Consider the following 72,089-nt stretch of genomic DNA (forward strand, 5'->3'; position numbering starts at 1 on the left):
ATGAAAAGAACTCTTTCTTCTGCACAGGACATAACTAGCTGTGACACTGAAGATCACTGAAGGCAAGAGTGTCAAATGCTGTGGTTTGAGTTAAAGGAAGTTGGAAATTTTAAGATCCACAGTAATAATGACAGTGGGGTAGGTGAATGAGGTGTGATCAGACCCCAGGCCAACACATGAACGAATAACCTTAGACGTGTTAAAAGGTTTCAATTAACCTTACATCAGCCTTGAACTACAAATCTGACTGGGCCAAGCCCTGCCTCCCCTGCCTTTCTGAGCAGCTTCTTTATGATTCTTTTCACCATCACCTTCAACCTCAGAGAAATGATAAAGCAGGGACATTCACACCTTCCCACTAATCCAAAGATGTTCTTTGCTTGTTGACATACTTCTACAAACAGTGGTCTTACTAGTAAACACTTAACACTAGTTAAAACCATTTAAAACATAAATTGTTCAGGAGTAATTTAGAATTCAAAGAAACTTTTTAGGGAATTATATGGAGTTTCCCAGAGACACTGGCTCCAAAATGAAGCAGGGCAAAGGCGAATAGAGTTTTGCCAAGAGAATGCACTGGTCATAGCAAACACCCTCTGCCAACAACACAAGAGAAGACTCTACACATGGACATCACTAGAGGGTCAACACCGAAATCAGACTGACTATATTCTTTGCAGCCAAAGACGGACAAGCTCTATACAGATAGCAAAAACAAGACCAGGAGCTGACTGTGGCTCAGATCATGAACTCTTTATTGCCAAGTTCAGACTTAAATTGAAGAAACTAGGGAAAACCACTAGACCATTCAGATATGACCTAAATCAAATCCCTTATGACTATACAGTGGAAATGAGAAATAGATTTAAGGGACTAGATCTGATAGATAGAGTGCTTGATGAACTATGGACGGAGGTTTGTGACATTGTACAGGAGACAGGGACCAAGACCATACCCATGGAAAAGAAATGCAAAAAAGCAAAATGGCTGTCTGAGGAGGCCTTACAAATAGCTGTGAAAAGAAGAGAAGTGAAAAGCAAAGGAGAAAGGAAAGATATAAGCATCTGAATGCAGAGTTCCAAAGAATAGCAAGGAGAGATAAGAAAGCCTTCCTCAGCAAAAAAATAGAGGAAAACAACAGAATAGGAAAAACAAGAGATCTCTTCAGGAAAATTAGAGCTATCAAGGGAATATTTCATGCAAAGATAGGCTCGATAAAGGACAGAAATGGTATGGACCTAACAGAAGCAGAAGATATTAAGAAGAGGTGGCAAGAATACACAGAAGAACTGTACAAAAAAGATCTTCGCAATTAAGATAATCATGATGGTGTGATCACTCACCTGGAGCCAGACATCTTGGAATGTGAAGTCAAGTGGGCCTTAGAGAGCATTACTACGAACAAAGCTAGTGGAGGTGATGGAATTCCAATTGAGCTATTTCAAATCCTGAAAGATGATGCTGTGAAAGTGCTGCACTCAATATGCCAACAAATTTGGAAAACTCAGCAGTGGCCACAGGACTGGAAAAGGTCAGTCTTCACTCCAATCACAAAGAAAGGGAATGCCAAAGGATGCTCAAACTACTGCACAATTGCACTCATCTCACATGCTAGTAAAGTCATGCTCAAAATTCTCCAAGCCAGGCTTCAGCAATATGTGAACCGTGAACGTCCAGATGTTCAAGCAGGTTTTAGAAAAGGCAGAGGCACCAGAGATCAAATTGCCAACATCCGCTGGATCATGGAGAAAGCAAGAGAGTTCTAGAAAAGCATCTATTTCTGCTTCATTGACTATGCCAAAGCCTTTGACTGTATGGATCACAATAAACTGTGGAAAATTCTGAAAGAGATGGGAATACCAGACCACCTGACCTGCCTCTTGAGAAACCTGTATGCAGGTCAGGAAGCTACAGTTAGAACTGGACATGGAACAACAGACTGGTTCCAAATAGGAAAAGGAGTATGTCAAGGCTGTATATTGTCACCTTGCTTATTTAACTTATATGCAGAGTACATCATGAGGAACGCTGGGCTGGAAGAAGCACAAGCTGGAATCAAGATTGTTGGGAGAAATATCAATAACCTCAGATATGCAGATGACATCACCCTTATGGCAGAAAGTGAAGAGGCACTCAAAAGCCTCTTGATGAAAGTGAAAGTGGAGAGTGAAAATGTTGACTTGAAGCTCAACATTCAGTAAACAAAGATCATGGCATCTGGTCCCATTACTTCATGGGAAATAGATGGGGAAACAGTGGAAACAGTGTCAGACTTTATTTTGGGGGGGCTCCAAAATCACAGCAGATGCTGATTGCAGCCATGAAATTAAAAGGAGCTTACTCCTTGGAAAGGAAAGTTATGACCAACATACATAGCATATTAAAAAGCAGAGACATTACTTTGCCAACCAAGGTCCGTCTAGTCAAGGCTATGGTTTTTCCAGTGGTCATGTATGGATGTGAGAGTTGGACTGTGAAGAAAGCTGATCGTCAAAGAACTGATGCTTTTGAACTGTGGTGTTGGAGAAGACTCTTGAGAGTCCCTTGGACTGCAAGGAGATCCAACCAGTCCATTCTAGAGGAGAGGGTATTCATTGGAAGGACTGATGCTAAAACTGAAACTCCAATACTTTGGCCATCTCATGCGATGAGTTGACTCACTGGAAAAGAGTCTGATGCTGGGAGGGATTGGGGGCGGGAGGAGAAGGGGACGACAGAGAATGAGATGGCTGGATGGCATCACCAACTCGATGGACATGAGTTTGAGTAAACTCCTGGAGTTGTTGATGGACAGGGAGGCCTGGCGTGCTGTGATTCATGGGGTCGCGAAGAGTCAGACACGACTGAGCAACTGAACTGAACTGAACTGATGGAGTTTCCCAGTCTCTATCTATCTATCATCTATCTATCTGCTTTTCACTGTGTATTGATTTTGGATCAGTTAATCTTTCCTCTTTTTAAAACATAATTTTTTATATATAATCCTGTTCTAAAGGAGATCAGTCATGGGTGTTCATTGGAAGGACTGATGCTAAAGCTGAAACTCCAATACTTTGGCCACCTCATGCAATGAGTTGACTCACTGGAAAAGACTCTGATATTGGGAAGGATTGGGGGTGGGAGGAGAAGGGAACGACAGAGAATGAGATGGCTGGATGGCATCACCAACTCTATGGACATGAATTTGAGTGAACTCCGGGAGTTGGTGATGGACAGGGAGGCCTGGCGTGCTGCGATTCATGGGGTCACAAATAGTCGGACACGACTGAGTGACTGACCTGAACTGAACTGAATCCTATTTTTAGGACCATGAAAGAATACTCTTTGCTGCATATTTGTGTTTTAATATTACAAGAAAACATCTAGAAAGGTGGGTAGAATCATGCCCCATCCCCCTCCCCAAAGATGCCCATGTCCTAATACTCAAAATCAATGAGTATATTATTATCTCAAATAGCAAAGGGGACTTTGCAGACAGGATTAAGGGCACTGAGATGGGAAGATTATCCTACATGATCTGGGTGAGCCTGTGTAACCACAGGGGTCCTTATAAGAGGGAGGCAGCAGTGTCAGTGTCAGAGAAGGAGATGCGACAGAAGTAAAGGCAAGAGGGGGAGAGAAGAGGAGATTTGAAGATGCTGAGCACCTGGCTTTGAAGACAGAGGAACGGCCACGTGTCAAGAAGGCATGTAGCCTCTCCAGGCTGGCAAGGGCAAAAGAGTGAATTCTCCCCTAGAGGCTCCAGGAGGAGTACTGTCCTGTTAACACTAGATACTTTGCTGTTTCAAACCCCTAAATATATGGCAAGTTTTTACAGTAGCAATAGGAAAAGACACAGACTCGGGCAGTCCAAGTGGGCTGCTGCTATTAAAACCAACTGAACACGTGGCAGTAGCTTTGGAACTGGGCAATGGGATGGAAAAATGCTGCTGATCAGGACAGGAAAAGTCTAGAACTCCTTAAAAAGACTGTAGGTAAAAATATGGATATTGACGACTTTTCTAGGGAGGACTTAAATGAAAATGAGGAGTGCAGTTAAGAAAACCTACATTTTCTTAAAGAATATTTAAGTAGGCTGACTCTTATTGATGCATGACAGAAAACTACAAAATTCTGAAAAACAATTATCCTTCATTTAAAAAAAAACTAAAAAAAGAATAAGCAGACTGCTATTAGAAATGTGGACTTTAGAGTCATTGCAAGCAAGGGGTCATAGGAGGAATGTGACTGAAATTGGAGGAAAGAAGGCGCTTATACAAAATGGCATAAAGCTTAGCTTTTCAAACATGTGGAAAGTGGTCGTTCTAAGTGGTAACTTAGGATACCTAACTAGAGATTCCCAAGCAAACTGTTGAAGGTATGGCCTAGTTTCTTTTTGCTGTTTGTAATAAAGTGTGACAGGAAATAAAAGATTTGAGGAAAGAAGTTTTAAGCAATTGAAGAAAACAAAAACCCAGGACTTAATGATTTTAGAGATCCTCAGCCAATCCAGATGTTTTAAAACTTGTGATTTTAGGACTTCTCAACTCCAGAACTATAAGAGAATAAATTTATGTCCTTTTAAGCCACTAAGTTTGCGGCATTTGTTACACTAGCAAAAAGAAGCTAACACTATATTCAAAATGAGAAAGCCCTGGTGGATAAAGAGCACAGTCACTGGCAGGGAAAACATCTGAGAGGCAGGACTCAGCTGGTGACTCTCGTGGACACTGATGCTTCCTGCTGCCCCACTTCTGTGGGGTCTGTGACAAGTGCAGCATCAACAAACGAGCCCCAAATGTGGTGACCTACACACCCCAATATATAACCTATATATAATATATAATCACGAGTCTAAGGGGCACCTGGCACCTCTGATGGGCTCACCTCTGGGCTGCAGTCAGCTAGGAAGTCTGTTGGGTTCTGGCTGGTCTCACCTGGCCTCAGCTGAGATGACTTGGCTTATCTCCACAATCTGTCTCCCTCTTTTGGAGGCTGGCCTGGCTTGTTCTCATGGCAGTGGCAGCACGCCAGCAAAGAACCCAGAAGCATGCAAGGCCACTTGAGGCCAAGACTCTGAACCGCCACACCATCCCCTCTGCTTCCCAAAGGAAGCCCCACAGACACCCCCGAGCAAAAGGGATGGGAACAGACTCTGCCTCTTAAAGGAGGCACTGTAAGCCCCCCGACACAGGTGACAGGGACGGGTGAAAAATGGACACAGTTTACATCAGTGTAATTCTGTGTTCACGATAGACACGTGAACAATGACTCTTCAAACGGGAGTTAGGCCCAGAACCTAGATGGACCTGCAAAACTTCAGTGCCTTAAATCATTCAACTAATAGCATGGTGCAGAGCCTGGAGCTAGAGGGAAGGAAGGAAAGAGAAAAGAACCAAAAACGGACTTAGTGGTATTCCCTTTGATGGCAGAGCCAGAAAAGAGACCGCCCATTGTGGTGTCCCCCTCCAGTGGGGATGAACTACTGCGACGTGGCTTTTTCTGCAGTCTCACAAGCACAGAATCATCCTGACAGTCAATGACTTCAGATTTGCAGAACTCACCTTCTGACATATTGATTATCATTCTTAGGTTTACTTTGAATCTATTAAAGAATATTTCTTTTAAAAAGAATGAACCTACATAATCAACTCTTAAACAGAAAAAAAAGTATGCAATTAGCCTGAAAGTCAGCCAAAACAAAGATTGAAAATAAGGCCCATCACATTACATTTTTAATTCCTTAGAAACAATATTGCCCAGTTATCTAGAACAATAAAGACCTGACTGGTACCACAAAATGTTTACCACACAAAAGGAAACATGTGAGATAAGAGGTATTTTTACCCAAAGAAACAGTTTGATGACTCATATCCCCTACTCCCACCAGGAATTCATAAAGAATAACTCAAGATATGTTGGCTAGATCAACAGAAATAGACAATATTGTAAAGATGCTTAGATCAATCATAGTTTGATTGCTGAGTTCTATCTAAATTTTTTAAGATTTTTCTAGATTAAAAAAAGAAAAGATATTTGAAACTTCCCTGGTAGTCCAGTGGTTAATATTCTGTACTCTCAGTTCAGGGGGCCAGGGTTCAAAACTTGTCAGGGAACTAGATCGCCACATACTGCAACTAAGAGTTTACATGCTGCAACTAAAGATCGCACGTGCTGAGATGAAGATCCATACACAGCAACAGAGACCCTGCCTGTCGCTACTAAGACCCAGCACAGCCAAATACATTTAAAAAATAACACACTTCAAAAAAATTGTTTAGAAGCTGAGCCTAAGCTATTTTAGCCTAGTAATATGAACACTTTCTTTTGCCAGCATTGGACAAGCATGTCATATATGTAAAGCATTTTCATAAAAGCCGTGCAATTGAATCTTCATTACCACCCCATGAGGTGGGCACTACTGTCCCACTCAAAGTGATGCAACAGTTTATGCAAGGCTATGCCACAACCAAGCTGTAAGGTAGGAATTTGTTCTGAAATCAAAGGAAGTAATCTTGTTGCTGCTCTTCTTGTCGCCTATGACTTCCTATGTGAAAGTGGAAGTGATAGGTGAAAGAGTAAACCTTACATACTAAAGGTGAAGGTGGTGATACTCAGATGTGTTCCAGGTCACAGTCACTAATAGGGTTTATCAGATCTCACTGGATCCCTACCTCTCACATGCAGAAGATTTGCACCCTTTTCCACTTGTGAATAGGTGGGATTAAGTGCCTAGATCTGGTCCCTGACATGAGAGAAGTGAAAGGTGAGTCACAACCGAGGCACACCTTGTCAAGGAACAACCAAGTCTTCCTTTGTCCCTGGACCATGTCGGTGATGTTGAATATGCCTGGGGTCTCAAGTGAGGTCAGGAGAGCAGCGGTGGAGTCCTGTTACCTGGGACAGGTGGGCCCTGGGGGCCAGGAGGCAAGCTTTGCTGACCTAAGCCTTTGACACGCAGGGGCTGTTCGCTACAGCATCACAGTCTAGCACATCCTCACTGCTACATGTGATGCTCATGCTCCCCAAGAGAAGATGCTCTGTGGCTTGCACCAAATGCATACACTAACCTACTTGCTAAGAGTAACCAACTAACTTCAACATCACAACAAAACACAGGGCTGGTGGGGAGTGCAGAAGACAGTGGAGGAATAGGACGAGGAGACCACTTTCTCCACCACAAAATCATCGAAAGATCATTTGAATGCTGAGCAAATTCCACAAAACAACTTCTGAACTCTGGTGGAGGACACTAGGCACCCAGAAAGGCACTCCACTGTCTTCAAAAAGAGGTAGGACAAAATATAAAAGATAAAAAGAGAGACAAGAGTTAGGGACAGAGACCCGTGCTGGGGAGGGAGTCGTGAAGGAGAAGTTTCCAAAAAATAGGAAACTGGCAAGTCTGTGGGGATTTTTGGAATCTCTGAAGGCAACATAACTGGGAGGGGAAAAAAAGAAGAACCCACAGATTACACACCTAGCTGCAACTTCTAGTGGAGAGGTAACCTGGATGCCCCAGCCTGCCAGCAGCAGCAGGGGCTGAACAGGAAAGTGCAGGATGCGTGCTTAGTGTGGGAACTGGGCCTGAATGCCCTGAGGACAATCGAGGGCGCTAACGTGAGATAGCAACCCAAACTGGGATAGCCAGAGATAAAAAAAAGAGAGAGAACTTTCCTGCGACAGCATGGCTTGCTCACAGAACAAAGGATTGAGCAAACACCAGAGGAGCTAGCCGTCTGTGGACCAACCCCTTCACCTGCTGGAGGCAGAGAGGCAGGTGGGTGACAGCAAGAGCCGGAAGGTGAGGGGCGATCTCGACCCCAGAGACAGCATCCTCTACCAAACTGTGAGCAGGCTCCCAATTACTAATGAAGTCTTCCTCGAATCCTGGATGGTTGACATCCGCCAGGAGGGTCACAGTCAGAGATCAGCTTCCCAGAGAGGACACATGGCACACCTGAGACGGCGCTCCCACTGTGCACCCAGGAAACTGAGGTGCTGGGACCGGGGAGGTGATAAGATGCACCATCCACCTGGGGAGAGAGCGCTCACCAAACACCTGGTCACCTGAGCTGCTCAGACCTGGGAAGGGCACAAAACGCAGGCCCAACTGAGTCTGTGCCTTTGTGGAGTACCTGAGAACCAAAACCTGAGTGGCTTGGACCTGGGAAGTGCATGCAACCCAGGGCCTGTTTTAGACAAAGCCCCTGCAGAGCAACCTGGAGCCTGAGCAGTGTAGACCAGGAAAGCACACACGTCATAAGCAGGGGCAAACCCAGTGTGGCCCAGACACTGCAAGCTCTCCCGACACACGCCAGTGATATTTGTTTGCAGTGTTCCTCTCTCCCCACAGCACAACTGAACAAGTTAGCCTAAATAAGTGACCACTTTCACCCCCTTGTTGTCAGGGTGGAAATTAGACACTGAAGAGAGTTGCAAACAGAGGAAGCCAAAATAAACAAAGAAGAGGGAACTGCTCTGAAAGTGACAGGTGCAACAGATTAAAACCCTATAATTAGCACCGACTACAATGGAAGAGGCCTATAGACCTTGAGAAGAAGTACAAGCTGGAACAAGGAACTATTGGAAACTGAACTTACCCCACACTGCCTTCAACAGCTCCAGAGAAATTCCTAGATATATTTTACTATTATCATTTTTAAATTTTTTTTTATTTTTAAGTTCTATATTACTCCTTTAATTTTCATTTTTATAACCTACTGCTGCTGCTAAGTCACTTCAATTGTGTCTGACTCTGTGCAACCCCATAGATGGCATCCACCAGGCTCCTCCATTCCTGGGATTCTCCAGGCAAGAATACTGGAGTGCACTGCCATTTCCTTCTCCAATGCATGCATTCATGTTAAGTCACTTCAGTTGTGCCCAATTCTGTGCAACCCTATGGACAGCAGCCCACCAGGCTCCTCTGTCCATGGGATTCTCTAAGCAAGAATACTGGACTGGGTTGCCATTTCCTTCTCCTTTATAACCTACTACTACCTTGCAAAAAAAAAAAGATCCTATTTTTAAAGCAAATTTCATACATATATTTTTATAATATTTTTTATTTTGTTTTGTTTTTTTAATATCGTATTTTTGAGAGTCTAACCTCTACTCTAGATTTTTAATCTTTGCATTTTGGTTTTTGTTATCAATTTTGTACCTTTAAGAATCCAATCTTCAGTACCCATTTTTACTTGGGAGTTAGATTACTAGCTTGATTACTCTCTCCCCCTTTTGACTCTCCTTTTTATCCCCCAGGTCACCTCTATCTCCCCCCTCCCCCTTCTCTTCTCTACCCAACTCTATGAATCTTTTTGGGTGTTCCGGGCTGTGGTGAACACTTAGGGAGCTGATCACTGGCTAGCTTGCTCTCTTCCTTTTTGATTCCTCCTCTTCTTCTCCTGGTCACCTCTGTCCCCCTCCTCCCTCTTCTCTTCTCCGTGTAACTCTGTGAACCTCTCTGGGTGTCCCTCACTGCGGAGAAACTTTTCACCATTAACCTAGATATTTTATCACTGATACTGTATGGATGGAGAAGTCTTGAGACTACTGTAAGAATAAGAATGAAAACTAGAGGCAGGAGGCTTAAATCCAAACGTTGAGAACTCCAGAAAACTCCTGACTCCAGGGAACATTAATCGACAAGAGCTCATCCAAAAGCCTCCATACCTACACTGAAACCAAGCTCCACCCAAGAGCAAGACATACCAACCTAATTCTCCAACAATGCAGGAACATAACCCTGAGCATTAAAATACAGGCAGCCAAAAGTCACAACAAACACATAGACACCTAAAAACTCAGTACTGGACATTTCATTCCAGAGAATGCACTGCACTCCAGAGAGAGAAGATCCAGCTCCACCCACCAGAACTGACCAAGCTTCCCTAACCAGGAAACCTTGACAAGCTACTCATCCAACCCCACCCACAGGGAGGAACCTCCACAATAAAGAGGAACCACAAACCACCAGCATACAGAAAGGCCACCCAAACACAGCAACCTAAACAAGATGAAAAGCCAAGGAAATACCCGGCAGGTAAAGGAATAGGATAAATGCCCACCAAACCAAACAAAAGAGGAGATAGGGAGTCTACCTGAAAAAGAATTTAGAATTATAATAGTAAAAATGATCCAAAATCTTGAAAACAAAATGGAGTTACAGATAAACAGTCTGGAGACAAGGATTGATAAGATGCAAGAAAAGTTTAATAAGGACCTAGAAGAAATAAAAAAGAGTCAATCAATAATGAATAATGCAATAACTGAGATAAAAAACACTCTGGAGGGACCCAACAGTAGAATAATTGAGGCAGAATTTAGGATAAGCAAGGTGGAAGATAGAATGGTGGAAATGAATGAAGCAGAGAGGAAAAAAGAAAAAAGAATTAAAAGAAATGAGAAAAACCTTAGAGACCTCCAGGACAATGTCAAACGCCCCAACATTCGAATCATAGGAGTTCCAGAAGAAGACACAAAGAAAGGCCATGAGAAAATACTTGAGGAGACAATAGTTGAGAACTTCGCTAAAATGGAGAAGGAAATAGCCACCCAAGTCCAAGAAACCCAGAAAGTCCCAACAAGATAAACCCAAGGCGAGACACCCCAACATACATATTAATCAAATTAACAAAGATCAAACACAAAGAACAAATATTAAAAGCTGCAAGGGAAAAAAAACAAATAACACACAAGGGAATACCCATAAGGATAACAGCTGATTTTTCAAAAGAAACTCTTCAGGCCAGAAGGGAGTGGCAGGACACACTTAAGGTGATGAAAGAAAGTAACCTACAACCCAGATTTCTGTACCCAGCAAGGATCTCATTCAAATATGAAGGAGAAATCAAAAGCTTTACAGACAAGCAAAACGTGAAAGCATTCAGCACCACCAAGCCAGCTCTTCAACAAATGCTAAAGGATCTTCTCTAGACAGGAAACACAGAAAAGGTTTATAAACTCAAACCCAAAACAACAAAGTATATGCAACGGGATCACTTATCAGCAATTAACTTAAATGTAAATGGCTTGAATGACCCAACCAAAAGACAAAGACTGGCTGAATGGATACAAAAACAAGACCCCGATACATGCTGTCTACAAGAGACCCACCTCAAAACAAGGGACACATACAGACTGAAAGTGAAGGGCTGGAAAAGATATTTCACGCAAATGGAGACCAAAAGAAAACAGAAGTAGCAATACTCATAATAGATAAATAGACTTTGAAATAAAGGCTGTTAAAAAAGACAAGAAGGACACTACATAATGATCAAAGGATCAATCCAAGAAGAAGATATAACAATTATGAATATATATATATACACCCAACATAGGAGTACCACAATATGTAAGTAAAATGCTAACAAGTACAAAAGGGGAGACAGCAACACAATAATAGTGAGATACTTTAATACCCCACTCACACCTATGGATAGATCAACTAAACAGAAAATCAGCAAAGAAACACAAACTTTAAATGATACAATGGACCAGTTAGACCTAATTGATATCTATAGGACATTTCACCCTAAAACAATGAATTTCACCTTTTTCTCAAGTGCACACAGAACCTTCTCCAGGATGGATCACATCCTGGGCCATAAATCAGCCTTGGTAAATTCAAATAAATTGAAGTCATCTCAAGCATCTTTTCTGATTATAATGCAGTAAGATTAGATGTCAACTAAAGGCTTCCGTCTATGGGGTCACACAGAGTTGGACACGACTAAAGTGACTTAGCAGCAGCAACAAAGACGAAAAAAAAAAACCTATGAAAAATACAAACATATGGAGGCTAAACAACACACTTCTGAAAAACCAACAAATCACAGGAGAAATAAAAAATATATATATGCATAGAAATGAATAAAAATGAAAACACAACAACCCAAAACCTATGGGATTCAGTAAAGGTTCATAGCAATACAAGCTTACCTCAAGAAACAAGAGAAAAAGAAAATAAACCACCTAACTCTACACCCAAAGCAACTAGAAAAAGAAGAAGCGAAGAACCCCAGAGTTGGTAGAAGGCAAGAAATCATAAAAATTAGGGCAGAAATAAGTGAAAAAGAAACAAAGGTGACCACAGCAAAAATCCACAAAGCTAAAAGCTGGTTCTTTGAGAAGATAAAGAAAATAGACAAACCATTAGCCAGATTCATCAAGAAAAAAAGGGGGAGAATAATCAAATCAACAAAATTAGAAATGAAAATGGAGAAATCACAACAGACAGCATAGAAATACAAAGGATCATGAGACTACTATCAGCAACTATATGCCAATAAAATGGACAACTTGGAAGAAATGGACAAATTCTTAGAAAAGCATAACTTTCCAAAACTGAACCAGGAAGAAAAAGAAAATCTTAACAGACCCATCACAAGCATGGAAATCGAAGCTGTAATCAGAAATCTTCCAAAGAACAAAAGCCCAGGACCAGACAGCTTCACAGCTAAATTCTACCAAAAATTTAGAGAAGAGCTAACACCTGTCCTACTCAAACTCTTCCAGAAAATTGCAGAGGAAGGTAAACTTCCAAACTCATTCTATGAGTCCACAATCACCCTAATACCAAAACCAGACAAAGATGTCACAGAAAAAGAAAACTATAGGCCAATATCACTGATGAACATAGATGCAAAAATCCTTAACAAAATTCTAGCAATCAGAATCCATTAAAAAGATCATACATCATGACCAAGTGGGCTTTATCCCAGGGATGCAAGGATTCTTCAATATCTACAAATCAATCAATGCAATACACTACATTAAAAAAATGAAAAATAAAAACCTTATGATTATCTCAATAGATGTAGAGAAAGCCTTTGACAAAATTTAATATCCATTTATGATAAAAAAAAAACCCTCCAGAAAGCAGGAATAGAAGGAACATACCTCAACATAATAAAAGCCATATATGGCTCAGACAGTAAGTGTCTGCCTACAATGCGGGAGACCAGGTTTGATCCCTGGGTTGGGAAGATCCCCTAGAGAAGGAAATGGCAGCCCACTCCAGTACTCTTGGCTGGAAAATCCCATGGATGTAGAATCCTGGTAGGCTACAGTCCATGGGGTCGCAAAGAGTCAGACATGACTGAGCAACTTCAGCAACTTCACACGATAAACCCACAGCAAACATTATCCTCAATGGTGAAAAATTGAAAGCATTTCCCATAAAGTCAGGAACAAGACAAGGGTGCCCACTCTTATCACTACCATTCAACATAGTTTTGGAAGTTTTAGCCACAGCAATCAGAGAAGAAAAAGAAATAAAAGGAATCCAGACTGGAAAAGAAGAAGTATAACTCTCACCACTTGCAGATGACATGATCCTCTACACAGAAAACCCTAAAGATTCCACCAGAAAATTGCTAGAACTAATCAATGAGTATAGTAAAGTTGCAGGATATAAAATTAACACACAGAAATCCCTTGAATTCCTATAAACTAACAATGAAAGAACAGAAAGAGAAATTAAGGAAACAATTCCATTCACCATTTCAAAGAAAAGAATAAAATACTTAGGGATAAATCTACCTAAAGAAACAAAAGATCTATATATAGAAAACTATAAAACACTGCTGAAAGAAATCAAAGATGACACAAATAGATGGAGAAATATACCATGTTCATGGATCGGAAGAATGAACACAGTGAAAATGAGTATATTACCCAAATCAATTTATAGATTCAAGGCAATCCCTATCAAGCTACCAACAGTATTTTTCAGAGAACTAGAACAAATAACTTCACAATTTGTATGGAAAAACAAAAAACCTTGAATAGCCAAAGAAATCTTGAGAAAGAAGAATGGAACTGGAGGAATCAACCTGCCTGACTTCAGACTATACTACAAAGCTGCAGTCATCAAGACTGTATGGTACCGTTACAAAGACAGAAAAATAGATTAACGGAACAAAATAGAAAGTTCAGATATAAATCCAGGCACCTATGGACACCTAATCCTTGACAAAGGAAGCAAGAATATACAATGGAGAAAAGACAATCTCTTTAACAAGTGGTGCTGGGAAAATGGGTCAACCACTTGTAAAAGAATGAAACTAGAACACTTTCTAACACCATACACAAAAATAAAGTCAAAATGGATTAAAGATCTAAATGTAAGACCAGAAACTATAAAACTCCTCGAGAAAAACATAGGAAAAACAGTCTGACATAAATCACAGCAGGATCCTCTATGACCCACCTCCCAGAGTAATGGAAATAAAAGCAAAAATAAACAAATGGGACCTAATTAAACTTAAAAACTTTTGCACAATGAAGGAAACTATAAGCAAGGTGAAAAGACAGCCTTCAGGATGGGAGAAAATAATAGCAAATGAAACAACTGACAAAGAATTAATCTCAAAAATATACAAGCAGCTCCTGCAGCTCAATTTCAGAAAAATAAACGACCCAGTCAAAAAATGGGCCAAAGAACTAAACAGACATTTCTCCAAAAAAGACATACAGATGGCTAACAAACACATGAAAAGATGCTCAACATCACTCATTATTAGAGAAATGGAAATCAAAACCACAATGAGATAACATCTCACGCTGGTCAGAATGGCTGCTATCAAAAATTCTAGAAAAAATAAATGCTGGAGAGGGTGTGGAGAAAAGGGAACTCTCTTACACTGTTGGTGGGAATGCAAACTAGTATAGCTACTATGGAAAACAGTTTGGAATTCCTTAAAAAACTGGAAATAGAACTGCCATATGACCCAGCAATCCCTCTGCTGGGCATACACACCGAGGAAACCAGAATTGAAAGAGACACGTGTACCTCAATGTTCATTGCAGCACTGTTCACAATAATCAGGGCATGGAATCAACCTAGGTGTCCATCAGCAGAAGAATGGATAAGAAAGCTGTGGTACATATACACCATGGAATATTACTCAGCTATTAAAAAGAATGCATTTGAATCAGTTCTAATGAGGTGGATGAAACTGGAGCCTATCATACAGAGTGAAGTAAGTCAGAAAGAAAAACACCAATTCAGTATAATAACACATATATATGGAATTTAGAAAGATGGTAATGATGACCCTATATGTGAGACAGTAAAAGAGACACAGATACAAAGAACAGAATTTTGGACTCTGGGGGAGAGGGCGAAGGTGGGATGATCTGAGAGAATAGCACTGAAACATGTATATTATCATATGTGAAATAGATTACCAGTCCAGATTCGAAGCATGAGACAGAATGCTCAGGGCTGGTACACTGGGATGACCCTGAGGGATGGGATGGGGAGGGAGGTGGGAGAGGGGTTCAGGATGGTGAACACATGTTACACCCATGGCTGACCATGGCTGACATTGACTTATGTCAATGTATGGCAAAAATCACTACAATATTGTAAAGTAATTAGCCTCCAATTAAAATAAATAAATTAAAACAAAACAAAACACAGGGCTAATGTAACCAGATATGAACAGAACTGACCTATGCATGAAATAAGAGGTCATTTCCAGGTAGTAAAAGAAGTATAATTTTTAAAAAATTCAGAGTCTTAACCACTGAATTGCAGGGAAGCCTCCACTATAAGATATTTTATATTACTTTTAAAATATTAATAGTGAAGTTGTGGGTATTTTAAAAAAATCTCTAATTTGTGATAGACCAGTACGTGATCTTGCCATGTGAGTTCATGTGATTCCACTATTTTTTAGCTACTGACCTCCTGTGATCCTCTTTGTGAATTTGCAAATTATTTGGTGACATGTACATGGTTAAACTTGTCTAGAAGTTTCTAAACTCACTTTCAATTTCTATACCTAAGTCATCTCAGACCAGTGGTACTTTGGCAGTTCAGGTAACCATGTTTTTAGTAACACTGCTTAACATATTTCTTTGATTTGTGTTTAAAGTGAACTTTACATTTGTACAACCAGAAAATCAAAATTTTCATAATTGTTTTTTAAAAAAAATCTTGACCTAAGGAAATTGTGCTGGATAATATTGGGTAGAAATAAGATGCACAGTGTGAAGAGCATTAGCAGGACTTTGAAAAAGAAATGCGCAATCTGGGTTCTGTGGATCAGAAACATTTTCTCAGCAAAACTTACTAAGTGTTCTACGAGTTCCTAATGGAAAAGAGTTGATCATTAATAACAAGACATTTTGTATATTATAGTTCATTGCATAGAAATCATTCCTAGAGACAGAGTAAACTATATATAGTTTCCACTCCCGAGAGAAGGTCTGGTGTTCTCAGGTAATCTTTTTGTAATTGGAAAAAAAAAACAAAAAAAACACCTAATTGCAGTATAGCTTTGGATAGCTTAAAAAACTTGAATAAATAAATCTGGATCCAAGACTGATAACTCTTATGAGAATTCTAGTTCCCAGTCTGAGCAGATGGAGCTAAAACAAATTAGATAAAAAGTTACCTTCACATAGTTTACTCCTATCTGAGCATGCTACACACTAGAATTTTTATTTAAAACCCGTGTATGTATATACATACCCAACATACAAATATTACATCTGTGTGTATACACCATTGTTTCTCAACCTTGGCACTTAATTACATAACAATGCAGGCCCATAAACCGTGTTGTGGGAACTGTTCTGTGCATGACAGAATGTTTATTGATTATTACTATTATTTGGGCTGTGATGTGAAGCACGCAGGATTTAGCTCCCCAACCAGGGATTGAACCTGCACTCCCTGCACAGGAAACACAGAGTTTTAACCACTGGACCACAGATAAGTCCCCATTATAAGATGTTTAGAAACATCCATGGACTCTACCCACTAGATACTAGTAACATGGCCCCAGTTCTGACAATCAAAAACGTCTTTGGATACTGCCAAGTGCCTCATGGGGGAAAAGTTATCCCTGATTGAGAATCAGTGATATATACTATGTACATATCTGTTTTAAGCTATTCAGACTGTTACAACAAAATATCATGATGGAATATCTTATAAAGAATAGAAATTTATTTCCTACAGTTCTCAAGGCTGGAGTCTAAGCTCAAGGTGCCAGCATAGTCACGTTTTCCATGAGGGCCCTGGCTCACAGCCTTCTCTTTGTGCCCCTCTTGTTGGGGAGGGGCCGAGGGAATCTGTCTGGAGCATCTTTTACAAGGATACTAATCCCAATCAGTACTTCACCCTGGTGACCCAAGCACCTCCCAAATGCCCACTTCCTGACACCATTATTCTTGGGGTTAAGATTTCAATACATGAATTGGGGAAGGGAAGGATGGCACAAATATTCAGTCCATAGCAATATCTTTCAACAAATAATCTTAATTTCTTGGGGAAACATGCATGAATCCATCATAATTCATTAAAAAAGCAAGCTGATGCATTCTTTTCATGAAAGCAGGATGGGACAAAGTGCTAAGAAATGCATTACTTAGTCAACTTTTTATGAAAGTGATTTAAAGATACCTAAATCATGTCCTGATCGGGTTTTAAACATACTGTGTCAGATATTTGTCTCTGTGAGGGCAAAGTTTCAAATATCTACCAAAAGTAAATGTTAGATATAAAATACTCCCATTATTTGGAATGGTTAAAAGGAAAAATAATGTGGAGACATGTGGGCTCTGCATGTACATTCCAGTCTGTGGGAGGACCAGTCAGAAGACATTCTTTCACTTTCCTCCCAGGACTGGAGGATCCAGCTGGAGTAACCTGCCTTGCCCTCATGGAACAGGGAATAGGGAGGATTCCGTCTAGTCAGGGTTTTGGCAGAGTCCTGGCAGCCTTGTCTGTGGGCAGGCGGCCTCCTCACATTTCTGTTACTTTATCCTTGAGAAAGTTGCCATGGAGACTGGCATGAAGATGGCAGTCAGCCAGGCAGAGAGAGGGAGAGTTTCAAGTAGAAAGAAACAAACAAGCTCACACACATTCATGCTCCCAAAATACAACCTTGTGTGTACATAACCAACTTTAAAAAAGAGCACGTGGTGTCATCACCTGTTTGGGTAAATGGTTTAACCATTGTTTCTTTTCTAGCTTGCCCTAAAAAACAACAACAGCTAAGACCAGCTAATTAAGTAAGAAATAGTACCTATTAAAAGTAATCCATCACAGCTCAAGAACAGCCAGCTAGTGGGTATCTGATGGCAAAATCTGTTTGCTTGGGAAAAAAGAATCATAAGAAAGAAAAGTGAAATGATACAGTAAATGAAAAGTGCATTCTTCTTTCGGTGAAAACAATGTGATTTGGTCAAATTAAATATTATGAAAAACAGCCCAACATTTTTTACCTGCACATAAAAAATGTAAAAGGAACATAAGACTTTGCAGGTTTGGTTTTAATTTTGGAAGAATAGCTGAATGAAGATTATCATTACCATTCTTCACAGCCTCAGATTTTATCCAATATACAGTGTTTGGAGCACTTTGCACTACAACCTTTGACTCAAGGTATTTTGTCAAAAGTGATGAGAAAATCCTGAAGGATGTCTGAATTGTCATCACTTCATGGCAAATGGAGAAACAGTGGCTGACTTTATTTGGGGGGCTCCAAAATCACTGCAGATAATGACTGCAGCCATGAAATTAAAAGACACTCCTTAGAAGGAAAGTTACGACCAACCTAGACTGCATATTAAAAAGTAGAGACATTACTTTGCCAACAAAGGTCCGTCTAGTCAAGGCTATGGTTTTTCCAGTGGTCATGTATGGATGTGAGAGTTGGACTATAAAGACAGCTGAGCACCCAAGAATTGATGCTTCTGAACTATGATGTTGGAGAAGACTCTTGAGAGTCCCTTGGACTGCAAGGAGATCCAACCAGTCCATCCTAAAGGAGATCAGTCCTGGGTGTTCATTGAAAGGACTGATGTTGAAGCTGAAACGCCAATATTTTGACCACCTGATGAGAAGAGCTGACTCATCTGAAAAGACCCTGATGTAGGGAAAGATTGAAGGCAGGAGGAGAAGGGGATGACAGAGGATGAGATGGTTAGATGGCATCACTGACTCAATGGACATGAGTTTGGGTAAACTCCGGGAGTTGGTGATGGACAAGTAGGCCTGGTGTGCTGTGGTTCATGGGGTCACAAAGAGTCGGACACGACTGAGTGACTGAACTGATACTGAACTGATACATGCAGGAAAGTCATAAGTCCTTCAGAATACTCTAAAAGAACATCAGAAACTTACATGCTATGTATATATAAATCACTTAACATTTATTTGGAAAGTGAACCTCTGTAAGCCAAATGCTCATAATAAAATCAGAGTTTCTATCAATATATGCTTTTATTCCCAGCATAAAGATACGCATGTAAACAATATGCAGGAAAGCATCTCTGTAATTCAGATTATTAGAATGATGACAGTGCAAACAAGTCATCAAAGAGAAAGAAAAAACATGAGAGAAAAAAATCCATAAGCTGAAACTTTCCATTCTGTTTCTTATGAAAGAGTTGTAGACTTTTCAAAGGCTGGTGGTGTCTATGCATGACCAACTAACTCAGATAACTTGACAATTTTGAACTCTTTTCCTCTCTCCCCTAAGAACACATTCTCTTGGACATATTGCCACATGGGCTTCTGTGTTACCCCAACAAGCTAACCTAAAGCAGTTCACTTAAGGTTTAAGCTGAGGCTTTGTTTTCCAAGTTTGGTGAACACTGCAACATCTTACTCCAGAATAATTGCATATATATAAAAATTTAGTGTCAATGACCAAACATGCCTGGATTTTACACAATCCTTTTGTCACTAGAGAAACAAGACCTGCTGAAATTGCCAAGAAACTATACAGTCATTCAAATTGACGAGCATCACGCTGATACCATTCACATCAGCTTGAGGTCCACATGTCAGCAACATCAGCCGTCCACTCGGTTTCCTGGTCCCCTTGCCTGATGAGCAACAGAGCAAAAGGCAGAAGTCTGTCTAGACAAAAGTAATTTACCCAAAGCATCTCCTCTGTAACCCACAGAAAGAGATACCACTATTTCCATGGTCACACACATGTGACTATGGAAACTGACAGTAATTACATGAAATTTCACCATCGCATTAATGGCAATGCGATGCCTGAATGAAAATCAATTCATTGACTTTGACTGAAAGGAAATCAATTAAAATCAGTTTTTATTTTAAGGCAAAAGGCATGCTCCGAAATATAGGAGTTGGGTTTTTATTAGCAAATAAGAAAGTGAGTCCTCATGCTGTGACACAACTCTGATTATATTGAACTACAACACCTTTATGGTACATCAATTTTTCAGAATTCTCACAAAAACATCTTGATAAACTTGTTTAAAAGTTGAACTAAAACCTCCTCCACCCTCTACACATACTCCTGCAATGTTTTGGCATTATTTTCAGCAGAAATGAAGGCAAGAATGTTCAACAAGAGCTGTGACTTATAATTTCTCACAGATGAAAGGAGCAGTGTGCTTTTCAGTCTCCACTAACACATCACTTTCCCACATTCCTTTGATTAAAAGATTTGCAAGTAAAAAGCTTATGAAGTTAGTTTAAAGGTACGCTGGGGAAAATACAAAATAAAAAATAGTGATTTTCTTAAGAGTTGCAATTGTACATAGGGTAACTTTCCTCCATTGAGAGAAGGCAAAAAGCAAACAGATGGACACTTTACCACAAATTATTTTGTTTATATAAATAAAATAATTTTTTTCTCTAAGCACTATTAAGCCTAGAGTCATTTCCAACATGCATGACTCTGTTGATAACCTTGGAGGGCACTGAGATCAGATTCTGCTTTTGTGTTGAGTCATTCTACTCACCCTTCTCTCTGCTCCATTTTTAAGCATTTCTCTATATTCTTGGGACTTCCCTCCTCCTGCCACTTCCATCCCATCTCTTGAAACCAGACCAAAGTCTTCTCTCACCAGTCTTCTCATAGCAGCGTCCTGCTCTCTTTCTCTGTTTAAGAAAACTGACCTGTTGTGTGTTCCGCTCCTCCATTACCTCAGATGGCGTCTCCTTGTGTGAAAACCTGATCTAAATCCTGTGCATGCCAGGTCACTTCAGTCGTGTCTGACTCTTTGCAACCCTATGGACTGGAACCCTCTGGGCTCCTCTGTCCTTGGGATTCTCTGGACAAGAATACTGGAGTGGATGAGTGCATTTAGTGATAGGTGATCTGCTGTTTGGGGCTCACAGCCCTACCAAGCACAGTAGACACAGTGCCCAGGGCTCACTGTACTTTTAGAGGTCTATGATAATGCTAATTAGAAAAAAAAATATGAACTTTGGGTCACAAAAATGTTTATCATATAGTGGTATATTTGTCTTTTCACCAACAAAGTCCTAAAATACAATTTAAAATATGTTTTTACAGAGAAAGGGGCCATGAAAGTCCTAACATGGAAATGCTGCTATCCAGTGACTTAGGCTCTGGATAGCATTTCCCACGTATTACTTTCTTTATTTTCTGCTACCCATTTCTAATTCTTTTGGGATAACGTTTATGTGATGTGTACTTTCCTCAAAAAGAAAAAAAAAATCATGAAGCAAGGATCAGATGAGCTACTTTCTAATAACAACCTGAGAATAATCAAACTAAAAATCCAACCTTCATAGAAATGGAGGGATGGTTATAGGTCTAAGATAAGACCCTGGTTCATGATGATGAAGATGATATGATGAGTCACTTTTGCAACATGAGGTTTTTTCATAAGTTTTATTTCATGTATAATGAGAAGATATGTCTTTTTAAAAATATCTCCCATGATAGTGAGTAGTGTAGCTCTTGCACCCTTTAGGACCAATTTCCTGTACTCACCCTCGTAAAGTCTAGGATTACTACAATATTTTGGAACTATTTTAGGATGCAGAGCAATGAGACTGCATGAGAATGAGCTCATGTTTAAAGATTTTTGTAAAACATGTTACATACGAACACTGAAGAAACCTGGAAATTCAACTTGTCAATCTGTCCTCTTATGTGACAAATGACACACGGCTCTGAAACACAAAGGGATTCAATAACAATAAAGCAAAAAGGAGATTAAGGGACATGGGTAAATATGAATATACACTTTTATCATTAAACATAGCTCATGTGAGTCATCATAAGCAGCAGAAACCCACCCTACACTATAGAAAGGACAGGAGAATTATCAGCTCACAGACTCGGGGGTGGGGGCACAATAATCAAAGCCCAGGAGGGAACATTACAAATGACTTTTGAGAACCACTGAAGCCAGGGACTCAAATGCCTCCAGGATTTATGACTTGCTTATCTTCTATGCTTCTCTATGTGTAAAAGGAGCTCAAATTCACAAAGAAAGGAAATGGTGGGCCTGGGAGTTTAAAGTTCCTTTAATCACTCCTCTACACAGAATATTTGTTACAGTGGAAACTGTGACTGAAAACAGGGAATCACATAAAAAACTGGGCATTTCATAAAATACACATCCCACTGATTTTCTGGTTTCAAACTGAAATATGAAACTGAAAACAGTCAACAGAGTATAAGATGTCATGAGTCTGAAAGGCATATACACCCCCTCTTTGCAATGTGGCTTTTTGGAGCTATGACCATGTGGTCAGCACTCAGTGATGGATCTATCATCAGAGAATGAGACCTCAGATAAGAAAGTTATTGGGAAATCTACGCTTACATGAATATGAAGTTAAAAGTACAAATATCAAAAGGTTGGACTTCCCAGGTGGCTCAGTGGTAAAGAACCTGCCTGCCAATCCAGGAGCCACAGGAAGCATGGGTTTGATCCCTGGGTTGGGAAGATCCTCAATGGTTGAGAAGGAAATGGCAACCTGCTCCAGCACACCTGCCTGGGAAATTCCACGAACAGAGGAGCCTGGTGGGCTACAGTCCATATGGTTACAAAGAGTCAGACATGACTTAGCGACTGAGCACACAATCAAGCATGTTACATCCCCAAAGTCATTACTGTGGTGTACTTATTTTCTAGAATTGGCCCTTCCCTGAGCTCTTGGATCTAGGTCTATATTTTGTTAACACAGAGTTTTTAGTAATGAATTGGTAATTCAAACATTATTATTTGGGACTAAAATAGCATTTACTATTAATTCTTCTTTTTCTTTTTTTGTAACAATATAGATACATCAACATAGGACTTTCCTGGTGGCACAGTGGATAAGAATCTGCCTGCCAATTCAGGGGACACAGGTTCGATCTTTGGTCCAAGAAGAGTACACAAGCAGCAAAGCAACTAAGCCTGTGCCCCACAACTACTGAGGCTGTGCTCTAGAGCCCACAGGCTGCAGCTACTGAGCCCGCATGCTCTAAGGTCCACGAGCCCCTGTGCTGTGACTACTGAAGCCCTTGCGACTAGAACCTGTGCTCTGCAACAAGAGAAGCCACTGCAATGAGAAGCCTGTGCACCATGGCTAGAGAGCAGCTCCTGCTCGCCAGGACTAGAGAAAGCCCACATGCAGCAAGGAAGACCCAGTGCAGCCAAACATAGATAAATAAGCAAAAGGGGAAGAGTATCTAAATGAATGTTTCAATTTAAAGAAATTTTGAAGTTGTGTTTATTTTGAAAGGTAAGCAACCAATCATTTTAAAGATAAATTCTGTTAAGATAAACTAGTGTAAGTGTCTTTGTCTGTCAGCACGTAGACACTGGCAGAACTGCATTGCATCACACGCTGAGTGTGACACGAACCTCCGTGAGCTATGCCAGACAGACCCAAGCTACTGGGTCCTTGTTTCTGTGTGTACACCTCTGTGGGTCTTCTATGTATTCTCACTTAGATACCTGACTGATTTAGCTTGTGAAGCAAGGCAGCCCAGTGAGCAGTTCAGTTCAGTTCAGTTCAGTCGCTCAGTCGTGTCCGACTCTCCGCGACCCCATGAATCACAGCACGCCAGGACTCCCTGTCCATCACCAACTCCCGGAGTACACTCAAACTCATGTCCACAGAGTCGGTGATGCCATCCAGCCATCTCATTCTCCGTCGTCCCCTTCTCCTCCCACCCCCAACCTTTCCCAGCATCAGAGTCTTTTCCAGTGAGTCAACTCGTCGCATGAGGTGGCCAAAGTATTGAAGTTTCAGCTTTAGCATCAGTCCCTCCAATGAACATCCAGGATTGATCTCCTTTAGAATGGACTGGTTGGATCTCCTTGCAGTATAAGGGACTCTCAAGAGTCTTCTCCAACACCACAGTTCAAAAGCATCGATTCTTCGGCGATCAGCCTTCTTCACAGTCCAACTCTCACATCCATACATGACCACGGGAAAAACCATTGCCTTGACTAGACGGACCTTGGTTGGCAAAGTAAAATTAGACGGATTAAAGACCACTCCAGTAAATGCTGAGGGAAAGCCCTGATTTTGTTTGATATCCTTAATACCACACTATAAGTATACTTTTGTTATTCATCAGAATGAAACACAAAGGCCTTCATATCACATCTGTTATCATACTACAGAAGTACTTTTATGCCGAAGGGTGGAATTTTTTTGAGTCAGTTTTCCAAGATAACAAGACTATAATTTAGATTAGGAAAGTAATGATTTTGCTTGACGTTAAATTACTGAGCATAAACCAAGACATTTTTCCCCCTGAATTAATATACTTGGGCAAGAAAACTGCCCCTTTACTTTTTCCTTTGGTCAAGATGGGAGGGGTTAAAAGTTCATAGCTGCAAAGAAGCGGAGATTTATATTGAAGTTCCAACTGAATAGGGTCATTTTAAAAACTACTATAGACCCCTCTCAACACATTGATTCTGGAAGCTGACCCTGATGCCAAACTTGCCTCACTTCCATGTGGACAGGTCTGGAATGAACTGTGAATTCAGAGATAACCTAAAGGCAGGACCGACGTGGACAAACAGGAGAATGGTTGTCACAAGACCTGGAAAAATAAAAGCAAGTACAAGATAAGGAGAAAAGCACTGGAGTCTTTCGCTTGGGGGCAGATCTCATCACATAGCAGGGTAAGCTTGACTTATTCAAGCTCAAAGAAATCTGTACATTCGACAGGTTGATTTACAAATTAGAGAGTAAGCAGATCAGCAGGAATGACATTATGGGATTAAGGGAATGGGCAACAGGCAGGTGGTCACAAAGTAACTGCTACAGTGCCCAGGACATTCCCTCAGCTGGAATGGGGGCTGTATAACAGCACAGATGAAACCCCAAACATGGGCAATTCCTTCATACATCTGAGCTGCCTTGAGTCACAGGGCTAACATCAAAGTGTGTATTCTGGAAGACTGTCCAGGGCTCCTGGAGATGAGAGATGTGAAATCAAAACACTGTCAATTTAATGCACATTTGAAAAGGTGATTAATCTCATGAGTCATTGGAAAAAAGTAAAATTACAATAATATATCTAAATGCACCAACTAAATTGCTAAAACAAAAAAGACTGACAACCCAGGGCTCTCAAGGATCTTGAAGAAATGGATCTCTCACACATTTCATGTTGCTGAAAACCAACTGTAAACAGTGCTTGCCAACACTTATCACAGCTGAGTGTATGCATCCCTATAACACAACGATGCACTTTAGCATTCTTGCCTTGAAAACCCCATGAAAAGTATGAAAAGACAAAAAGATATGACACTGAAAGATGACCCCAGGTCAGTAGGTGCCCGATATGCTACTGGAGAAGGGCAGAGCAAAAGCTCCAGAAAGAGTGAAGAGACTCAGCCGAAGTGGAAACAACACCCATGCATGGATGTGTCTGGTGGTGAAAGTAAAGTCTGATGCTGTAAAGAACATTGCATAGGAACCTGGAATGTTAGCTGCATGAATCACGGTAAATTGGAAGTGGTCAAACAGGAGATGACAAGAGTGAACACTGACATTTTAGGAATCAGTGAACTAAAATGAACCAGAATGGGTGAATTTAATTCAGATAACTATTATATATATTACTGTGAGCAAGAAACTCTTAGAAGAAACAGAGTAGCCCTCATAGTCAATGAAAGAGTCCAAAATGAACTACTTGGGTGCAATCTCAAAAGACAGAATGATCTCTGTTCATTTCCGAGGCAAACCATTCAATATCACAGTAATCCAAGACTATGACCCCAATCAGTAATGGGAAGAAGCTGAAGTTGAATGGCCAATGAAGACCTACATGACCTTCTAGACCTAACACACAAAAAAGATTTCCAAAAGGACATCATAGGGGACTGGAATGCAAAAGTAGGAAGTCAAGAGCTACCTGGAGTAACAGGCAAGTTTGGCCTTGGAGTACAAAATGTAGCAGGGAAAAGGGTAAGAGAGTTTGGCCAAGAGAACGCACTGGTCACAGCAAACACCCTCTTACAACAACACAAGAGATGACTTTACATCTCTTTATGGACATCACCAGATGGTCAGTACCAAAATCAGATTGATTATATTCTTTGCAGCCAAAGATGGAGAAGCTCTATATAGTCAGCAAAAACAAGACTGGGAGCTGACTGTGGCTCAGATCATGAACTCCTTATTGCAAAATTCAGATTCAAATTGAAGAAAGTAGGGAAAACCACTAGACCATTCAGGCATGACCTAAACCAAATCCCTTACAATCATACAGTGGAAGTGACAGATAGATTTAAGGAACTAGATCTGATAGGGTGCCTGAAGATCTTTGGACAGAGTTTTATAACACTGTACAGGAGGAGGTAATCAAAACCATCCACAAGAAAAAGAAATGTAAAAAGGCAAAATGGTTGTCTGAGGAAGCCTTACAAATATCTACAAAAAGAAGAGAAGCGAAAGGCAAAGGAGAAAAGGAAAGATACACCCATCTGAATGCAGAGTTTCAAAGAATAGCAAGGAGAGATAAGAAAGCCTTCCAAATGATCAATACAAAGAAATAGAGGAAAACAATAGAATGGGAAAGACTAGAGATCTCTTCACTAAAAGTAGCACTACCAAAGGAACATTCCTGGAGGAGGAAATGGCAACCCACTCCAGTATTCTTGCCTGGAGAATCCCCATGGACAAAGGAGCCTGGTAGGCTACAGTCCATGGGGTCGTGAAGAGTCGGACATGATTGAGAGACTAAGCACAAGGGAACATTTCAGGCAAAGATGGGCACAATAAAGAACAGAAATGGTATGGACTTAACAGAAGCAGAAGATATTAAGAAGTAGCAACACAGAAGAACTATACAAAAGAGATCTTAATGACCCAGATAACCATGACGGTATGATCACTCACCTAGAACCAGACATCCTGGAGTGAAAAGTCAAGTGGATCTTAGGAAGCATCACTACAAACAAAACTAGTGGAAGTGATGAAATTCCAGCTGAGCTATTTCAAATCCTAAAAGATGATGGTGTTAAAGTGCTACAGTATGCCAGCAAATTTGGAAAACTCAGCATTGGCCACAGGAATGGAAAAGGTTAGTTTTCATTCCAATCTCAAAGAAAGGTAATGCCATGAATGTTCAAACTACTACACAATTGCTCTCATTTCACATGTTAGCAAAGTAATGCTCAAAATTCTCCAAGCCAGGCTACAGCAGTACATGAACTTTCTGATGTTCAAGCTGGATTTAGAAAAAGGCAGAGGAACCAGAGATCAAATTTCAAGCAAGATAATTCCAGAAAAACATCTATTCTGCTTCATTGACAATGGTAAAACCTTTGACTGTGAGGATCACAACAAACTGTGGAAAATTATTAAAGTGATGGGAATACCAGACCACCTTACCTGCCTCCTGAGAAACAGGTCAAGAGGCAATAGAACCAGACATGGAACAACGGACTGGTTCCAAATTGGGAAAGGAGTACGTCAAGGCTGTATATCGCCACCTTGCTTAAGTTTACTTGTATGCAGAGTATATCATGTGAAATGTCAGGCTGGATAAAGCACAAGCTGAAATCAAGATTGCCGGGAGAAATATCAATAACTCAGATATGCAGATGGTACCACCCTTATGGCAGAAAGCAAAGGGGAACTAAAGAGCTTCTTGATGAAGATGAAATTGGAGACTGTAAAAGCTGGCTTACAACTCAACATTCAAAAAACAAATATCATGGCATCCGGTCCCATCACTTCATGGCAAATATTTGGGGAAACAATGGAAACAGGGACAGACTTTATTTTCTTCGGCTCCAAAATCACTGTAGATGGTGGCTGTAGCCATGAAATCAAAAGATGTTTACTCCTTGGAGGAAAAACTATGACCAACCTAGATAGCATACTAAAAAGCAGAAACATTATTTTGCCAACAAAGTCTGTATACTCAAAGCTATGCTTGTTCCAGTAGTCGTGTATAAATGTGAAAGTTGGACCATAAAGATGAGCCCTGAAGAACTGATGCTTTTGAACTGTGGTATTGAAGAAGACTCTTGAGAGTCCCTTGGACTGCAAGGAGATCCAACCAGTCCATCCTAAAGGAAATCAACCCTGAATATTCATTGGAAGGACTGATGCTGTAGCTGAAATTCCAATAACTTGGCCATCCGATGTGAAGAGTCAACTCATCAGAAAAGACTCTGGTTCTCGGAAGGACTGAAGGCAGGATGTGAAGGGGACAACAGAGGACAAATTGTTGGATGGCATCATTGACTCAGCGGACATGAGTTTGAGCAAGCTCTGGGAGATGGTGAAGGGCAGGGAAGCCTGGTGTGCTACAGTCCATGGGGTCACAAAGAATCGGACACAACTGATCAATTAAACAATAATAACCACCACTCCTAGATGTATAACCAACTGATCTGCATTTGTGTTAGGAAATGTGTTCAAAAATATTAAAGGCAGCATTCTTTGTAACAGTAAAACCTGAAAAAAGAATTGTCCTTTGAAAAAAAATAAATATAGCATACAATAAAATATTATACAGTAATGAAAATAGGCTGATGCTTAATGGAAAAACCTGCATGAATTTCATGAACAAAGTATACAAAAAAGGCAGACACAAAGGAGTACATTCCCTATGATTCTACTTATCTAAAGATTAAACATAAGCAGAAAAATCTATATTGTTAGCAGTCAAGATCAGGATTTCCTTTGCAGTTGGTTACTTACTGGAAAGGGGCTAAGGAAGATGAGGAGGGCTTCTGGTGCTAAGGATGTCCTTCTAGACTTTGGGTGTGACTTCATATAGGTGTGTCTACTTTGTGAAAATATATCAGCTACAGAATCGTCAGATGTTCATTTTTCTATAGTTGTTGCTGCTAAGTCACGTCAGTCATGTCTGACTCTGTATGGCAGCCCACCAGGCTCCCCCATCCCTGAGATTCTCTAGGCAAGAACACTGGAGTGGGTTGCCATTTCCTTCTCCAATGCATGAAAGTGAAAAGTGAAAGTGAAGTTGCTCGGCCGTGTCCGACTCTTAGCGACCCCATGGACTGCAGCCTACCAGGCTCCTCCATCCATGGGATTTCCAGGCAAGAGTACTGGAGTGGGTCACCAGTGCCTTCTCCTCTATAGTTATTACTTTTCACCAAATTTCCAAAAAATGGTGAAAAAGCTATCAATAAATGTGATATGCAGATGGAATACAGTGTTCATTAAAAAATGAGAGACGACTGCAGGGAGACTCCTATAAAAGAAGGTGCCTGAATAGACAAACAGAGGTGACGCTAGCACCAATTCTAGAAGAGCTGGCCAAGGGCACAATTCCTACCAGAAAATGGGTAGCCCTCTATGCCCATGTTTTCCCAGTTTCTCGTGATCTGTGTTCTCGGAATAGTAATTTGAACTCTCTGACACCTGATCGTCTCATCTGTAACTTGGAAATACCTTGACGTTTTATTAGAAATATCAAATGAGAAAAGGAAAATGTCTGGTAGAGTACCTAGAATTATCCTTGGTCCATAGTTGATAAACAACAAACATGAACCCCTCTGTGACTTTCTTCCCTTGTTCAGTTAGCCCAAATGAGAAAACATTTGAGAATAGAAAAAGCTAGAAACACAATTTGCTCTGCTTTTGTTGTTGTTGTTGAGTCACTAAGTCATGCCTGACTCTGCAATGCCAGGGACTGCAGCGCACACGGCTTCCCTGAGATGATGAGCATTTAAAATCCAATATGTGGAAAGCAAGGTCCTATACACAGCAATGTGGGCCTGGAATCCAGAGGGACACTGGAAAGTGACCTATGACAGCCACCAGGATCCAGCAGTCCAGGCACAGGGTGACAGGCACCTGGCTTTGTGAGGACAGCTAGACCATACAACTATGTGGTGTTTCCAGGGTGGTAGGAGATCACAAGACTCACATACAGAATGACAATTTCTTGCCTTGCACCACTGCAATGACATGATTCTGCTTTCTCGCTTTCTGGTGTTGCTCATTTTCTAAGTAGCCAATCAATAATTTCCATAGTTGATTTGGCAGATTTTCCTCAACATCTTTCTCCTGAGTTGAACTCTAAGTACAGAAAGACATAGCTGTGTGTTTCCAGCTCATGGAACAAATATGTTGTACCTACTTCTTTCTCTTAACTTACTAACTCACTGATTCAATTAGAAGTGTGACCAAACTTGTCTAGCCCAATTTGTGCTCTATAAACCAAGCTCATTATTGCTAATGTTCTGTTACTCCCTCAATATGTACAGATTTTTCCCTCCCTATTTTGGTCTCATTAATAGAATTCGAAGCTATATTTAGTGGCTGGTAATTGACATACCACAGGTGTGACTTTTTGTTTTTATTGGTGTTTGTTTTCTTCTTACTCCTCTGTACAAACAAGGAGGAACAGGAGGAGGTATTGTTATAAAGCTTTTCTTAGATATACATTCATTTATGATTGAATGCTGACAAATATGAAGACATTCATATGTCAGTTAGTAAAATAGAAACAAAGCATCAACGACACACAGGAAAGCACAAACACCCAGTCTCTTAAGCATGCCTTCTTCCTGCCTCCATGCATACATCCTTTTCCCTTAATTCTTCCCTCCTCCCCACCCTCTCTCTCTTTCTTATTTTCTGTCTCTTCCTCTGATACGCTGAACAAGCAACCTACATCACTCTAGAAATTAAGAGGTGGAAAAAATAAAATCCAAGATGTCCTCCCAAGTCTTATTTTCATTAGAGATAACTTGCACAGTAATCCTGTGGTATAATCAAAAAGACACAGAATTTGAAGCTAGAGAACCTACATATTTACCCCAGGCCAAGTTTACTTAGCCTCTGTGAACTGCTGCACCTTCTTTGATAATATCACGTAAGAGGTCATACACAACAGGGGAAGGAGAAGGTGGAATGGACTGAGAGTAGCACTGACATACAAACACTACCATGTGCAAAATAGATAGCTAGTGGGAAGCTGCTGTACAGCACGGGGAGCTCAGCTCAGTACTCTGTGATGACTTATAGGGGTGGGGTGGGGAGAGAGCGAGGTTCCGGAGGAGAGGGTATGGTTGATTTGAACTGTTGTAAGGCAGAAACCAACACAACATTATCCTTTTATCCTAAAGCAATTATCCTTCAATTAAAAATTAAAATTCAAAATGGCAAAGAAAATCAGAGACTCTAAAGGGAAAAAAGGAACAAGGCAGCTGAGGAAGAACTCTTGAAGTCAAGTTGCCGGAGTTACAAACCATTTACCACCAAGTATTATCAATGTGACCTTGAGAAGTTATTGGTATCAATTTCATTCTTTAGAAATGAGGGATGCTAACAGTCCAGCTTTATGGAGTTACAAACATTAAATGAGTCAGGTTACTCAAATCACAGTGCCTCACATCAAGGAAGAACTCAATTCATAGTAGTAGTAGTAGTAGTAGTAAAGGGAAGTGAAAGTTGCTTGGTCGTGTCCAACCCTTTGTGATCCCATGGACTATACAGTCCATGAATTCTCCAGGCCAGAATACTGGCGTGGGTAGCTGTTCCCTTCTCCAGGGGAATCTTCCCAACCCAGGGATCGAACCCAGGTCTTCCACATTGTGGGAGGATTCTTTATCAGCTGAGCCATGAGGGAAGCACAAAAATACAGGAGTGGGTAGCCTATCCCTTCTTCAGTGGATCTTCCCAACCCAGGAATCAAATCGGGGTCTCCTGCATTGCAGGCGGATTCTTTACCAGCTGAGCTACCAGGGAAGCATTAGCACTCGGAGATTACTCATAAAATACTTCATGAAATGAAAGCACCATCACAAGTTTAGTTCTATTTAGATTTTATGGGAATTATGAAACATTCAAATGTTGGACATATAAAGGGATAAAAGACATAGTCTTGTCCCTGCTCAAAAAATAATGCTTAATCTGATGATGAGACAAGATGTATTAAAGTAAATATCAAGACCCAAGTACAGATCACAGGTCAAATATGTCTCTCTGACAAATCCATGTTGCAGAAGTTCAGATGAGATTGAGGTGGGAATACACCCGGGCAAGTTCTGAGGTTTGTAGACTGGGTGGATGAACGGGAATATTGTTACAGTTCGATAGTGGAAAGTGGGTTTCAGGAAGTTAGAAAGGACCAGATTTTAACTTTAGAGGCTCAGGAGGGCAAAAAGCAGGAAGAAGAAAGGATTCAATGTGGTGTGCTAGAATTATTAACTGGCCAGGGGTATATGAAGGATAGACAGGTCCCAGGGGCAGGAGAACAATTATGAAACAACCCAAGTGCGCCAACTTGCTTAGATTCAATTCACTGTCTTCTGTAAATATGATCTAAGCCAACTGATGTGTGTGTGTGTGTGTGTGTGTGTGTGTGTGAGTACATGTGTGTGCATACAATGTATGTTCCCAGATACACTTGTTCTGTGGACCAGCATCTTTTATCCTCTATACTCTAAAGAATATAGAATTAATATACAATAGCTGATGTCTGCATGGCTGGAAAGAGATGCTCTTCTGACAACTGACTTCATCAGTACAAGTCTTATTTTCTCACCATGTGGATTCTCATAAAAATGAAAATGTCAAAGAGGAAAAATATCATAGAAGTTCTCTTATTTTAGCTATCATGATCCTACTATACATTTTACTTAAGAATAGCTAATATTTATCAAGAGTTAAGTAGGTGTTAGGCATGATTGTAAGTAAACTAAAAAAATGTAAAAGTGTTAGCTGCTCAGTCATGTCCAACTCTTTGCAACCATGGCCTGTATCCCAGTCTACCAGGCTTCCCTGTCCATGAAATTATCCAGGCAAAAATACTGAAATAGGTAGCCATTCCCTTTTCCAGGGGATCTTCCCGGCCCAAGGATCGAACCTGGGTCTACCTTTTATCTATTCCTTTATTTCATTTTCAAATGGTCTTCAGAGGTATATCATATTATTATCCTGTTTTATAAGTAAGGAAATTGAAGCAACCAGTGAATAATGGTGACACAGCTAAGAAATCCTAAAGTTGGAATGGGCAATGAAGCTCTAGAGACCAAAAAATCCTCACTCACTTTGCCAAAGGCACATGATAACAACCTGTGAATCCCAGGAAGTGTTTAAACAGACTCTTGAGCCCCACCTCTAGGAATTTTGATTCATTAAGTTGACAGCAGGTGCCCAAGAATTTGCATGTCTAACAAGTTCCCTGGTGATGCTGATGCTGTGACCTATGGATCACACTTTGAGTAGCATCACCCTACGTTACAATATTTCAGTTGTTGGGTAAAAGGAAGTGAAATCATAATATGAAACGATTATCTTTTAAAGAAATAAGTTTGAAAGCAGCATTCCAGAAAATTGATATGAATGTGTTCAGTTGGTAAGTCATGTCTAACTCTTTGCAACCCCAGGGACTGTAGCACACCAGGTTTCCCTGTCTTTAACTGTATCCCAGAGCTTGCTCAAATTCATGTCCATTGAGTTGGTGATGCTATCTAACCATCTCATCCTCTGCTGCCCCTTTCTCTTTTGCCTTAAATCTTTCCAAGCATCAGGGTCTTTTCCAATATAAATATTATAGATTTATTTCAAAAGCATAAGTTTGCCCATTAAGCACAATGATAGAACCAGCTGAATGTACACCAATATTTAGGACTCAAGCTAGCTTTATATACACATTTTCTAAACCGTCCTGGTATTTCTTCTCTATATCTTTTCTGTATTGAGTAATAATTTATAGCTCAGCATACTAATTGAACCTTGTCAATATTGTAAAGTGTTCCTTAAATTACAGGAGACCATCCACTTGGAAACATATTGAACAACCTCTTTTAATGTTTTATCACAATGATCAGAATTCAACATGATAAAAATGTGATTTATATCCAAACTATCTTTAGTGTCAGTGGAAAGAGGAGGAAAGGAATGACAATGAACTTGGTAGAAAACAAATCTGCTCAGTTCTCTCATAAGATAATTTTTAAATGTTGATAAAAATGCATATATATTTCTCTTTCTGGGGGGATACAGTAGGCATGTTCCCCTATTCTTCCTGTTAGGTATAACCAAAGACCTTTGCTGTTGTTCAGACTGCAGGTCATGTCTGACTTACTGTGTCCCCGCAGACTGTGCACACCAGGCTCCTCTGTCTTCCTCTGTCTCAGGAGTTCATATTCATGTTCAATGAGTTGGTGATGCTATCTAGCCATCTCACCCTTTGCATCCCCTTCCCGTGCTGCTCTGTCTTTCTCAGCATCAGGATCTTTGCCAATGAGTTGGCTCTTTGTATCAGGTTGTCAAAGTATTGGAGTGTCACTTCAGCATCAGTCCTTCAAATAAATATTCAGGGTTGATTTCCTTTAGGATTGACTGGTTTGATCTCATTGCTATCCAAGGGACTATCAAGAGTCTTTTCAAGCACCACAATTTGAAACCATCAATTCTTTGGTGCTTAGTCTCTTTAAGGTCCAACTCTCCCATCCATACATGATTAATGGAAAAACGATAGATTTGACTATACGGACCTTTTTTAGCAAAGCGATGTCTTTGCTTTATAATTTGCTGTCATAGCTTTTCTTCCCAGGAGCAACTGTCTTTTAATTTCATGGCTGCAGTCACCATCCTCAGTGATTTTGAAGCCCAAGAAAATAAAATCTGTCACTTTTGCCCCTTCCACTTGCCATGAACTGATGGGACCAGATGCCATGACCTTAGTTTTTTGAATGTTGAGTTTCAAGCCTGCTTTTTCACTCTCTTCATTCACTGACAAGAAGAAGATCTTTAGTTTCTCTTCACTTTCTGCCATTAGGGTGGTATCATCTACATATGTAAGATCATTGGTATTTCTCTCAGCAATCTTGATTTCAGATTGTCATTCATTCAACCCAGTATTTCACATGATGTACATTGCATATGGTAAACCTAGACAGTGTGTGAAAAAGCAAAGGCATCACTTTTTCAACAAAGATCCATATAGCCAAGGCAAGGGTCTTTCCAGTAGTCATGCACTGATATGAGTGCTGGACAATGAAGAAGGCAGAGCACCAAAGAATTGATGCTTTGGACCTTAGTACTGGAGAAGGCTCTTGCGAGTCCTTTGGAAAGCAGGGAGATCAAACTAGTCAATCTTAAAGGAAATCAACCCTGAATGCTCTTTGGAAGGACTAATGCTGAAGCTGAAGCTCCAATACACTGGATACCTGATGCAAACAGCTGACTCATTAGAAAAGACCCTGATGCTGGGAAGATTGAAGGCAGAAAGAGAAAAGGGCAACAAAGGATGAGATTGTTGGATGGCATCACCCACTTAATGGACATGAATTTGAGCAAACTCTGGGAGATAGTGAGGGACAGGGAAGACTGGCATGTTGCAGTCCATGGGGTCATGAAAAGTCAGACATGACTTGGTGACTGAATAACAACTCTGTATATAATTTTAATAAGCAGGGTGATAATGCACAACCTTGTCACGTTCCAAATTTTGAAACAAAAACCTTAACAGGATATAAAAAAACAAACATCATAAGATTGCAAACCAACCAGTGACCTTGGGACTTCAGGAATGACACAGAGGCAAGTTCTCTAAAGTTAATTTCTGCTCTTGTTAAGAGACCTAGGACTGAAGAATCCAGAAACTCACAAACACAGAAAAGTAGGGGAAAAAAATGATAAAGAAATAAAAAGAACAAGTAGAGGCAGGGTCAATTAGAGTAGGAAGACTCTAAGGTCACCTCTCCAAGGAACATATCAAAACTACAAATACATAAACAGCAGCTCTCCCTGAGGATGACCAAAAAAGAAAAAAAAAGCAGAAAGGCAAAAAACTTAAAACCTAGGATATTCTACCTAGGAAGGCTATCATTTAGAATAAAAGGACAGATATGGGATTCCCTGGTGGCTCAAAGAATCTGTCTGCAATGCAGGAGACCTGGGTTCAATCCTTGGGTTCGGAATGTCCCCTGGACTAGGAAATGCTACCCACTCCAGTATATTTGCCTGAGAATTCCATGGACAGAGGAGCCTGGCAGTCTACAGTCCATGGGATCACAAAGAGTCAGACATGACTGAGTGACAACACTTTCAAAGAGTTTTCCAGACAAGCCAAAACATAAAGAGTTCATCACCACTAAATCTACTGTACAAGAATGGTTAAAGTCTTCTTAAGGTGAAAAACAAAAGGCTTTAACAAGAAATGAGAATATTTAGGGCAAGAAAATCTTACTGGTTAAGGCAAATACATAGTAAAGGCAATGGATAAACCACTTAAATAAGGTTAACCCCTTCACAGATCATAGCTTTGTTGTTGTGAATGGGATTGGATAATTCAATTAAGCAATGAGCCATCCTGTGCAGGGCCACCCAAGAGTGAGGGTCCTCATGAAGAGTTCTGGCAAAACATGGTCCACTGGAGGGGAAAGTGGCAATGCACCCCAATATTCTTTCTATGAAAATCCCATGAACAGGATGAAATGGCAAAATGATATCACACTGGAAGATAAGCCCCCCAGGTTGGAAGGTGCCCAATATCCTACAGGGAAAGAACAGAGGGCAACTTCCAATAGCTCTAGAAAGAATAAAGTGGTTGGGCCAAAATGAAAATAATCCTCAGTTATGGATGTATCTGGTAGTGAAAGTCAAGTCAAATGCTGTAAAGACCAATAATGCATCAGAACCTTAATGAATGCATACATCCATAAATAAAGGTAAATTGGACATGGTCACAAAGGAGATGGGAAGATTGAACATTGACAATTTAAGATTAAATGAAATAAAATGGACATGAATGGGAGAATTTAATTCAGATGACCATTATATATACTACTGTGGGCAAGAATCCCTTAGAAGTGATGGAGTAGTTTTCAGAGTCAACACAAGAGTCCAAAAGGCATTACTTAGGTGCAACCTCAAAAATAACAGAATGATCTCAGTTTGTTTTCATGGCGAACCATCCAATATCACAGTAATCAAAAAAAAAAAAAAAAAGGTGAAAAATTCTTAAAGAGATGCGAATAGCAGACCACTTTACCTGCCTCCTGAGAAACCTGTATGCAGGTCAAGAAGCAATAGTTAGAATTGGACATGAACAATGGACTGGTTCCAAACTGGGAAAGGAGTACGTCAAGGCTATATAACCCTGCTTATTTGACTTATATGCACAGTACATCACGCAAAATGCCAGGCTGGATGAAGCACAAGCTGGAATCAAGATTGCTGAGAGAAGTATCAATTACCTCAGATATGCAGATGACATCACCCTTATGGTAGAAAGTGAAGAAGAACTAAAGAGCCTCTTGATGAAAGTGAAGTAGGAGAGTGAAAAAGCTGGCTTACAACTCAACATTCAAGAAACTAAGATCATGGCATCTGGTCCCATCACTTCATGTCAAACAGGTGGGGAAACAATGGAAACAGTGACAGACTTTATTTTGGGGGACTCCAAAATCCTTGCAGATGGTTACTGCAGCCATAAAATTAAAAGACACTTGCTTCTTGGAAGAAAAGCTATAACCATTCTACATAGCATATTAAAAAGCAGAGACATTACGTTGCCAACAAAGGTCTGTCCTGTCAAAGCTGTTTTTTTTCAGTAGTCATGTATGGATGTGAGAGTTGGACCTAAAGAAGACTGAGTGCTAAAGAATAGATGCTTTTGAACTGTGGTGCCAGAGAAGACTCCTGAGAGTCCCTTGGACTACAAGGAGATCAAACTAGTCAACCCTAAAGGAGATAAGTCCTGAATATTCATTAGAAGGACTGATGCTGAAGCTGAAGACCCAATACTTTGGCTGCCTGATACAAAGAGCCAATTCATCAGAAAAGATCCTGATGCTGGGAAAGACTGAAGTAAAAAGGAGATGGTGGCAGCATAGGATGACATAGTTTGATAAAATTACTGATTCAATGGACATGAATTTGAGAAAACTATGGGAGATAGTGCAGGACAGAGGAGTCTGACATGCTGCAGCCCAAGGGGTTGCAAAGAGTTGGACACAACAATAAAAACAAAGCTTAAAAGACAAAAACTGGAAGATCAACTATAACTATAATGAACAATTAAGGAATAGGCATGAAGATGCAAAATAGGACAGAAAAAATACAAAATCCTGTAGGGGAGTAACAAAATGTAGAGCTTTCATAATGTATCTGAACTTAACCTACAATCAACTTAAAAGAAGTAGATGTAGTTTTATGTTGATACTGTAACCGCACATCAAAAACCTGCAATAAATAAAGTTTAATGAGAAAGGAGACCAAACAAGTGTTTGGTGGAGCCAGCACTCACACTCAGGCCACCGAGACCCCCTGTCCACGGTCTCATCCATCCTGAACCTCATTTTAGCTCCATTTTCATCTCACTCTGATGATGAATTTCTCTTTGTTCAGATTTTACTTTGAACTCTGTTTGATCTCAGGTCGTATGTAACCACTGTAATCACAAACCAGAAAGTGATACAGAATATACCAGATAATTTTTATTCCTCCCTTGGTCATTAAGTAACATTAAGCTCATGAAGTCACTCTATTATCACTAACCAGAAATATGGTGGAACTTCCCTCTTGGTCCGGTGGCTACAATTCCACACTCACAATGCAGGGAGCCCAGGTTTGATCTTGGCCGGGGAATTATTAAGAAATGTCACATGCCACAACTAAGAGTTCACATGCAACAAATAAGACCGAGGAGAGCTAAATAAATAAATACAAATATTAAAGGAGAAAGAAATACGGCAAAGTGAAGTTTCAGGACTGGGACTGGATTCATTCAGATAGAAAGGTTCTAGAATATGAGCTTGGCTACTATGCTTCAGGAGTTGGGCCCTAAATAGTATCTCTTGAAATTCCTGGTAATGTTTCTTGTGCCCTAGTTGTACAACTGAATGCATATCAACATAAGGCCACTGCCCTTCCTTACAGTATTTTCACACTCATCATGGTTCCTTTCATTTGTGGTGTCACAAATACTGACGGAATCTAGTTGGGCAATGATAATAAAAAGGCATAAATTCCCAACATGTTTATAGCAAAGAAGTAACAACTCCAGGTTTGTATTTTCCTGATCTGAGGAAGATGTGTCCTGGTATTGGGACTAATTAGAACCAGAAGAAAATAAAAAGATTTGTTCATCTTTTCCTTTAAAAAAAAAAACAACAACAGAATTAACCCAAGGTTATTCCAAAGTCATTTTTCTTGTGTGTTGTTATTACATCTTCTGGAGTGGGAAGGGAGGATTATGTTGGAGCTCCCACACAACTGCTATTCTATGTCATCTCTGCTGCAGTCCATAGGGAGTGCACTGTTAATAGTTACGAAAATTACAATTCATTGGCATGCTGACGAGTTGCAATTCTATAGTTAGTTCTGCTTTCTTTTTAATTTTACACTTGGGTAATTTTTTAATAAGCAAGAGGCAAGGACAGATGAAGAAAGCTAGAATGTGCACCCACATCTTCATTTACATCTGAGATGCAAGGATGGTGTACAAATGTGTCAGTCACAATACAAGCATGATGGTTATCAAGCCAATGGCAGACAAAGGTAATGATAAAAACTTGGCAATTGCTTGGACTGGGGAGGAAGACATGTTTTCTGGGGGACATTACCCTGTTGAATTAATCCAATTGTCCTCTAAAAGATATTCAGCATTAACTAATTGCATTAAGAAGTAACTCGTTTTTATAGACAAATACTGTTGGACTCCAATCATACAAGATTCCTAGAATAGTCAGATTCATAGAGTCAGAAAATACACTGGCAGATGCCAGGGGCCAGGGGCTTGAGGAGATGAGGAGTTAGTGAGTGTTTAATAGGAACAATTTCAGTATCAGTTCAGTTCAGTCGCTCAGTTGCGTTTGACTCTTTGCGACCTCATGAATCAGAGCACGCCAGGCCTCCCTGTCCATCACCAACTCCTGGAGTCCTTGACATCCAAACATCTTATCCTCTGTCTTCCCCTTCTCCTCCTGCCTTCAATCGTTCCCAGCATCAGGGTCTTTTCAAAAGAGTCAGCTCTTCGCACCAGGTGGTCAAAATATTGGAGCTTCAGGTTCAACATCAGTCCTTCCAGTGAACACCCAGGACTGATCTCCTTTAAGATGGACTGGCTGGATCTCCTTGCAGTCCAAGGGACTCTCAAGAGTCTTTTCCAACACAACAGTTCAAAAGCATCTATTCTTTGGCGATCAGCTTTCTTTATAGTCCAACTCTCACATCCATACATGACCACTGGAAAAACCATAGCCTTGACTAGACAGACCTTTGTTGGCAAAGTAATGTCTCTGCTCTTTAATATGCTATCTAGGTTGGTCATAACTTTCCTTCCAAGGAGTAAGTTTTTTTTAATTTCATGGCTGCAATCACCATCTGCAGTGATTTTGGAGCCCAGAAAAATAAAGTCAGCCACTGTTTCCACTGTTTCCCCACCTATTTGCCATGAAGTGATGGGACCAGATGCCATGATCTTACTTTTCTGAATGTTGAGCTTTAAGCCAACTTTTTCACTCTCCTCTTTCACTTTCATCAAGAAGCTCTTAAGTTCCTCTTCACTTTCTGCCATAAGGGTGGTGTCATCTGCATATCTGAGGTTATTGATATTTCTCCCAGCAATCTTGATTCCAGCTTGTGCTTCTTCCAGCCCAGCATTTCTCATGATGTACTCTGCATATAAGTTAAATAAGCAGGGTACAATATATAGCCTTGACGTACTCCCTTTCCCATTTGGAACCAGTCTGTTGTTTCATGTCCAGTTCTAACTGTTGCTTCCTGACCTGCATACAGGTTTCTCAGGAGGCAGGTCAGGTGGTCTGGTATTCCCATCTCTTTCAGGATTTTCCACAGTTTATTGTGATCCACACAGTCAAAGGCTTTGGCATAGTCAATGAAGCAGAAATAGATGCTTTTTTGGAACTGTCTTGCTTTTTCAATGATCCAGCATATGTTGGCAATTTGATCTCTGGTTTCTCTGCCTTTTCTAAAACCAGCTTGAACATCTGGAAGTTCACGGTTCACATATTGCTGAAGCCTGGCTTGGAGAATTTTGAGCATGACTTTACTAGCGTGTGAGATGAGTGCAATTGTGTGGCAGTTTGAGCATTCTTTGGCATTGCCTTTCTTTAGGACTGGAATGAAGACTGACCTTTTCCAGTCCTGTGGCCACTGCTGAGGTTTCCAAATTTGCTGGCATATTGAGTGCAGCACTTTTACAGCATCATCTTTTAGGATTTGAAATAGCTCCACTGGAATTCCATCACCTCCACTAGCATTGTTCATAGTGATACTTCCTAAGGCCCACTTGACTTCACATTCCAGGATGTCTGGCTCTAGGTCAGTGATCACACCATCATGATTATCTTGGTCGTGAAGATCTTTTTTGTACAGTTCTTCTGTGTATTCTTGCCACCTCTTCTTAATATCTTCTGCTTCTGTTAGGTCCATACCATTTCTGTCCTTTATTGAGCCTATCTTTGCATGAACTGTTCCCTTGGTATCCCTAATTTTCTTGAAGAGATCTCTAGTCTTTCCCATTCTGTCGTTTTCCTCTATTTCTTTACATTAACCACTGAGGAAGGCTTTCTTATCTCTCCTTGCTATTCTTTGAAACTCTGCATCAGATGTGTATATCTTTCCTTTTCTCCTTGGTTTTCACTTCTTTTCTTTTCACAGCTACTTGTAAGGCCTCCTCAGACAGCCATTTTGCCTTTTTGCATTTCTTTTTCTTGGGGATGGTCTTGATCCCAATCTCTAGTTTCAGTTTAGGAAGGTGAAAATTTTGGGAGATGAACAAACATGAGAGTTGAACAACAATATGAAAGTACTTAGTGCCACTGAACTGTACAGTTAAATATGGTTAAAATAGTATTTTTTTATATTATGCAACTTTTACCACATTAAAAAACTTCATAAAATGAAAATAAATAAAAAGGAAGTAACACTCTTTAAATCAGTAATGATTCCTTACCAGTAATAATAATTCAGCCATTCCTAATTTATTAGTCAGGTTAAAACATCGTCTAAAGAAATATTTAACCTAGTCACTTCTACTTTACCTATTGGAAAGGAAAATTATTCATTTAGAAGTAGTTGCTCATGAACCAGTTGCTTAAAAAGTTATTCCATCAATATCTACTAAGCACCCAGTCTGAGCACCAGATATCTGGTTTAGGATGAGCCCCAGTGGGTGGAAGACTGAAATGGGGAAGGTATAGTAGATGAGAGTGAATTTTGAGAAATACACTCCAGGATTTAAAGTTCTAAGTGTGGTGAGTAGAATAAAAAAATTAGGCAGTGTATGATTAAGTGTCACATGAATGGTATACAGTGAAACTGATAATAATTACTATAGAAGCAAAAGTAATGAAGCTTAAACTATAGGGCCCCTCACTTAGACCTGACCCTCTAAATAAATATCCACTCCTGTAATTTTATATATGTAATTTTAAAATATTTTTTTTCTGTAAAAATCCCTTCAAATAGTATAAATTTCCATCCCCACAAAATCTGGATCTGGCTGTGCATAGGGATTCAGAAACAAACAGCAAGGATTTTCGCAGTATTTTTTCTTAGCAGAAGTTGAAATCTTTCCAGCTTTTGTGGATCTTTCTTTCCAACTCTCTATTTCCTATTTTGGCTATGGCTAGAGGTTCACGTCATTCTCTACACAGTTTCTGGTCTTTACAATATTTAAAGAACTACTTTGAGAAACACACACACCCCTCTAATTTTTGAAAAAGAAACATAGTGCTGTTCTTCTCTGAACATTCAGGGTGGCCCCAAGTCACAGCTCTTTCAGAAAAAATAAAAAGTACTTACAAAAGAGCAGATGTTACTTGCAAAATCCAGAGCCCAACGTCTCCTGGAACCAGCAAGTGTTGTTGGTCATGAATCAACAGCAAATTTTGCTGGGAGATAAGGTGCAGAGTTGAATCTCTACAATTCTATTAAATGCCCTGAAATGAACCAAGAGTAGTCCCAGAGCTGATGGCAGGACTGAAGCAGAAAGATGGCATTTCATGGTCCTTATTTCAAAGGTGAATACAGGGACAAAAATCTAACGGATCATTTATAAGTCATGAGCGACTGAACTGAACTGAACTGAACATAAATCTTATATGTAAATATATAAATACATGTGTATATTTAAATAACTGAATTTATTCTTCTGTTTATGGCTTCTTTTTTTTTAGGTTTTTTAAAAAATTTATTTATTTTAATTGGAGGCTAATTACATTATTGTATTGGTTTTGCCATACATTGACATGAATCTGCCCTGGGTGTACATGTGTTCCCCATCTTGAACACCCCTCCCACCTCCCTCCCCATCCCATCCCTCTGGTTCATCCCAGTACACAAGCCCCAAGCATCCTGTATCATGCATCGAACCTGGACTGGCGATTTGTTTCACGTATGATAATATACATGTTTCAATGCCATTCTCCCAAATCATCCCACCCTCGCCCTCTCCCACAGAATCCAAAAGACTATTCTATACATCTGTGTCTCTTTTGCTGTCTCGTATACAGGTTTATTGTTTTATGGCTTCTTAACTTTTCATTTTTCTTAGAAAGACTTCACCTACACTATGGTAACCTAAATTTTTTTATTCTAAAATGTTACAGTTCAATTTATACATAAAATGGTGATCTTAAAATGATTTTAGCATACAGTTTTAAGTAGATGTTCAATTTTATTCCTTCTTTAGATGTCTGGTAGATCTTACCAAAAGAGTTTATTTAAAAATTTGTTTCCCATTGAGCTAAATGCAACTTTCAGTTCAGTTCAGTTCAGTTCTGTCGCTCAGTCGTGTCCGACTCTCCGCGACCCCATGAATCACAGCACACCAGGCCTCCCTGTCCATCACCAACTCCCGGAGTTCACTCAAACTCATGTCCACAGAGTTGGTGATGCCATCCAACCATCTCATTCTCTGTCGTCCCCTTCTCCTACCACCCCCAATCACTCCCAGCATCAGAGTCTTTTCCAGTGAGTCAACTCGTCGCATGAGGTGGCCAAACTATTGCAGTTTCAGCTTTAGCATCAGTCCTTCCAATGAACACCCAGGATTGATCTCCTTTAGAATGGACTGGTTGGACCTCCTTGCAGTACAAGGGACTCTCAAGAGTCTTCTCCAAAACCACAGTTCAAAAGCATCAATTCTTCGGCGATCAGCTTTCTTCACAGTCCAACACTCACATCTATACATGACCACGGGAAAAACCATAGCCTTGACTAGACGGACCTTTGTTGGCAAAGTAATGTCTCTGCTTTTAAATATACTATCACGGTTGGTCATAACTTTCCTTCCAAGGAGTAAGTGTCTTTTAATTTCATGGCTGCAGTCAGCATCCACAGTGATTTTGGAGCCCAAAAAAATAAAGTCTGACACGGTTTCCACTGTTTTTCCAAAGATATACTAAATTTTCATAAATATGTGGACATAGTCCTAGAAAATGCTTTATTTCTTCCATTTACATTGCATTATCTACTCACGTCTGGGAAAAAAATTACTCTAATATTGTAGTTTTAAAATATGTTTGAATATCTGTTAGGGTTTTTCACTCACTATTCTACTTTTCATAATTTTTTTTTTAAATTTCTTGACTCTTTTCGTATGCTTCCATTTTACTTGAAGTTCTGACACGTGATGGATGCTTAATTTTTATACAACTAAATTTAGAGGTACATATTTCTATTTTTTAATCATTAATTTAAAAAATATACTGCTTTGAAAACCTATTACCCATTTCTGACTTTCTTTCAGGCTTTAAAAAAAATCATCAGCCTAAATTTCTTAGAAAATCTTTATGATACATGTCACTATAATGCAGGCTTATTTATAAGGTGCCTACCCGTCAAATCCATCTGCTATGATGAAGAGAGGCCCTTCCTTCCGTGTTGTGAAAAGCTTAAAATGAAGGTGTCATTCCTGCCCCCACAAAGCCAGGTTAATAATAGTCTCCTACTATTACAGAACACCACCAGCTCTGAAGTCAGCTGTCTCCTTGAGAGTTTCATTACCCTGGGCTGGCTGTTTTCCTTCACACAAATAATTAAACTAACAAGAAAATCTTTCCATAAATCAAAAAGAAGTGTTATGTTTTACAAACAAAAAGGATTGCATGTATTTATTTTTTATAAGAGATATAAGAGCTAAATTGCCATTAAAAAATTATTACTGTTAATAAGGTATTGTGATGTTTTCACCTGATCTTACAAGATAAATATTTTAGCTTATTATTAATAATTATTTTTATCTCTATTCTTGACCTAAAAAGGATTTGATGCAAATGTATTTTACTTAATGTTACTTTAAAAGGTAAATTAATGAAAAAAAAAGCAAAAGTTTTACAGTATTTGCTGTGAAGCTTTCTTCTTATTTTTGTTCAAATCTGGGCAATAGATGAAAACAAAATTTCCTAGCTCTCTTGAGTCATAGCAGAATCAAAAAGCAGTATAAAAATATGGATAAATATATACACACACACACATATGTTTACACCAGAAACTAATACAACATTGTAAATCAACTACACTTCATTATAAAAAAAGGAGGTATGCTCAGCGCAGGGTTAAAATATGCTATTTATTTACCCTTCTCATTAATTTCTGAACTAACTCTGCCACAAACATCAAAAAGATCCATTTGAAAACTGTGACTTGACATATAATAAACCAATTAAAACACACACGCACACACTTACACATTTGTACAGCTCCTAATGGTGCCAATAAATCAACTCAAAACTATAAAAAAGTAATTAGGGACAAAGAAATGACCTGTCTTGATGTCGCTTTTTTTTTTAATATGAGTCTAATGCGATTATACATGCATATCTAATTACTACATCTGATGACCTATGGTCATAGCTTGATTTCTGTATTACAAATGGCCTGACATTTAATTAGTTTATGTGATTAAATTATGGAATATCTACATAGTGATCAAATGATTAAAACTTTTTTGTGCCTCTAGTTTTTCTCAGCACTTGAGTTAATTATATCTGACTACATATACAGTATGTGAAGAGACTCACACAGAAATCTTTACAAGTGGAAAGAGAATTACAGTTTCTCAAATTAGAATGGAAAGAATCATTGCTGAGCACATCTCACAAGAGGTATATAGCAGGATGGCCCAGCACTTCAATTCCTGCAAGAGATCCAAGCCTAAATTTTAGTAAGGATGGAGCTGGTAAGCCAGGGTTCCCACTCTCATTCACCCTCATTTCCTTCTCTAAGGAACTGATGGTTCCTGATGTATGTAATGGTCTTTTTATTATAAGAAATGATCAATTTATATTAAAAATTTTAGTTTAAGTTTGGTTTTTACAGTCATGATGTAAGCTTATTTCTGGTTTCTTGCATCCTAAGTCAACCAGGGATTCTTCACAGCTTATCACCTAAGTTGAAAAGGCTCTTCCCTCAAACTGTGGTACAAGTGTCAGTGAATCAATGAATCTCCACAAAATGTGGGCTTGCTGTAAGTACCAAGCAGCCCTGAAGGAAAGTCGTGAGAAAAGGATCCCTACTCCCATTTGTATAAGCAAGTGGACTGAAACAGGGAACAGAGCTACAATGCCTCTTAAGACATGTCTCCATTAACAAAGGACATCCTTTTGACATCCCAGAAACATGTTGCAAACACCTGTCTCATCCATCAGTAAGCATCCTTGTGATATGAAGGTAGTAAGTACAAAGGTTCCTAATTACTCAGTGACAGGAATGCGAGACAAGGAGGGAATGCCGAAGTCTACCAATAATCCCAAAGCCTTATACAGCCAATGCATTCAATAAGCGCCCCCATGAAAGCCTCTCTTCATAACAGATAGCAGAGAACAAAGTTGGATGATGTATGAATCTCATACGTACAGACCTGCTGGTTAGGAAAAGAAGAAACGAGTAATTTGACATTATTCCAATAGCGAGTTATTTCCTAAACAGCTAGCTATGACTGCTTAGTAAGATTACACGATTTACCTTAAAAATAGTTAAGTTACTTGATGAAACTTCCATATTCTCTAGAAAGTAAAGGCAGATATGAAAGCACAAGCTATATACCTCTTCCTCTTCTCCTAATTTTATAAAAGTTGCTGCTGCTGCGTCGCTTCAGTCGAGTCCGACTCTGTGCGACCCCATAGACAGCAGCCCACTAGGCTCCCCCGTCCCTGGGATTCTCCAGGCAAGAACACTGGAGTGGGTTGCCATTTCCTTCTCCAATGCGTGAAAGTGAAAAGTGAAAGTGAGGTCGCTCAGTCATGTCCGACTGAGTGACCCCATGGACTGCAGCCTACCAGGCTCCTCCATCCATGGGATTTTCTAGGCAAGAGTCCTGGAGTGGCTTGCCATTGCCTTCTCCATATAAAAGTTGCTAGAATGTCTCAAATGAACAGTATGTGAAAACAAAGGATGTTTTCTAAGTAACCTAGAAACTAATTAATCTTTAGGTAAAGTAATTGACTATACTAAAGCCTCTGACTGTGTGAATCACAACAAATTGTGGAATATTCCTAAACAGACGGATATACCAAACCACATTACCTGTCTCCTGAAAAAGCTGTATCCAGGTCAAGAAGGAACAGTTAGAACTGGACATGAGATAAGTGACTGGCTCAAAATTGAGAAAGGAGTACCACAGTGCTATTGTATATTGTCACGCTATTTATTTAACTTATATATAGAGTATATGACACAACATGTCAGGGTGGATAAATCACAAGCTGGAATCAAGATTGCTGGGAGAAATATTAATGACCTCAGCTATACAGATAATAGCAGAAAGTGAAGAGGAACTAAAGAGCCTCTTGATGAGGGTAAAATAAGAGAGTGAAAAAGCTGGCTTGAAATTCAACATTCATTCTGATCCCATCACTTCATGGTAAATAGAAGGGGGAAAAGAGGAAGCAGTGACAGATTTTGTTTTCTTAGGCTCCAAAATGACTGTGGATGGTGACTGCAGCCATGAAATTAAAAGATGCTTGCTCCTTGAAAGGAAAGTTATGGCAAAATTAAACACCACATTAAAAAGAAGAAGCAGCACTTTGCTGACAAAGATTCATAGAGTCAGTTATGAGTTTTCTAGCAGTCATGTACATGAGTGAGAGCTGGACCAAAAAGAAGGCTGAGAGCTGAAGGACTGATGCCTTTGAATTATGGTGCTTGAGAAGACTCCTGAGAATCCTCTGGACTACAAGGAGATCAAACCAGTCAATCCTAAAGGGAAGCGACCCTAAATATTCATTGGAAGGACTATTGCTGAAGCTCCAATACTTTGGTCACCTGACGCAAAGAGCTCACTCTCTTGAAAAAACCCTGATGGTAGGAAACACTGAAAAAAAAAAAAGAGAAGAAAGAAGGTGGCAGAGGATGAGATGGTTGAATACCATCACCAACTCAGTGGACACGAATTTGAGCAAACTCCATGACTAGTGAAAGGAAATTCCTAGGCAGGTTGATAAGAAGTCTGGGGGTCCCCAAGGAGAGAAGGGATTCTTGATGAGGATGAAAGGACAAATTTTTTTTCTCTACATTCCTTAGTCACATTAAAATTTTTTTTTTTTTCTTTTTGCCAGGAAATGATGATTACACAACAACTCAGTTTAAACTCTGTACTAGGGATTATACAACAACAATGTATCCTGTTTGAGGACAGTTTCTCCTTCCTGAAAACCTTCTGACTAATCCTGATATCTTAGAATGTATATTATGGGAGTGGGTCTGGCAGAATCTTTATATTGTTAAGTTCTAATCCTGTTATCCTAAAATGTAAATTGTGGGAGTGAGTCTAGTAAGATCTTTACAACAATGAGACATTCTTTTGATTTATTGTAGTAACTAGTTTAAAAAGTTAACACTAGAAAAGGGGGCATTCTCTGTCCCTTGTTAACACTAGAAAAGGGGGCATTCTCTGTCCCCCTTCTGATGTCTTTGTCAGAAGCTTTTGTCAACTACAATTTGGCACTTACCAAGAGAATTGCCAATGACTGAACAACAAAGGCATTTCCCATCTGCCTCTACCAAGATTGAACCCCATGCTGCTATAATTGTTGACCTTCAACAACCCCTTGAGGGAGTTCAGGGTGGAGAGAGGTGCTCTCTGCTCCAGGGAATCTGGTGGGACAGCTCTTTAGATAGTTGGATCTTTCTCAGTTCAGTTCAGTTCAGTCGCTCAGTCGTGTCCGACTCTTTTGAGACCCCGTGAATCCCAGCACGCCAGGCCTCCCTGTCCACCACCAACTCCCGGAGTTCACTCAAACTCATGTCCATCAAGTCGGTGATGCCATCCAGCCATCTCATTCTCTGTCGTCCCCATTTCCTCCTGCCCCCAACCCCTCCCAGCATCAGAGTCTTTTCCAGTGAGTCAACTCGTCGCATGAGGTGGCCAAACTATTGCAGTTTCAGCTTTAGCATCAGTCCTTCCAATGAACACCCAGGACTAGTCTCCTTTAGGATGGACTGGTTGGATCTCCTTGCAGTCCAAGGGACTCTCAAGAGTCTTCTCCAACACCACAGTTCAAAAGCATCAATTCTTCAGCTATCAGCTTTCTTCACAGTCCAACTCTCACATCCATACATGACCTCGGGAAAAACCATAGCCTTGACTAGATGGACCTTTGTTGGCAAAGTAATGTCTCTGCTTTTTAATATGGTATCTAGATTGATCATAACTTTCCTTCCAAGGAGTAAGCATCTTTTAATTTCATGGCTGCAATCAGCATCCCCAGTGATTCTGGAGCCCCCAAAAATAAAGTCTGACACTGTTTCCACTGTTTCCCCATCTATTTCCCATGAAGTGATGGGACCAGATGCCATGATCTTAGTTTTCTGAATGTTGAGCTTCAAGCCAACCATTTCACTCTCCTCTTTCACTTTCATCAAGAGGCTTCTTAGTTGCTCTTCACTTTCTGCCATAAGGGTGGTGTCATCTGCATATGTGATGTTATTGATATTTCTCCCGGCAATCTTGATTCCAGCTTGTGCTTCTTCCAGTCCAGCCTTCCTCATGATGTACTCTGCATACAAGTTAAATAAGCAAGGTGACAATATACAACCTTGACGTACTCCTTTTCCTATTTGGAACCAGTCTGTTGTTCCATGTCCAGTTCTAACTGTTGCTTCCTGACCTGCATACAGGTTTCTCAAGAGGAGGTCAGGTGGTCTGGTAATCCCATCTCTTTCAGAATTTTTCAGTTTATTGTGATCCACACAGTTAAAGGCTTTGGCATAGTCAATGAAGCAGAAATAGATGTTTTTCTGGAACTCTCTTGCTTTTTCCATGATCCGGCGCATGTTGGCAATTTGATCTCTGGTTCCTCTGCCTTTTCTAAATCCAGCTTGAACATCTGAAAGTTCACGGTTCACGTATTGCTGAAGCCTGGCTTGGAGAATTTTGAGCATGACTTTACTAGCGTGTGAGATGAATGCAATTGTGCAGTAGTTTGAGCATTCTTTGGAATTTCCTTTCTTTGGGATTGGAATGAAAACTGACCTTTTCCAGTCCTGTGGCCACTGCTGAGTTTTCCAGATTTGCTGGCATATTGAGTGCAGCACTTTCACAGCATCATCTTTCAGGATTTGAAATAGCTCCACTAGAATTCCATCACCTCTACTAGCTTTGTTTGTAGTGATACTTTCTACGGCCCACTTGACTTCACATTCTAAGATGTCTGGCTCTAGGTGAGTGATCACACCATCATGATTATCTTGGTCGTGAAGATCTTTTTTGTACAGTTCTTCAATGGAACATTTCATGCAAAGATGGGCTCGATAAAGGACAGAAATGGTATGAACCTAATAGAAGCAGAAGATATTAAGAAGAGGTGGATCTTTTCAGGAACAGATTTTAGGATCTCAATCCTTGCATGTTCTCATATCTAGAGAAGCACTAAATCCTTTCATTGTGACATCAGATCCTCATGACTAACAAAAACCTTTTGTAAAATGAGTGCTTCATGGCATTGAACTCCCCCTTCACCAAAACCTTATATATTGACTTTCCCCCACTGTCTCTTTGGAGCAGTCTCTCAGAGCTATTTTAGATGCTGCCTCCCAGTCTGCAGTCCTCATTTTGCCCCCAATAAAACTTAACTCACGACTCTCAAGTTGTACACCTTTTTTTTAAGTTGACAGTTATGGCAACCACAAAGGGACCCAGAGTGGACTTCCTTCCTTTGACTGGACTCAACGAGAAAACAGAGCTTTGGTACCAGCAGCGGCCCCTTGCACCCATCCGCCTCCTCGGGGAGTGCAGACGAATTTGGGTAAGTCTCTCCCGGTTCTTGAATCTCCCGTGTTGGTTGAGATTCTGTTTTATTTGGCTGTGGAGCAGGTTACCTGCCCCTGTTAGTAGAAAAGATCCTGGCGGGGAGGTTGGGTGGGGGAGGCTGGGTGAAACATCTAGGGCATACCCACTCATGGTCTGGACAATTAGTGGGACTCGGCTGAAAGATACAGAGAAATTCCCACCCAGGCAAAAGATACCGGGTAGCGGGCTGGCTGAAAAATGCCAGGAGAATTGCACCCCCAGTGGAAAAGTACTGGGTAGGGGGCTTGATTGGGAAAAAAATCGAGGAACACCTGGGGCTTGGCTGAAAGATGCCAAGGTTGCTCCGTTGTAGGGGACTGAATGGTCTTGGTTGAGTGGTTAAGTAAGAGGCTGATCTGACACTTTTCCTCAATTTGACTGCCCATTATAGAATTTGTCAGGATAAAACTGAGGAAAATACATGAGATCTTCGCTCTGAAGAAAAGGGACAAGACTCCTCCCAGCTGGTTTCAATTTTCTCAGGTGACTGAGAAATTTACAGGAGTGGTAGAGGCCAAGTCCTCATACGGTGCAGTGGTCCCATACGGAAACCCACTCATTAATTAAAATACTTGCTCATTTGGGGGTTGCACATAAGAACTGACCATTCGGCAACCTGAGCAGCTATGGTGGCCTTAGACTGCCGGAGGCAGAATCCGAGACACGTTAAGACAAGCTGAAACGACTCTGGGGTGACTCCTGAAGAAGTTAGGCTCACAAGCAGCACATGGGCCCACTACACAAGTTCACTGGTGATTTTTATCCCTGCCAAATTCAGCTTAAAATGGAAAACACAATTTCTCAAAAACAGAAACAAAGGGGCATTAGAAAGCCAGCCTCTGACTGACACTCTAGCCAGATTTGTGGACAATACATACAGAGCTCATACTTGCAAGTGCCTAGTTAATTGGAGAAATTATACTAAAAGAGATCTCAACAAAAAATGGCCAAATTGGGGTTCTTTTGATATTCTAAAATTTATATTTTTGTGTGAACAATTAGAAAAGGCCAGCTGAGCTTTGACTGGTATCTAGAAGCTTCTAAAACAAGAAATGAGAGAGTAACCTCTTCTCAGAAAATCAACAAGAAATTGCTTGAAACTATATCAAAACTGAAAAAAGGCTGCTAGCACTGACTTTGCCAGGTCGCAGGTCTGGTCGTACTGGGAAGTCAGGTTTGACATTTATGCCATTGGTTTTTGATTTCCGGGCATCAGTTTACCATCTTTGGGGGCCACTCTTGCCACTTGACTTTTGATGTCTGGGCATCTCTCTGCCTGTTGTTTCATTTGGAGTGTGACTCCTAGCTGGTGAAGTTCTGGTTTGGTTTCATTGCTTTGGTCTGAGTGCTCAGGCTGGTGTGGAATTGCTCACTGTACGGTTCCACATGCCACCTGGGAACCCCTTGGGAAATTTTTTTTTTTTTAAACTGGTCAATCTACAGCTATGATTCAATGACAAAAAAAATGGCCTAAAATATTACATCTTTATTGACACAGACTAGGAAAACAGACTTAAGTTCCCTTATGTCCAGGACTTCCTCCTGTAATCAACAGCCTGGGGCTGATCAAACTAAGACCCCTACTTCCCCAGAGGCACAATCCCTGCTGGGACCAACCTGCCCTTGTTATCAGGACCAATCTGCCCTTGTTATCAGGACCAAGTTGAGCACTGCTGCTGCTGTCACTTCAGTTGTGTCCGACTCTCTGTGACTCCACAGACGGCAGCCCACCAGGCTCCCCTGTCCCTGGGATTCTCCAGGCAAGAACACTGGAGTGGGTTGCCATTTCCTTCTCCAATGTGTGAAAGTGAAAAGTGAAAGTGAAGTCGCTCAGTCGTGTCTGACCCTTAGCAACCCCACGGACTGCAGCCTACAAGGCTCCTCCAGCCATGGGATTTTCTAGGCAAGAGTACTGGAGTGGATTGCCATTGCCTTCTCCGAGAAGTTGAGCACTATCTGGTCTAAATTTTGGCTATAAACTATGGTCACACACACACAAAATACAATTTCTGACAAAGTGGTCACAATATTTTTTAGACTCCAGAGGAAGCTTGAAGAAAAAATTATCTCTTTAAGAATTCTTGCCCTAAGAAAATAACTCCTTCTATACCTTTAGTACAGAGATCTCTGAATCACTTATCTAGGCCATATCTAATTCCTGAAATCAAAAGGGAAAAATAGGGAACAAAGCCTTTTAAAATCTGATTCCAATCATTTTTTATTCAGAACTAAGTTTGGAAAACAAAGCTACAGGATCTCCTGTGTCTATCTGAATATATGTATGTCTCAGTGTGTCTTTGTTTTTTGATAATATTGCTGATTGCTGATATCAATTTGTAAATAAGTTAACTGGCCTTGAAAAAAAAAAAAGGAAGCGCTTACAAATCAAATAATTCTAAATACAAGAGAAATTAACCTAAATGACTTTCAGGTTCATGTGAACTGGGAAATATTCAGTGTTAAATACCTGATATTAATGTTTTTTTGTTCTAAATAATGTAGACATGTCTAAGAGTAATTAATGTTAAGCAGAATATTTTCATTGTACCTAGGTTTAATATAAGTTAAATATTATTATATCTGTTACAAGTTTGTCAGCAAGGAAATTACCTTGAGCGAAGAAACTTCCAAAAAAATATGTAAATGAGATATGAGCCTTTAGATAAACTCTATCAAAAATAATTATGCTTTAGGAATGTATGTCTAAAATAGTCTCTGCAGATTGGGGTAACTTGAACTTCTAAGGGTTGTGCTAAACTAAGTGTTGGAAGTCTATTGAATAGCCAAGTCATTTCCAAATAAAATCAGATTTTGGAACATTTACTTCAGTTCAGTTCAGTCGCTCAGTCGTGTCCGACTCTCTGCAACCCCATGAATCACAGCAACTCCCAGAGTTCACTCAAACTCATGTCCACAGAGTCGGTGATGCCATCCAGCTATCTCATTCTCTGTCGTCCCCTTCTCTTCCCGCCCCCAACTTTCCCACCATCAGAGTCTTTTCCAGTGAGTCAACTCATTGCATGAGGTGGCCAAAGTATTGGAGTTTCAGCTTTAGCATCAGTCCTTCCAATGAACACCCAGGATTGATCTCCTTAATTACCTCTTACACAGAAACTAAAGAGATTGGGATTAAAAATGTTTGGTTCGATCCTAAATTGTTCTAAGAAACAAAGGTTTTAGAAATTATCACTGGTATTTATACTCACCAATCTATAAAATGGTAATATAAAAGTCAGTTCTTGGTTGCTTAAGGGAAGTAGGAAGTGTGTTTTCAGTAAAGAAGATATGAGGAATGGAACTGCATTTTGTGAAGGAAAAAGGAAGTAAGCCTGACTTACACGTGGCTTTTTAGGATGGAAGAACACAGTCATGGGTATAGAAAGTGATAAGGTTTGTGAAAAGTGAACCATGAGGAAAGAGTTTTGTATATGGTTAGGACTAATTTTAAAATAAAATTAAATAAGTTTACCTTTTAAGTAAAGTAAGCTGGTACAAAAACTTGAAATTAGCTTTTCTCTCTGTTGAGAGGACATCTTTTCTTCAGATATTGAACTACCTCTGATAATAGGTTTAAATTTCTTTATCTCTTAAATGATCTGTTCTGAAATCCTTTATTGTTACTTTGGCTAAGTGAATAGTTATTGTTTCACAATGACCTATAATCCTATCTGACTGAGTGTTCTAAAACTTTTTGATATTTATTGAAAAAGCTTCCTAAATCATTCTAATGCAAATTTATAGCTAATTTTGGGATGCTTCAGAGGGCCCCTGAAACATCCTAAAGAGAGATATTACACTAATTAGGTTCATTTTGTATACAGAATTAAATGGGGAGTATTGTCAAGTGAGTAATACGTCTTGGGTTCTATTGTATGGTAAATGTTACTAATATAGATATCCTAGAAACTGTATGGAGTTCCTAAAATTCTGATATGTTTGGGTAAAATGTTATCAGTCATAATTCTAGTTACTATCTCAAAATATTGTCATAGCACTAACCAAGTTTTGCCTCTTCAAAAAGATTTATAAAAAGAACTTTTGGATAAATACCCATTTCTAAATTGGGTAAGGATTCTAATAGAAAACCTGCTGACTTCACAAAGGTTAACAAAAGGACTGAATGAACTGGTGAATATGCTTAGAGTGCCTGATGTTCGTGACACTGTACAGGAGACAGGGACCAAGACCATCCCCATGGAAAAGAAATGCTAAAAAGCAAACTGGCTATCTGAGGAGGCCTTACAAATAGCTGTGAAAAGGAGAGAAGCGAAAAGCAAAGGAGAAAAGGAAAGATATAAGCATCTGAATGCAGAGTTCCAAAGAACAGCAAGGAGAGATAAGAAAGCCTTCCTCAGCAATCAATGCAAAGAAATAGAGGAAAACAACAGAATAGCAAAGACAAGAGATCTCTTCAAGAAAATTAGATTCCAAGGGAACATTTCATGCAAAGATGGGCTCAATAAATGACAGAAATGGTATGGACTTAACAGAAGCAGAAGATATTAAGAAGAGGTGGCAAGAATACACAGAAGAACTGTACAAAAAAGATCTTCGCGACCAAGATAATCACGATGGCGTGATCACTCACCTAGAGCCAGATATCCTGGAATGTGAAGTCAAGTGGGCCTTAGAAAACATCACTACAAACAAAGCTAGTGGAGGTGATGGAATTCCAGTGGAGCTATTTCAAATCCTGAAAGATAATGCTGTGAAAGTGCTACACTCAATATGCCAGCAAATCTGGAAAACTCAGCAGTGGCCACAGGACTGGAAAAGGTCAGTTTTCATTCCAATCCCAAAGAAAGGCAATGCCAAAGAATGCCCTGTGCTGCTATAGCTGTTGACCTTCAACAAGCCCTGAGGGAGTTCAGGGTGGAGTGAGGCACTCTGTACTCCAGGGAATCTGGTAGGACAGATCTTTAGATAGTTGGATCTTTTTAAGAACAGATTTTATTATCTCAATCCCTTCATCTCCTCATATTTAGAGAAGCACTAAATCCCTTCATGGTGACATCAGATCCTTTTGTAAAATGAGTGCTTCATGGCATTGCACTCCCCCTTAATCTCAGAGATATCGAGATGCTGCCTCCCGGGCTGCAGTCCTCATTTTGCCCCAAATAAAACTTAACGCACAACTCTCAAGTTGAACATCTTTTTTTTTAGTCGACACTTTCTCTGTCCCTTTTCTTACTTTAATAAAACTCTGCTACACAAAAGCTCTGGAGAAGGAAATGGTAACCCACTCCAGTATTCCTGCCTGGGGAATCTCATGGATGGAGAAGCCTGGTAGGCTACAGTCCACGGGGTCGCATAGAGTCGGACACGACTGAGCGATGGAACGGAACGGAACACAAAAGCTCTTGAGTGATCAAGCCTGGTCCCTGGTCCTGATGCTAAATCTTTGGAGATCACAAATCCGACATCGTTCACCATGTGAACTATGTGAACTACCATCTATCAATAGTGGAGGATGGAGGAACCTGGGGTGTTACAGTCTATGAGGGTGGAAAAAATGGGACATCTCTTAGTGACTGAACAACAACAACAACAAAGTCATAGCTCTACAGGAGAAAAACAAAAACAAACAATCAAAAGTGAGTTATCAGTAAAAGCACAGAGAGAGAACAAATAACAATAAAAACTCTGGGGCAGGATGTTCTCTGGTGGTCCAGTGGTTAAGCATTTGCTTGCCAACACAGGGGACACAGGTTTGATCCCTGGTCTAGGACCATCCCACATGCTGTAGAGCAACTAAGCCCTTATGCCACAACTACTGAACCCACATGCTCTACACCCCATGCTCCACAACAAGAGAAGCCACTGCCATAAGGAGCCCATGCATCACAATGAAAAGGAACCCCTGCTCACTGCAACTAGAGAAAGCAAGCAGGCAGCAACAAAAGACACAGCACAGCCAAAAATATATCAATTAAAAAGACAAAAACAAAAACCTTTGGAGCATAACAGAGAAAAACAAGTAATGATTTAACAAATTTATAGAATTAGAAGGTAGAAATGACTAAAAATAACATACTCAGTGTAAACTCAATGAACTCAAAATTAAAGAAAAGAGGCTTCTAGTTCAAGCTGGCAGACTGAAAATCTAAACACTGTCCTTCATAACACACACTGAGATATACATATGTATACAATATGTATATATTTATACAATATGTAAGAAAAAGCATATACAACATAAAGAGATCATCAGATAAAAAAATGTTAACAAATTTAAGCATGGGCAGGTAAGTTCTTTACCACTAGCACCACCTGGGAGTTGTAAAATAGGCGAAGCAGTAAACCAGGGATCCACTTTAAACCAAAACTGATAGAGGAAGACCCAACTAGGGCCAAACTGAGTGAGTCTGGCTCCCCATCACTTGCTTTTAATCACTACACTCAACCTCCTTCATGGATCACAGTCTTTTCCTGGCTAAGGCGCTTGCATAACTCAATGAAGCTATGAGTCATGGCATGCTACAGTCCATGAGGTCACAAAGAGTCAGACATGACTTAGCAACTCAACAACAACAACAATATACTCAAAGGCAAAATACAGGACACAGAATATGTGAGACGTGGAGAAATAATCAGGACTCTAAAACCAAACCACCAGGAACTTATTTAAGAACAGAAAAACAAAATTTGAAAGAAAGGAAATTATCAAAGAAATAAAATAACGTCCTTGAGGTATAAAAGAAAATGTGTTTGGGGACTTAAAGGGCATAGGAACTGCTAAGAAGATGACATAAAAAGTCCTAGACTCAGAAAAATTCTCATTAACTTGAAACTTCAAGGAGAATAAGAGGATTCTTAAAATGTCTATAAAGAAAGAAAAATTCCAGGTAAGTAAATAGGTTACCTATAAAAGAATCAAACACAGTAGAATTTTTTCACCTGTCTTTCTTCATGCTAGAAGAAAATGGATCGATGCTGTCAAAGTTATAAAACATTTTGTTTTAATTCTAGAATTCTGTAATTTACCAAAATATCAATCAAATGTGACAGTGGAACAAAGTCTCAACTAAACATATAGAAACTCAGAAAATTTATGTCTTGCTTTTGAGGGAATTATTGAAGACATTGTTAGTAAAGAAACTAAGAACATAAGAAAGAGAAAAAAAAATTAAGTTTCAGGAAATAAAAGTCCAACCCAGGATAGGAGCTAGACCAGAAGACTTAGAGAATACCCCATCCTGAATGAAGTAGGGTCTGAAGTGTTTTAGAAGAGATGTCTCTGGGGGAAAAAAGGAGAAATAACATAAAATATTACCAAAGTTCCAAGTTAACTTGACAGTATGCAAAGGACAATTTTTTTTTTCAATACCCACAAAAACCAAAGGCACTTAGAAATTCTGGGGAAAGAGAAAGGAAAAGACATGAAAACTATAACACAAATATGAAGTGACTTTTTAAAATTTTCAAACACATGGGCTTTCTTATAATTTTATACTATTTGATTTCTAGCAAAAATGTAATTTTCATCAGAGAAAAATACTCTGAATGACCATAGTCATTTACAAATTTTTTAACTATTTCAGATGCAGCATGTGGAATCTTTAGTCTTCATTTCGGCATGTGAACTCTTAGTTGCAGCCATGTGGGATCTGGTTCCCTGACCAGGGATCAAACCTGAGCCCCCTACATTGGTAGCATAGAGTCTTAGCCACTAGACCATGAGGGAAGTCCAACAGTCATTTGATACTTTATGAGACTTGTGTTTGGATCCATTCACGGTCAATTTTCATAAAAGTTCCACATGTATTTAAAAAGAATGATGAATCTGCACTTGAACCTGGGAAATCTCACTACTGGAGTTAATCAAATACACAAATTCCAAGAATAAGAAAAAGATATAAAGAATCCAGGAAACTCATATTGGTTTACAACCAAGTACAGCCCAAGAAGGCAGTAAGTTTCACCATTAAATACAAAGGTAAAAATACACTCAGAAAGAGACAGAGCAGAAATGTCCAGGTAATGAGTATAGGCAAAAGCCCGAAACAGCCCCCCAGAGTTCCCAAATGACCCTAACCCTAACCTTGGCAGTTAGATGATTTTCATACACCCTCATATTCTAAACAGGTGGTAAAAGGTTTTGAACAGCCCTAATCAGTTGCAGAAACAGTGTCAGATTTTATAAAAAAATAAAGCCCCCCCAAAAGGGCTCCAAAATCACTGCAGATGGTGATTGCAGCCATGAAATCAAAAGACGCTTACTCCTTGGAAGGAAATTTATGACCAACCTAGACAGCATATTAAAAAGCAGAGATACTAATTTGCCAACAAAGGTCTGTCTGGTCAGTTCAGTTCAGTTCAGTTCAGTCGCTCAGTCATGTCCGACTCTTTGCAACCCCATGAATCACAGCACGCCAGGCCTCCCTGTCCATCACCAACTCCCAGAGTTCACTCAAACTCATGTCCATCGAGTCGGTGATGCCATCCATCCATCTGATTCTCTGTCGTCCCCGTCTTCTCCCACCCTCAATCCCTCCCAGCATCAGAGTCTTTAAGAGTGAGTCAACTTGTCACATGAGGGGTCCAAAGTATTGGAGTTTCAGCTTTAGCATCAGTCCTTCCAATGAACACCCAGGATTGATCTCCTCTAGAATGGACTGGTTGGATCTCCTTGCAGTACAAGGAACTCTCAAGAGTCTTCCCCAGCACCACGGTTCAAAAGCATCAATTCTTCGGCGATCAGCTTTCTTCACAGTCCAACTCTCACATCCATACATGACCACGGGAAAAACCGTAGCCTTGACTAGACGGACCTTGGTTGGCAAAGTAATGTCTCTGCTTTTTAATATGCTGTCTAGGCTGGTCATAACTTTCCTTCCAAGGAGTAAGTGTCTTTTAATTTCATGCCTGCAATCAGCATCTGCAGTGATTTTGGAGCCCCCAAAAATAAAGTCTGACACTGTTTCCACTGTTTTCCCATCTATTTCCCATGAAGTGATGGGACCGGATGCCATGATCTTTGTTTTCTGAATGTTGAGCTTCAAGCCAACCTTTTCACTCTCCTCTTTCACTTTCATCAAGAGACTTTTGAGTTCCTCTTCACTTTCTGCCACAAGGGTGGTGTCATCTGCATATGTGATGTTATTGATATTTCTCCCAGCAATCTTGATTCCAGCTTGTGCTTCTTCCAGCCCAACATTCCTCATGATGTACTCTGAATATTAGTGAAATAAGCAGGGTGACAACATACAGCTTTGACGTACTCCTTTTCCTATTTGGAACCAGTCTGTTGTTCCATGTCCAGTTCTAACTGTTGCTTCCTGACCTGCATACAGGTTTCTCAAGAGGCAGGTCAGGTGGTCTAGTATTCTCATCTCTTTCAGAATTTCCACAGTTTATTGTGATCCACACAGTCAAAGGCTTTGGCATAGTCAATGAAGCAGAAATAGATGTTTTTCTGGAACTCTCTTGCTTTCTCCATGATCCAGCGGTTGTTGGCAATTTGATCTCTGGTGCCTCTGCCTTTTCTAAACCCTGCTTGAACATCTAGGAGTTCACGGTTCACATATTGCTGAAGCCTGGCTTGGAGAATTTTGAGCATGACTTTACTAGCGTGTGAGATGAGTGCAATTGTGCGGTAGTTTGAGCATTCTTTGGCATTGCCTTTCTTTGGGATTGGAATGAAGACTGACCTTTTCCAGTCCGGTGGCCACCGCTGAGTTTTCCAAATTTGCTGGCATATTGAGTGCAGCACTTTCACAGCATCATCTTTCAGGATTTGAAATAGCTCAATTGGAATCCATCACCTCCACTAGCTTTGTTCGTAGTGATGCTCTCTAAGGCCCACTTGACTTCACATTCTAAGATGTCTAGTCAAGGCTATGGTTTTTCCGGTAGTCATGTATGGATGTGAGAGTTGGACTGTGAAGAAAGCTGAGTACTGAAGAATTGATGCTTTTTAACTGTGGTGTTGGAGAAGACTCTTGAGTGTCCCTTGGACTGCAAGGAGTCCATTCTAAAGGAGATCAGTCCTGGGTGTTCATTGGAAGGACTGATGCTAAAACTGAAACTCCAATACTTTGGCCACCTCATGCAAAGAGTTGACTCATTGGAAAAGACCCAGATGTGGGAAGGGATTGGGGGCAGGAGGAGAAGGGGACTACAGAGAATGAGATGGCTGGATGGCATCACCGACTCGATGGACATGAATTTGAGTAAACTCCGGGAGTTGGTGATGGACAAGGAGGCCTGGTGTACTGCAATTCATGGGGCCACAGAGAATCGGACACGACTGAGTGACTGAACTGAACGAACTGAATCAGTTGCCCATCACCCTAAGCAAACTCAAAAAAATATGAATTATTTGCTGTAACCCAGATGGTAAAGAAAGTTGCTGACAGAGGTGTAAACTTGCAGAGGCCCTGTTCGAATAAGAAACAAAAAGACAGTGGTTTGTAGGGATTGATGACCAAGGAACAGATGAAACCAGGTTCATTTCAGCCATGCCAAAAGGGACAGATGTTAACCTAAAATAAGATTCACCCCTTCCTCCATGCTGTCAAGATACTAAATAATCCCTCAAAACTGGAAGTAAGCTTGGTGGTCTTGTAAACTGTAAAATGATGATCTTTCAAAACTGTAGAGAACTGTGCATGTCAACATACTTCCTTGGCTTGACCTGCCTTATCCCAAATGCCTGGGCTGTGACAAAGTACCACAAACAGAGTTGCTTAAACAACAGGCAGGTTTTGTCACCCAGGACTGAAGCTCAAAATGCAGATGTGATCAGGTGTTGCTTCTCTTTCTGAGGGCTGGAAGGGGTCACCTACCTTCTGCTGATTTGCTGGGCATCTTTGGTGTCCCCTGATTTTAGATTCATCACTCTGATCTGATCTCTGCCTTCACTTTCACATGGCATTACACCCTGCGCGCATGTCTGTCTTCTGTCTCTGTGTCTACATCTCCCCTTTTAATAAGGAAGGGCGCCAGTCATACTGCATTAGAGCCCACTCTGCTGCCCTCATTTTAACTCAATTCCCTCAGTAAAGACCTTTTTCCAGATAAGGCCACATTCTGAGGTCCTGGGGAGTTAGGACTTTCATCACTTTTTGGGCTCAAAACTCAATCCATAACATGTACCATGCTTCACTGTTACCCCTACCCCACTACACATCATTGCTGGTCTGCACGGCAGAAGTGAGGCATGTCATCACTTTGACATTTTCTATAATAACAAAAAAATCTGAAATTTTATCTTTAAAGTTTTTTTAATTAAAGAAAAAAATTTAATCACGGCATCTGGTCCTACCACTTCATGGCAAATAGACGGCGAAACAATGGAAACAGTGACACACTTTATTTTTTGGGGCTCCAAAATCACTGCAGATGGTGAATGCAGCCATAAAATTAAAAGACACTTGCTCCCTGGAAGAAAGCTAACCTAGACAGCATATTAAAAAGCTGAGATATTACTTTGCCAACAAAGGTCCGTCTAGTCAAAGCTACAGTTTTTTCTGTAGTCATGTATGGATGGGAAGAGTTGGACTATAAAGAAAGATGAGAGCCAAAGAATTGATGCTTTTGAACTGTGGTGCTGGAGAAGACTCTTGAGAGTCCCTTGGACTGCAAGGAGATCGAACCAGTCTGTCCTAAAGGAAATCAGTCCTGAATATTCATTGGAAGGACTGATGCTGAAGCTGAAACCCCAATTCTTTGGCCATCTGGTACAAAGAACTGACTCACTGGAAAAGACCCTGATGCTGGGAAAGATTGAAGGCAGGAAGAGAAGGGGATGACCAAGGATGAGATGGTTGGATGGCATCACCAACTCAATGGACATAAATTTGAGCAAGCTTCAGGAGTTGGTAGTGGGCAGGGAAGCCTGGCTTGCTGCAGTCCATGGGGTTGCAAAGAGTTGGACACGACAGCGACTGAACTGAACTGTGTGATGGAGACAAGACAAAGGACTGTAATATTCTATGATACCATTTCTTAAAAAAAATTTAATTCAACTATAGTTGATTTTCAGCATTGTTTTAGATTCAGGTGTACAGCAAGGTGTACACCTATTCTTTTTCAGATTTTTTTTTCCTTATGAAAGTGAAAGTTGCTCACTCTTGTCTGACTTTTGTGATCCCATGGACTATAGCCTGCCAGGCCCCTCTGTCCATGGAATTCTCCAGGTGAGAATACTGGAGTGGGTGGCCATGCCCTTCTCCAGATCTTTCTGACCCAGGATTGAGCCCAAGTCTCCTGCATTGCAGGCAGATTGTTTACTGTCTGAGTCATAAAGTATTACAAAATATGAGTATAGTTCCCTGTGCTACATTGCAGGTCACTGTTGTGATCTGCATTTTTATATCATTTTTATTTTATTTTTAATTTTATTAAAGTATGATTGGTTTATTGGGATGGCCAAAAAGCTCATTTAGGCTTTTCTAGACCAGCATATGAAAAACCTGAATGAACCTTTGGCCAACCCAATACAACATTGTGTTAATTTCTACTGAACTGCAAAGTGACTCAGTTGCTATGCGCACACACACACACACATACACACACACATAAATATTATTTTCCATTCTGGTTTATCACAGGACATTGACTATAGTTCCCTGTGCTGTATAGTAGGACCTTGTTGCTTACCCATCTTATATATACTAGCTTGCACAGGATACCATTTCCTGCTGCCTGATAATCATTTAAAAGTTAAAGACAGATGTTGAGTCTTCATACTGTTAAGGCTGTCAACCTTGCATTTCCACCTTCCTCCATCAAAGGCATTTAAAATGCTATAGAAAACCAACAACTTTCTTTTGGCCTTGATTTCCACTACTGTTGGTTATCACTGGAGAAAAACAGAAAAGATAAAGAATTAAGAAGACTGAGGGTTTTGTGCAATATTCACCAACAGGTTTCACTGGGATTAAAAAAGATGCTCACCTCTCAGCTGCTGCTTAAAAAATGAAGCTTGATGAAATCATTTTAAGCTAAACTCCCCTAGGCCAAAAGCTAAATGCCCAGTATTAATATAAAGAGAAACTAATTTTTCCAAATTGTGTTACATCTCTCAGTTTCATCCATAAGGGATGCAATTTTTTCTGTGTTCCCTGTTGAAGAAGAAAATCCTGACCGTTTTATACTTTCTTCGCCCTTTACAGTGCCTGTCTTGAAGCCTAGCACACAGTAGGGCTTTAATTGATCACTTAAATAAACATATATATGCATGAATAAGTTTTCTACCATTTAAAATTTTGACCCTTCCTCATTCTAATTCTTCAGGCTTGAACCTCTTAATTAGTTCTACTTCTAAGATGATTTCTTTCCTCTCTTTCCCAATTCAGTTTTCACTATGTCTTCTTTTTGTGAAGAGGAAAAACTAATAAAACACAGTTTAGAATTCAAGAGAAGAAAAGGACAAGGCATAAGTAAGGGAGGTCTTATTTTTAAAGTACTACTTATCAAAAATACATATCTGAGTGTAGTGTGAAAAGTGCATAGCATTAAGTACATTAATTGTTAAAAGTATAGGGCTGGACACAATATTTGCAGTCTTGAAAGAACCACAATTATGTAGAAGCATGCTGGTAAATAGATCAGCTAACATTCTTTACTGTAAATTTAATTCAACTAACAACTCCTACTTTCTAAGCCTCTGAATCTTTTTCATAGCACCTTTGGTAAACTGTTTCTGGAACAGTAACTTTGGGCCTACATGCCAGGCTCCCAGATATTCTAAGCCAGGTGTCAGCAAACTATGATCTGCAGGCCAAATCCAGCAGCTGCTTTTTTTTTGTCAATAAACTTGGACTGCAAAGTGACATACCTATCTGTTTATCGATTCTCTATAGCTGCTTTGCGCTACAACAGCAGTTAGTACAGTAAATCTCTTACATATAAATGAGTACTGTTCCAAGAGCATGTTCATAGTTTGATTTGTTAAGTCCAACAAAGTTAGCCTAGGTACCAAACTATGAACAGAGGTTCATAACATTGAACAGGAGGTGACCAAAACAATCCCCAAGGGGGAAAATAAAGATGCAGCAAGGCAAAAGGATGCCTTACAAATAGCTGAGCAAAGAAGAGAAGGGAAAGGAAAAGGAAAAAAGAAAAGATATCCATCTGAATGCAGAGTTTCAAAGAATAGCAAAAATAGATAAGAGTAAGTGAACAATGCAAAGAAATAGAGGAAAACAATGGAATGGAAAACAATAGAGATCTCTTCAAGAGATAGCAAGAGAACATTTCATACAAAGATGGGCACAATAAAGGACAGAAAGAGTATGGACCTTATAGAAGAGGAAGACATTAAGAAGAGGTGGCAAGAACACACAGAAGAAGTATAGCAAAAAGGTCTTAATGACCCGGATAACCACAACAGTGTGGTCACTCACCTAGAGCCAGACATCCCGAGTGTGAAGGCAAGTGGGCCTCGGGAAGCTTAGTCGCTCAGGTGTGTCCGACTCTTTACAACCCCATGGACTGTTTCCTGCCAACTCCACTGTCCATGGGATTCTCCAGGCAAGAATACTAGAGTGGGTTGTTACCATCTCTTTCTCCATAGAAAGCATTACTACAAACAAAGCTAGTGGAGGTAATGGAATTCCAGCTGAACTATTTCAAATCCTGGAAGATGACGTTGTGAAAGTGCTCCACTCAATATGCCAGCAAATTTGGAAAACTCAGCAGCAGCCAGAGTACTGGAAAAGGTCAGTTTTATTCCAATCCCAAAGAAGAGAAATGCCAAAGAAGGTTCAAACTACCATACATTGTGCTCATTTCACATGCTAGCAAGGTAATGCTCAAAATCCTTCAAGTGAGGCTTCAATAGTACATGAACCAAGAACTTCCAGATGTGCAAGCTGGAAAAGGCAGAGAAACCAGAGCTTAAATTGCCAACATCCGCTGGATCACGGAAAAAGCAAGGGAATTAGAGAGAAATATCTACTTCTGCATCATTGACTATGCTAAAGCCTTTGACTGTGTGGATCATAACAAACTGTGGAAAATTCTTAAAGGGATGGGAATTCCAGGCTACCTTTTCTGCCTCCTGAGAAACCTGTTTGCATATCAAGAAGCAACAGTTAGAACTGGACAAGGAATTAAAGAGCCTCTTGATAAAGGTCAAAGAAGAGAGTGAAAAAGTTGGGTTAAAACTCAACACTCAAAAAACTAAGATCAAGGCATCTGCTCCCTTTACTTCATGGCAAATAGATGGGGAAACAATGGAAACAGTGACAGACTTTATTTTTGAGGGCCCCAAAATCACTGTGGATGATGACTGCAACCATGAAATTAAAAGATGCTTGCTCCCTGGAAGAAAAGCTATGACAAACCTAGACAGCATATTAAAAAGCAGAGATATTACTTTGCCAACAAAGGTTCATAGAGTCAAAGCTATGGTTTCTCCAGTAGTCATGTCCTGGATGTGAGAGTTGGACTATAAAGTAAGTTGAGCACCAAAGAATTGATGCTTTTGAAGTGTGGTGTTGGAGAAGACTCTTAAAGAGTCCCTTGGACTGCAAGGAGATCCAACCAGTCTGTCCTAAAGGAAATCAGTCCTGAATATTCATTGGAAGGACTGATGCTGAAGCTGAAACCCCAATACCTTGGCCACCTGGTACAAAGAACTGATTCACTGGAAAAGACCCTGATGCTGGAAGAGATTGAAGGCAGGATAAAAAGGGGATGAGAGAGGATGAGATGGCTGGATGGCATCACCAACTCAATGCTCATGAATTTGAGCAGGATCTGGGAGAGGGTGAAGGACAGGGAAGCCTAGTGTGCTGCAGCCCATGGGGTTGCAAAAAGTCAGACATGACTGAGCAACTGAACAACAACAACAAAAATGGAAAGTACAGTAGTAGAGTACAACAGATGTCACACAGGGGCTGTCATCCAGTGAACAGGCAAGAAGCGTTACTGACCAGAGGAAGCAATAGGAGATTGAGGGCAAGCTGTAGTTTCACTCACACCTGACGTTCTTGGAATGCACATTCTCGTCTTTGAAAGGTAGCAAGTTGAATATTTGTGTGTACGGGATTTACTGTGTTTGTGACAAACCCTGCAGTCTGTAAAGCCCCCAAATGTATATTATCTGGCCATTTGCGGAAGAAGTTTGCCAACCTCTGCTAGAGACAATAGCAGATGTACTGAACTGATTTTATTTTTTGTCTTTATAGACAAATCCAATCACCAAATGATTTTGTTTAAATATTTGTTTTGCTTGACCATATTTAGGCCTGCAAAAAAATCAGTCTTAATGAAACTGGTGAAGTGACACCACTGTTGGCTGCAGCTTGCTTTCGCTGCCTTTTGGATAAAGGAGTAAGTTCCTACAAAGGCAAAGAATGACTTTATTAGAGGTCTCCAGTTCCACTCAAAAGAATCCTTCTTAGAAACATGCTTGCTTGCCTTTGACAGCCATATTTATGTTCTCATTGCAAACAGAAGTTTCATCATTGAAGAAAGTCTTAGGACTTCTGTAGTGTCCAGTGGCTAAGACTCCACAGTGACACTGCAGGGGGCCCTTGTTCAACTCCTGGTTGGGGAATTAGATCCACATGCTACAACTAAGTGGAGAAGGCAATGGCAAGCCACTCCAGTACTCTTGCCTAGAAAATCCCATGGACGGGGGAGCCTGGTGGGCTGCAGTCCATGGGGTCGCTACTGGTCGGGCACGGCTGAGCGACTTCACTTTCACTTTTCACTTTCACACATTGGAGAAGGAAATGGCAACCCACTCCAGTGTTCTTGCCTGGAGAATCCCAGGGATGGCGGAGCCTGGTCGGCTGCCGTCTGTGGGGTTGCACAGAGTCGGACACGACTGAAGCAACTTAGCAGCAGCAGCAGCAGCAGCTACAACTAAGACTTGATAAAATCAAACATAAATAAAAATGAATATTACAAAAAGTCTTCAGTTCAGTTCAGTCGCTCAGTCGTGTCCGACTCTCTGTGACCCCATGAACCGCAGCACGCCAGGCCTCCCTGTCCATCACCAACTCCCGGAGTTCACTCAAACTCATGTCCATCGAGTCGGTGATGCCATCCAGCCACCTCATTCTCTGTCGTCCCCGTCTCCTCCTACCCCAAATCCCTCCCAGCATCAGAGTCTTTTCCAGTGAGTCAACTCGTCGCATGAGGTGGCCAAAGTATTGGAGTTTCAGCTTTAGCATCAGTCCTTCCAATGAACACTCAGGGTTGATCTCCTTTAGGACAATGGATTTATTTCACCCCTTGTGAGGCTGAAAATCAGAGTAGGGATCTCATGCCTATGTCTTCCTCTTCCCTCTATTGTTTCAGTTTCCTCTTGATTACTTTCTAGGTGTCAATACCGAATGTCCTCATTTTTCTTATAAAGTGTTCTCATCTATCCATTTCAGAATTAGAATTAACTTTGTCTCTCACTTCTTTATTAATAAGCATGGCTTGCTCCTGGCCTGTCTTTCCTCCTACACATTGAGACAAAAAGATTTGTTTTTTCCTTTTTTAAGCCATAAGATTAACAATTAATCCAGTCAACCGCCCTCAAATAATCTTTCATTTCAGGCTTCATGTATCAGCTTGTGATTCATTCATCCACAGATAACTACAAATTTGATTGTCTTCGTTTTAATAGAACTGTAACCAGTGGAGGGGGTACAGATAAACAGAAGTTTGGGATTAACAGATACACACTGCTATATACAAAATAGGTAAACATAAAAAGACTTATATACTCAGTATTTTATAATAAGCTCTTGGACTGCAAGGAGATCCAACCAGTCTATTGGAAGGACTGATGCTAAACCTGAAACTCCAATACTTTGGCCACCTCATGCGACGAGCTGACTCACTGGAAAAGAGTCTGATGCTAGGAGGGATTGGGGGTGGGAGGAGACGGGGCCGACAGAGAATGAGATGGCTGGATGGCATCACCGACTCGATGGACATGAGTTTGAGTGAACTCCGGGAGTTGGTGATGGAAAGGGAGGCCTGGTGTGCTGTGATTCATGGGGTCGCAAAGAGTTGGACACAACTGAGCAACTGAACTGAACTGAACTGAAGGGAAAAAAATGTAAAAAAGAAAATGTATATAAATGTAAATGAATCACTTTCTTGTACATTTGAAATTAACACATTTTAAATTTTAAAATGTTAATACAACATTTTAAATCAACTACACCTCAAAGGTTCCAAATCGGGAAAGGAGTATGTCAAGGCTATATATTGTCACCCTGCTTATTTAACTTAAATGTAGAGTACATCATGCGAAATGCCAAGCTGGATGAAGCACAAGCTGGAATCAAGATTGCTGCTAGAAGTATCAGTAATCTCAGATATGCAGATGACACCACCTTTATGGCAGAAAGTGAAGAAGAACTAAAGAGCCTCTTGATCAAAGTGAAAGAAGAGACTGAAAACGCTGGCTTAAACCTCAACCTTCAGAAAACAAAGATCATGGCATCCGGTCCCATCACCTCATGGGAAATAGATGGAGAAACAATGGAAACTGTGACAGACTTTATTTTGGGGGGGCTTCAAAATCACTGCAGATGGTGACTGCAGCCATGAAATTAAAAGACGCTTGCTCCTTGGAAGAAAAGCTATGACCAACCTAGACAGCATATTAAAAAGCAGAGACATTACTTTGCCAACCAAGGTCCGTCTAGTCAAGGCAATGGTTTTTCCAGTGGTATGTATGGATGTGAGAGTTGGACTGTGAAGAAAGCTGAGAGCTGAAGAATTGATGCTTTTGAACTGTGGTATTGGAGAAGATTCTTGAGAGTTCCTTGGACTACAAGGAAATCCAACCAGTCTGTCCTAAAGGAAATCAGTCCTGAATATTCATTGAAAGGACTGATGCTGAAACTGAAACTCCAATACTTTGGCCATCTGATGCAAAGAACTAACTCACTGGAAAAGACCTTGATGCTGGGAAAAATTGAAGGCAGGAGGAGAAGGGACGGCAGAGGATGAAATGGTTGGATGGCATCACAGACTTGACAGACATGAGTTTGAGCAAGCTCCAGGAGTTGGTGATGGAAAGCCTGGCGTGATGTGGTCCATGAGTTCTCAAAGAGTCAGACACAACTGAGCAACTGAACTGAACTAAACTGACAAGTCAATAAAAAAATAAAAAACACTCTTGAACAAACAAAAAACATTTCAAACAGCACAAATGTGTAGAAGGCTATATAATCTCAGTACAAAAAGTTTAAAAACAAACTTGAATGGGAGAAAAACAAAACATAATGTTACTATGCAAGGTTTAAGACAGGTTCTGTGGCAATATGGTTCCTTTACTCTCTTAAACTTTGGTTTGGAAATTTATCTTTTGTAATTGTATTAAGAAAAAAATTTCTGAAATATCATCTGCCCACTTTGCAGAAGAGATAGACTCACCAAGGCCCACCGGGTGAGGTGTTGGCAGAGGAGATGTGAAACATGGCAGAGGGAAGCTGGCCATGTATCTCCTGCACACAGGACAGAGATGTAGGGTGTGGCACTGTATCTTAAGCTGCAGACTTGGAGAGGAGAATGAGAGAGGTCTCTTGGGGTCCCAGGAGCTCAGGAGACAGGTGACAGGAACTGTCAAGCTCCAAACCACAGGACTTCTGGGAAAAACCTGACTAAAGAACTAATTCCTCCCCACCTTTTTCAGCACCCAAGTCAGAAGACAAAATCATTTTTCTTTATTTTTTGTTGGAGTATAGTTGATTCCTGGGTTGGGAAGATCCCCTGAAGAAGGGATAGGCTACCCACTCCAGTGTTCTTTGGCTTCCCTAGTGGTCAGGCTGGTAAAGAATCTGCCTGCAACGCGGGAGACGTGGGTTTGATCCCTGGGTTGGGAAAATCTCCTGGAGAAGGGAATGGCTATCCACTCCAGTACTCTGGCCTGGAGAACTCCATGGACTGTACAGTCCAAGGGGTGGCAAAGAGTTGGACATTATTGGGCAACTTTCACTTTTTCATAGTTGATTTCCAATGTTGTATCTCTGATGTAACAGCAAAGTGACTCAGTTTTACACATATATGCACATTTTAACATCCGTTCCCATTATGGTTTATCCCAGGATATTGGATATAGTTCACTGTGCCACATCATAGGATCTTGCTGTTTACCCATCCCATATATATATATTAGTTTGCCACTGCTAATTCCAAATTCCCCAGCCCATCCCTCCCTCATTCCACTCCCACTTGGCAACCACAAGCAGAAGTCAACATCTTCAAGAGCTTTGGAGGAAAGCCCCCAAATGGTCGAGGCTGACTTTCTCTACCAGATTGGCAGGGGGTACTGTGGAACAGAGTATGTATGATTTAGGAAAGAAAAAGAGAAAGGGAATGTCCCGAGCTAGAACTATGACACTGTACACTTTGAAACCCAAATGAGCTAAGTTTCATGCATGATTTGTACCAACGATGCAGTAATCTAATCTCATTTGGCAACACATAAAAACTATGCAATCAAACAGATTTTTAGCTTAGCCATCCAGAGACTTAGATTCAAATACATTACTCAATAAAAGCAATTACTTTTTTCAGATTTGTGGCGCTTCCTGTACTTAATCTCTTGGTTTCCCTTACACATTTGTTTGCTTTTTATCCTGAATTGTACTATTTTGTGGATTGTTTTGTTCACTTCATAATTTGCCTCAAATCCTGCTAGAAAGCTGAATGCACACGCTAAAT

The sequence above is a fragment of the Moschus berezovskii genome, chromosome 24, assembly GCF_049115385.1.
Source record: "Moschus berezovskii isolate FMDL1 chromosome 24, NW_MosBer_1.0, whole genome shotgun sequence".
Lineage (NCBI taxonomy): Eukaryota > Metazoa > Chordata > Mammalia > Artiodactyla > Moschidae > Moschus > Moschus berezovskii.